We start from the raw sequence: 72089 nt of genomic DNA on the forward strand, positions 1-72089 counted from the left end.
CCAGACCTGTTACCCCTGGTAACCACTAGCTGTATACTGATGTCTTCATACTCCACTGTGCTAGTGACCCAAGCTGTAGACTATATACAAAGTGGTAGAAAGTTTTGAGACTAGCTCTGTTTACAAGAAAGTACTTTATCTACATTTGCACAATATCACCTTCAAAATGGTTCCCTTGCACAGCAATACAGCACTCCCAGCATTCATGGCACTTCTGGAATGTGGCCTGGAAGGTTTCTTTTCAAAGCGTGTCAAGCATCTGCTGCTATTCGCACTGGATCTGCGCAAGGTTGTCAAAACGACAACCTTTCAGCTGGATCTTCATCTTCGGGAAGAGAGCAAAGTCTGCAGGAGCCAAATCTGTCAAGTAGGATGGGTGCAGAAGCGATATCATTGCAGTCTGGGAACAAACTCTGCATCAACACGCTGCATGTTCAAATCACATGTGAGGATTGCCTGGACTGTTCCGTATGACACTCCAACAATGGCAGCATGTTGTGGATTGTTCTTGGAGGATCATCCTGCACAAGAATGGTTTACACATTTCAACATTATCGTGGGTCGAGCTTGTTGAAGGTCTTCCCGATCTCTTGTCTTCTAGTGATGTTCTTCTGCTCTTGAAGCGCAAGTGTCATAAACTTGCCGAATCGATCTCTGTGGCAGATTTGTCCCTGCAGAATTTCATGCCTGCTATTTTTGCTTCAACTTGCTGTCAACGATGAAATGGTAGATGTGGTAATGAACGTGATCAGAATAGCACCAGTTGCACAGCTCCCGATATACACAGGAATATGTCTTTTGGCACACTGACTTATGAAGGTCAGTGCTCCCTGTGACTGTGCGTGCAGCCTTGTACTGCCATCTGTTAGTGTGTTACAAAACTAGTCTCAAAACAATTTGATACCACCTTTTATCCCAGTTGCTTGCATTACACCAGTTTTTAGTATCTTTAGACCAGGCAAAGTTTCAAAGCTTGACTTGACTAATGGTACAGTTCTTAGAGGCCCCAGCTAGGAATGATGCTCTGCTGGACCTGGTAATCTCAAACCATGCAGAGCTGATTACGAATGTCCATATAAAAGAACATCTGGGTAGCAGTGACCATAACATGATTTCATTTATTGTTAGCTGTAAACAGCGAGCACATACGGGAAAAATAAAAATGCTCAACTTTAAGAGCGCTAATTTTCCAAGGCTGAGAGCTGCTCTCCAAGACTTAAGGTGGGAATACATGATTAGAAAATTGACCGATCAGTCATCCGATGAACGAGAGGCATTCATTCGTTGGTCGAAATCATGGCCCACATTATCCAATCAAAAAAATTGTTCAGCGGGCAATACGTAGTGTTGACGTCTTCCGTACAAGTGGAAGTGATGCGGTGTGCGTGTGACCTTGTAGCCACGCCCTTCCAGCCAGAACGAGCGATATACACAACAATTACCAGCAATGAGTATAATATCGTTTATTACATAAATAGTGATACATAAAATATAATCTGCAGAATTCTGGTTTCATTATCTCATTGGGCCAATCTACTTTTAACATATGGATTGTTCGTTCGTGTTTACGAAGATTCCTTGGACATAAACATCCGGGTCATCTTCTGCTTTGGCTCATGTGCGATAGCGCTTGATAGATTTTTTTTGTACGACCGTCATACCACCGCATAGAAAATCAGTTGTTCATATGCGAAACGACAAACTTTTTCACTGTTGTTCAACCGGATTTTTTTTCGTTCACAATACTGTTATCGGTTAAAACATCCTGCTCATCAACGAAGAGAAAATCGTTCGATCAGTGGTTCCGCTAAATTTTCCGGACGATTTTCTTTGCATGTGTACGGGGCATTAGACTGGGAGGGAATATTGGCATCAATGAAAACAACACATAAATGGGAGTTCTTCAAAGACTGTATGTGACCACACTGCAAAATACATTCCCATGGGCAACAAGTTTAAAAGGCTAAAAATCAAACCTATGTGACTTACGGACAAAATTCAAAAAGCTATAAATAATGAGAAAAGAGCTTTTATCAGATATAAAAACGAAGGAACGCTATTATCGCTTAAACATTACAAAGAAAATTAGCAGGACCAACCCCCAAAAATTCTTCCAATATATTAATAGTAAAAAGGTTCGGTCCGAGCATGTAGGCCCTTTACAGAATCATCTAGAGTGGGTGACTGGGGACAAAGAGAAGACAAATTTATTAACCACTTAATGTCCGGACACTTTCACCCCCTTCCAGTCCAGGCCAATTTTCAGCTGTCAGTGCTATCACACTTTGAATGACAATTGTGCGGTCATGCAACACTGTACCCATATGAATTTTTTTTAATCAGATACATCTTTATTTTGGTGGTATTTATTCACCACTGGGATGTTTATTTTTTTGATATATAAATGAAAGTCCAAAAATTTTGAACAAAAGTGTCACTGTACTACTTGTGGGGGGTGATGAAGATTTTTTTTTTTTTTTTTTACACTGATTGCTTTTACACCCATAAAGTCTGTAAAAGCAATCATTTCTCCTTCTCCCTGGCTGCATTCCTGCAGCCATTGAGAAATGCTGTGTGAGCTGTGATTGGTCACAGCTTGTCACATGGTACAAGGTTGTTTGTAAATAGCCCTGTACCATGTGACCTCTGTGATCATTCACAGATTTCACACGTAGTAAGCAATGATGTCAGAAGTGAGGTCCCGACACAGAGGTCCCGTACAGCGATCGGTGTTCCGCTGTGTCCAGAGTACTTGCACTTGCCGGGTATCGTACTTGCGCTTGCTGGGTATTGGTATCATACTTGCACTTCCCGGGTATCGGTATCATACTTGCCCTTGCCGGGTATCGTACTTGCCAGGTATTGACATCGTACTGTGTTTTTATTTTTAACAAATCCCCTATTATTGGCCCTTCTAAACCAGCTGCAGGGGCGTCCCTAGGGTTGGTGTCACCCAGTGCGATAACACTTGGTGACACCCCCTCTGACGAACCCTGCAGAATGGATCGGATCTGCGGATGGAGCATAATGGATTCCGATCCATTATGCTCCCCAATCCACAGATCTGATCCATCCTGCGGGGATCGTCAGCATGCAACGTATACGGGTGACACCGGGCCCACTCCACAAAAAGGTAAGTTGTAAAGAAAGCCGACGATCCCCGCAGGATGGATTGGATCCATTCTGTGGGGATCGTCGGCTTGCTTAACTATTTATCTTTCCGTGGAGCGGGTCCGGTGTCACCCTGTGCGGTAGGTGTCACCCGGTGTGGGCCGCACCCCCTGCAGCTGCCTCGGAACGCCACTGACTAGCTGACCTTGGATCAAAAGTCCTTGCAGCATATTAAGATTAAAGAATTTTGGCCGGTGAATTCCCGCATTCATTTGCTGGGACCCCAAACCTCAAAATACACAGAAATCCCCTTGAACCCAAACCCCAACTTCATTCCTACTTGAGATCTGGAAGTTGTTGTTGGACAGGTTGATAAGGTAATGTTACACAAGACAAGATCATATCCAGTGACTGCGCACTCCTTGTTTACAGGTACTGATGGCTTACTCATTAACAGGATCGATGGGGAGGATTTGTAACAAGAATGAACTTTACAGAGGTCAGTCAGGACTGTTAACACCAAAACACCAGTAAAGATACAAGGAAAGCACTGATTAGTGGTCCCACCTCTACTAAAGAGCAGGTAATGATAATGGGGTTCTTTATGGGGGGCTATCATTCTGTACCTACTATTCCACCTTTTATAGAAGTGTACATTGAATTCTTTGATAAGTGTGTCCATTTATGATGTATACCTCCAATCATGTGTGTTTCCCATAGGATCTCTTGAAGGGGAATTGTAGTCTTTGTAATGCTTCTTTCTTTTTATTTATATACTGTATGAAAGAGATCAGCTGTACATAACCTTTTTATTATAAAAAGTGACTTTGTGGTCCAAATGTGATCAGTGCCCCCCAACAGATAATGTGGACCCCTTGCTGTGAGTCAAAACGCTCTCCTTCTGGTGAGGATTATTTTTCTGATTTACTTGCTGTTGTTCTCCGATCTCCTCCAAGCACTCAGTAGTACAGAGTATAGTAATGTTGGTGCTTCAAACAAAAAATAGGGGAAGGGGGAACAGTCATAGTGTAGTAATAACTATTATTATAGAAATACATTTATATTTTCATAAACATTCCGCTTTAAGTGTGTAAACCTGATGGGCAGCTGGATTGCATTCTGGAAACACCGCTGTTCCACATGCATTACACATGGTATGTGACATCACTGGACAGCAGAAACTCCCTCCAATGCATTTTGTCCCTCCGATTGGGCATCTTCAGAGGTCTTAGAATGGAGAACAGCAAGTGGAATAGAGATCTTCCTCACCGGAAGGACCGCTTTTTTTTTTTTTTTGCTCACAGCAAGGGGTCCACCTTCTCTGGTCAGTGTGGTCACAAGAGGGGCACTGATCAATGATCACAGTTTGAATACAAAGTCACTTTTTATGGTTTGCAGAGCACTTTATTGGAAAGGATACAATAGTGAATTGGAAGCACTTAACCACAAAAGTGGATGTTTTATGGACACTTTTTTCAAATTTGATAATAAGGTTCAGTTATACTGTTGAACGCTGTGTGTATACTTTTTCTTTTCATGTATTAGTGGGTTACACTTGAGCAGCAGCACCGGTATTGATATTGTTCATCTTTTGTTTATTATTTTCACCTATAGCACAAGTAGTTTTTATTGTATGAAAATGTCCTAACACCCTTTTATTTGTGTAGATTGTATTATACATGTACATAGAAGGCAGACCTGTTTACTTAGACCAGCCCTGCTTGCTGCTCAGTGATTCTGTCTGACTGCTCCTTATATCTCATTGTGGGTCAAGGGAGAACTGGGCTGGGGGCAGAAGAGTATTTGTTCCCCTCCAGCCAATACAAATTTTGATATGTTGTGCTGGTAGCCCTCAGTGGAGATACTCTTCTATTCTCTTCCATTATCCAATTCTCTCTACTTCCCTGTGTTATCCAACCCCACTGTCTTCTTTGCTCCCTTTCATTAGCCAGTGTCACTGCCTTCTGTCTACTATCTTCCATTATCCGGCCCCACTCCCTTCTGTCCACAACCTCACTCCCTTTCATTATAAAAACCCCACTGCCATCACTTCACTCCCTTTCCATTATGTGGCTTTACTGTCTCCCACTAATCCTTTCCATTATCCAGCCCAAATGTCTTCTCTCTAATCCCTTTCTTCCATTATCCAGCCTCAATTATTTCTCTACTTTCCATTATCCAATCACACTGGTTTCTCTCTACTCTCTTCCATTACCCAGTGTCACTTCCATCATCCAATCCCATTGCCTTCCCTCTACTCTCTTCCATTACCCAGTGTCACTTCCATCATCTAATCCCATTGCCTTCACTCTACTCCCTTCTATTATCCAGAAGTCTGACATTCCTTCTAAGTCAAACCAAATACTCCCTTTTAATCATAGAGCTCTGACTAAGCAGGGGTTATTTCAAACCTCTGAAAAGAGAGCAATGATCCTTCACTGCAGCATGCTGGCAGTGGACAGGTGTTTCTACTCGAGTTGTGGCTGATTTTTAAATGAAAACAAACTGTAGGTCTTTGCACACCCGAATGCCCTCTAGGTTCTTTTGGTATATAGGGAAGTTATTGTTTCCACAATCAAACCTCGCTCATAGACTCTGAAAAACAGGAACTGTAAAGCAGAGTTTCTAACCAGCAGAGGAGGGTTTGGAATATTTGACCTGGGGGCAAACACAACCGACTAGTCCTTTCATGGTGGGGATGGATTTCTGAAGGCTAATTAAAGTCTACAGCACAAAGTGTACTATGGTGCCACAATGATTGGTGAGAAAGGTGGGTGTTCCTAAAGGATGTGGTTTATTGTGCCTCAATATTTTATATCTTCCAGAATTGGCTTCTTTTGCAGCTCTCAGCATTCAGTCACATGACATGAGGTCAATGTTAGGAGACTTTCCTCTGCCAGACACAAGACCTAGTGGAGTGCAGATAGCTATATAATGCCCACCATGTGCCAATAACTACAGATCTCTATAATTCCATTTATAAAATAGAACCAAAGGAAGGAGAAAGCACATGGACAGGATGTATTGAACTATCAGAACCTCCAGTTTTCGGAGAGCATATGGAAAGGACAACATTGTGAGGTCATTTTAAAGTAAATCTAAAACTAAAAATCTAAAAGGAAAAGTTTTGGCTATACATACACGAATGTATCTTTTCCAGTCTTAGTTCCTGGAGCTCTCACAGATGAAATCTAATCTTTGGCACAGTGAGCGCCCAGCCCAGAGAAGCGATAAGATAAGAGCAATGCAGGCGGCTTCTAGTCTGATGGACTAACATGATAAAAGAGTAGTGGATATATATATATATATATATATATATATTTGTGTTTGTTTTTTATTTGTTTTTTTGTGTGTTGTTGTTGTTTTTGCTTTTTGATGCTATTTTGAGAAAATTGAGTCATCAACTTCAGGTGGCAAACCCCCCCCCCCCCCCCACCAGTAAGATACTAATATTAGCCAGGAAGTCTTAAAAATGCTAAAAATAATACAATAATAAACAGTAATATATAATGCTATACATTTTAATATTACTACTAAAAATAATGTTCTCCCAAATTACCTTAAACCCATACGGAAATGTATGCTTGCAATAATCTGAGTCAGAACCATGGCAATAGCTATAGCAGCCCAGTTGGCTGCTATGGAGCTGAGGGTGAAAATGAGCTCCTTTGGAGGGGTTGTTGAGGCAATTTGAACATAGAATTTCAAATAAAAAAATGTCATCAAATGTACAGGAGAATTCAGAATTATTGCTGCCAGTAATAGATTTCCTTTGTTGGCTTGCAGTACAGAGAATTTGTTTGGTTGTCTAACAGTGTAGACTTATTATTACTACAGCTTCTGGTCATCCCAGCAAGCACTGATATTTAATTCTGTATACCTCTCATTGATATAGAAATACTCTTATGTTAAGCTCTATGATAGTAGGGAGGTTGCTGGGGAGCCCCATCAAAATTTTGTTGTGAAGCCCCACAGTCTGTAGTTATGCCCCTATTTAAATTGCTACATCTAAAGCCTAACTTCACACCATTGCTTTTGCTGTCCTGAATAGAGTTTAAATTTGTCACATTTCTATTTCTTACAGTAACCTCCTAGTGGAGGTTTTCCCTCAATTCCTGTGTCTTTTTCACAAGAACAGGAAATGGGGGAGGGTGTTTTTACTGGGAAAGAAGAGCGGAGACAACAAGGAATATGCCATCAGATGTTCTAACACCTTCCTTATTCTACTGTAACACCCCCTGACCCCCAAAGACATGTGGGACCCCATAGGGGCAAGTTCAGCCAACCTCAAGCTATAGACTTCATACTTCTGGGAAAGAGGGTTAAGGCACACAATACTCCTGGATTAGGCAGACTCCAAATAAGGGAACAAAAATGATATTTAGAGCTGCCAGAGAAAGAGAACCTTGAAGCTACTCCTACACTCTGTGAATTCGGCTATTATGTACAACATGGTCTAACACCCTAGGGAGTAGCCACCTTACTCCACTGAGGTACAAGCTTCAATTCAGCTTCTCAATACATTTGGCATTACAGCATGGCACTTTGATCTCCGTGTTACACAAGCTAGGCCTCATGCCCAAGCCCCTATCCAACCACATGGTCACTCTCCTCTGGCAGCAGGTTCTAGGAGGATCTCACAGCCAATAACATCTGTACTCCCAGGTAGGAGGTCCAGAGGAGAATTGCCTTCCACAGGTCACTCCTGAATATTTATACCCTCCCCCATTACCCACCACTGACAAGTCTCCTAGCGAGATACAGAATCACTGGTGACACTTACTGGCAGCAGGCAGAAGAAAACAATAACTAGATCCCAGGAAAGCTGTACTATCCAGCTAAGGCTGACTACAGCGTGGCAAATACTACATCTAAATAGAAACGCCTGTCTTGGGTGGCTACATTAAAAAAAAAAAAATTGTCTATGTTCCTGCTGGACAGATTGTCAAGGAAAAGCAGGGACATCTCTCCCAGGGAGACACAGGAAAAAGGAGTACAGAAAGGAGCTGACTGCGGTTATTTTGCTACTAGAGAAGAGCAAAAAGTATAATGAAATAATTTGAACTGAGTCATAGTCATGTGAAGAGGTGGGCTGTACAGTAGAAGGAATATTGACCTCTCTCATAGCTGGTATCTATGTGTTTCTTCCAGGAAGATGGGATTCTCCACAATCCTCGCTCTGTTGGTCACTGTTCTCATCACCCTCCACTTTATTATATCATGGTGGAGACGGCACATACGGTACAAGTCACTGCCCCCCGGACCCACCCCACTGCCTTTCCTGGGCAACCCAAAGTATATGGATCTGCGAACTGCTGATAAAAATTACACCTTGGTAAGTGACTCCTGGGATCTAACCAGCTTTTGAGAGACTGTTATTTTTACAATCAGGGGTCAGGCTCAAAGACCAGTTGCTATAGCAGTGGAGAGGCTCACCTGAAACCAGCAGAATAGGTACACAGGCAGGTCACTGTGGCAGAGGAGTGGGCTCACCTGAGGTGTGGAGTCTAAGTACTAACCGGTGTTTACCAGAGCTTCTGATGGTAGAGATGGATTTGGCTGCGTGTTGGTACCAGGTCAAGGTCCTCAGGATCACCCCACCAGGAGGTGAGCAAGCAGAGGTCCAGTAGCGTATCAAGCAGGTAAGGATCAATTGGAAACGTGGCCAGTACACAAGCCAAGGTCGGTAATGAGCAGTTGCAGGTTGGGATCAGGCAGAAGCATAGTCGAGAACAAGCCAAGGTCGGTAATGAGCAGTCGCAGGTTGGGATCAGGCCAAAGGGTAGTCGACAACAAGCCAAGGGTCCATAACGAGTGGTAGCAAAATATGGATGACAGCAGAGAAAGCAAGGAGCAAGATACTGGCTGGAGATCACAATAATCTAACAAACAGCAAGTGCAGAGACATGGCTTATATCAGGACGTTCATGGGAGGAGCAAGGGGTTCATGACAAAGTCAAGGTAGGATCATCCAAATAATCGCCAAGGGAGCTGTCCAGCATTCCAGGTGGCTCAGCAAGAAGAAACATTGCCACTCACAGCAGAAGGCCCGGGTTTGGACCCAGGCTCTGACAGTTATAGTGCTGCCTTTGAAGGAACTGCTGGTTAAGATGGGTTCTTAGCCTCCACCTCCAAGAACCTCAACCCTTCTGACACACCAGGATAAGAGAATACAAACCCAATGAAACACAGCAAATAACTCTGGCATTAGGTAACAGGAATTATCTTAAAACCACACCCCAAGCAATGATGGGGGTAAACTCAATGTATTATTCTCTCAGACAGCTGCTAACAGCACAGGTACAAGCAAAATAACATAAAAAGTTACAGTCCAGCACACTAAAGGGCTAAAAAAAAAAAAACTACGTAGAAGAGGCATAGGACAACTTAATCAACAGGAACAGTAGCAGTGCCATCCTAGGATGCAATTACAGGTAGTAGTGAAACAGACTAACAATAACAGGACTATACTGCTAGTATGCACTAATGGTGGCTGTGCTAGGCCTTGACAAGCTGATTAAATGTAGTTAGAATTTAAATGACATAAACAGTGTAACAGTATGAGGGGAACATGTAAAATGGCTTTTGGGGACAGGGGAAGGGGGACACTCTCTAAGGTTGATCTCCTGCCAGCTAACATTGGGCCCCCTTTGAGGAGCATTGGTGCACTTATGATAGCCCTTAAACCTGCATGCAGTTAAGAGGCGAGGGTGCAATGTAGACTGTGGTACAAGGAACAAACTGGACCAGAGGTGGTGATGATGCACTACAGCTGCCATTCATGAATGACAATGTGGCAGAGATATTGAAGGCTATAGTAATAAAAAATGGAGGGGTGTGGAAAGAGTACTACTTTCAGTAACTTGAATACTGCTGACAGTACAAAGTGGGTCAGAGTCCCTCTCAATGACTCCCAAAGGTGGTGATAGATTTTTAAGCGGTGGAAAGGTCCCCTTCAGTCTGGTTCCAGTGTGGCTGCAATTTATTCAAGAGGAAGGAGGATGGTGAACTCTCCAGTCTCTCCTCAGCAAGCTCTTATGGTCAGAGAGGCTGTTGGATATGACTATCTCCTTAGCTATGTCACCCATGGGTTCTCTGGCTCGATTTCCTGATCCCACCAACAGGTTTGAATCTGTGAACTTCTGGAATGTCAAGAGGGCGGGCTTTCCCAGGGAAAAAGAATATGAAGGCTTCTAGGCTCCTCCTGCGTCCCACAGCCTGTTGGGATCCTTAGTTTAGAAAGTCAGTTTGCATCATTCCATGGCTGCCACCTCCCATGATTCCAGATGTCTTGCATAAGTCTATGAGAAATGAAAACCGAGCCATGTATGTGTTTCAATATGTAGTAGCCCAGTGCCTGGCTGCACTGTACTCAGTGGTTGTGCAAAATTAGTTTCCTACACTTGAGGACAGATAAATCACCATCTATAGCAGCAGACAAGTAAAACTCCTCAGTAGGCGCCCAGTGGGGTTCCAGTGTGTAGTACAGGTATTTAAAGGTTGGCAACTTTTTTAGGTAGCAAAAAACAGCAGAACAGTATAATATAGCACTGATGTCATCATAACAACACAAGTAAGCTTGGCCCCCATAACCCCCCACGCCCCACTAGTGGACCTTTTTTACAGTAGTATTAAAACCAAAAACATAAAAAAATATTGCCATGTATTAAATGTGTTGGCTGCATTGATTTTATTTTTTTAGGATTTTTTCCCTCTTTCACCTGGTAATTCAGCCAGCAACACTTCCTACCTTAAGATGGATAAGCAATGGAACCACCCATGGGCAGCAGCATTCTCAATCTGGGGGGAGGGTAGTGTTAGATGGACTTGACTGAAAGATTAATGCAGGGCTCCAGCTAACAGTGGTAGTTGTAGGCAGTTAAGGTTTTTTTTTTTTCTTTTTGAGATAAAGGTATTACATAAATGAATAAAAGCTGATCTTTGTAAGAACCCGTCAGTGTTAAATGGTTTGTTCCAACCATCAAATTGCCGCTTTTGCTATAAAAGACCTGCTGGCAGTATCACCAGGTGAAAATGAAGGAAAAAAGTAAACAAATGCAGTCACAGCATCTAAAAAGTGGTGTTTGTAGGTTTAATACAACTTTAACATGATTCAGAATGTGTAGGGAAACTGAAGTGTTACATCAGTAGTTGTGGAGTCTGTAATAGAAATCCAAAGTACCAACCCAACTCCTTTTGGGGATAATACATTATCCCCCTTTCATCATGGCTGAAAGAATCTTATTATACATGTAACAATAGAGACATTTTTATTATTTACATACACATTATCTATGTTTTTTTTGGCCCTGATGAACGGGGGTACTTTATAACCCCATGAAAAGTATTGGCTAGTTATCGTTGATGAAATTTATATTCCAAAACTATTTGCAGTGCCCTCCTAGTGTAGACTAGGCCACTAGGTAAATTTAGTTTGCCTTGTCTGTAATCAGAGGAGTAGAGGTTGATTACTTAGGTCTGCTTAGTGTTTCACAGGGTGCTGCTCTGCTACTTTCTCCTTTCGTCTAGAGGATTCTAGAATAGGAGTGGGAGGAAGGACAGAGCATGCGGCCTGAATATTTATGGGACTGTATCTAATCCCTGTGGAGGTGTGCCCAGTAGGTGGTGAGAGAGCCCATAAATAGTTTGGGCTTCAGGGTGCATTGTTCTTGGGTCCAGTCCTGCAGGAGGAGACCCCTGTGCAAGGGCTCTACCCTTGGTGCACAATGAAGAGGAAGTCTTCAAGAAGACCCTGAGGTCCCAGCTAGGCTTAGCCAGGGGGTCTATTTGCAAATATACTTCTGGGGATCAAGTCTGTTCTGGAGAAGCTCACTGGAGAAAGCCATGAGTAAGGTGGTGGGAAAGAGTCCTATCATGGTGTGAGTCTGCATCTCCCTCACTAGGATGAACCTGGTGCATATCAACAGAATGCAACTGATGATCCTGTGGCTATGTAAGTAGATGACCCCAGTGCTGCAGAATGGTGACCGCATGTAGCTTTTAACTCTGGAAGGAGTACAAGTCACCATCAGCATAACAATCCTGTGGGACATTAATTTTTGGGCATCGCAGCCAGAATTTGAGAAATCCTCAAGTTGTTCAGTTTTACAGTTTATCGGGGTAAACCATGCTCTCTATCACTATCGAAGTTCATCGTACCCAAAAAAGAAATCCCTAGACTGTTCTTTGGAGCCAGTGGAAAAGTGCAGAAAATGTGGTGTGCCTGGCAGTGTGTGCTCTAAGGGGGAAATGGGACCAAATTCACCTTACAGGATGCACTACATATTGGTGGGAGTTCCTGTTTAGCTTCTGGATTTTATCTACGATAAATATTGCACTTACAAGGTACAATAAAAAAATACAGCACTGTACAAACAAACTCCTGATCTGCTCCCATGTCAAAGATGGCTGTGAATGTGCTTTCATGCCTGGTGATGTACGCCCGTGCTTCACCCTATGAGTTTCGTCAGATGTGACGTCATCAGGGGTCCTTCAATTTTCATTATACTTTTAGTATCATTTTACACAATGGAAAGCCTTTTTGCTTTACACATGTTGCCTCTGGATGCCTGACATATCACGAGTTATTGGTCACCATGAAGCAGGCGGATGATAACTGTGTCACATCTGACGGTGTGGAGGAGGCTGAAGTTGACAATATCTAATATGATTGAGCTGTTTCTGACCACTTAGTAAAATGGGGGTCAAACACATCTGGTAAGCTTCTCTTGAGCACAGTGTGGGGTGACACATTTGCATGTGTTGACAACACATTTTTGCCATCTGAGGAATATTCCGTTACACAGTTCAAGACCTTCACAAGGAGATGGGACTTTTCTATATGGATTTTTCCTTTGATACATTAATTTATTTGATTTATGTGCATGAAATACCCACTTTGCTGATTGTCATTGAGATTATTTATATTCTTTTGGGCACAGTTACTCCATGGATGTATTTACTTTCGCACGGTAGTAGCTGGGTTTTCACATATTATTTATTTATTTTTTTTAGTGCTACACTTTTTTATAATTATGTTTGATCAATACCGGTATTAGGATTTTGTGTTGGCTACTTTGTCACATTACATTTTTGGAGCTAGCGTGGATTTTTTTAAATATATTTATATATTATATATATATATATATATATATATATATATATATGTATATACAGTTGCAAGAAAAAGTATGTGAACCCCTTGGGATTACGTGGAGTTTTGCATGAATTGGGCATAAAATGTGCTCTGAACGTCATCTAAGTCACAACAATAGAAAAACACAGTCTGCTGAACATAATACTACACAAACATTAGATGTTGCCATGGTTTAATTGCACATAACATGTAAACATTCACAGTGCAGGGAGGAAAAAGTATGTGAGGCCCTAGCTTAATGACTTCTCCCAGAGTTAATTGGAGCCAGGAGTGAGCCAACCTTGACTCCAATCAGTGTGATGATATTGGATGTGTTGCTGACAGCTGTCCTGCCCTTAAAAAACACACACCTGTTTTGGGTTTACTGGTTTCAAGAAGTACTGTCTGATGTGAACCATGCCTCGCAGAAAAGAGCTCTCAGAAGACCTACGATCAAGAATTGTTGACTTGCATGAAGCTGGAAAGGGTTACAAAAGTATCTCCAACAGCCTTGACGTTCATGTGTCCACGGTAAGACAGACTGTCTACAAATGGAGAAAGTTTAGCACTGTTGCTACTCTCCCTAGGCGCGGTCGTCCTGTAAAAATGACTGCAAGAGCACAACGCAGAATGCTGCATGAGGTAAAGAAGAATCCCAGAGTGTCAGCTAAAGACCTACAGAAATCTCTGGCACATGCTAACATTTTTGTTGACACATCTACAATCAGGAAAACATTAAACAAGAATGGAGTACATGGGAGGACACCACGGAGGAAGCCATTGCTGTCCAAAAAGAATATTGCAGCATGTTTGAAGTTTGCAAAAGAGCACCTGGATGTTCCACAGCACTACTGGCAAAATATACTGTGGACAGATGAAACCAAGATTGAGTTGTTTGGGAAGAACACACAACACGATGTGTGGAGAAAAAAAGGCACAGCACACCAACATCAAAACCTCATCCCCACTGTGAAACATGGCGGAGGGAGCATCATGGTTTGGGGCTGCTTTGCTGCCTCAGGGCCTGGACGGATTGTTGTCATTGATGGGAAAATGAATTCCAGAGTTTATCAAGACATTTTGCAGGAAAACGTACGACCATCTGTCTGCCAACTGAAGCTCCGCAGAGGATGGGTGATGCAACAGGACAATGACCCAAAGCATACAAGTAATTCAACAAAACAATGGCTGCAACAGCACAGAATACGCCTTCTGGAGTGGCCCAGTCAGAGTCCTGACCTCAACCCGATTGAAATGCTGTGGCATGACCATAAGAGAGCGATTCACACCAGACATCCCAAGAATATTGCTACACTGAAACAGTTTTGTGAAGAGGAGTGGTCCAAAATGACTCCAGATCGTTGTGCAGGTCTGATCTGCAACTACACGAAACGTTTGGTTGAGGTTATTGCTGCCAAAGGAGGGTCAACCAGTTATTAAGTCCAAAGGTTCACATACTTTTTCCTCTCTGCATTGTGAATGTTTACATGTTATGTGCAATTAAACCATGGCAACATCTCATGTTTGTGTAGTATTATGTTCAGCAGACTGTGTTCTTCTATTGTTGTAACTTAGATGACGTTCAGAGCACATTTTATGCCCAATTCATGCAAAACTCCACGTAATCCCAAGGGGTTCACATACTTTTTCTTGCAACTGTATATATTACAAAAACCTGGCTGCAGCTGTGATCTTGTGTGTTTTTTTTTCATCCAGCAATCAACTACTTTGTAAAATTGATTTGAGCAGCTTTACAGGCGCCTGATCACTTTTACAGTGCTGTTACCAGCTGCCCCCCTTCCTGCCAACAGCCATGTTTACCGGACTCTCCTGTTCCTCTGGGGAGCCTGGGACTGCTTCCCACAGAGGAGATGGAGGAACGTTTTTTTTTTTTATTCCCCCATCTTCTTTGTGACAAAGGGACCTGGAAGTGTGAAGGATTTTGTCACTTCTGGTTTAATAGCTGCCATTCCCTGGCTGTTGCTTTCGGACGGTAGGGGAGACATCAAGGGGTTTATTTACTAAAGCTGGAGAGTCCAAAATCAGACTCCCTTCTGCATAGAAACCAATCAGCTTCTAACCTCAGCTTGTTCAATGAAGCTTTGGCAATGAAACCTGGAAGCTGATTGGTTTCTATGCAGAAGGGAGTCTGATTTTGGACTCTCCAGCTTTAGTAAATAAACCCCCAAGAGTCCAACAGACCCCTGATGAGTTCTTAAAGAGAACCTGTCACCTGCCCAAAGCTTTAACTTGATAGCCCCCGTTGTGATGGCAATAAAGTTAAATGAAAAAAATGTGTAATAAAATAAATGAAAATTAGAAAAGAAAATTAAAAGCACCTCTGTCCACCTGTGCATGCACACAATTATATATACGGCATTGGTTTAACACACATCCAAAAAACTGCACCACAAATATGAGGTATTGAAGTGAACGTTGGAGTAGGAGCAATATTTCTAGTGCCAAAGCTCACTTTTACATCTAAAATAATAAAGGCTTTTAAAGTATCACCTACGGGCAGTTTTAGGTTCTGTCGTTTGTTATAATTTCAATGGCCGTGCACAGTTTTCAATCTTGACATGTTTGGTATGTGAGGGTGTCCAGAAAGTAATGAGAATGAAGTTCCTACGCTGGAGAAGGGCTCTGCGAAGGGAGAAGCTGGCCAAGGCCACTTGAGGTGGGTTTCCAAGTATACATTAGAACACTGGTTAATTGCATTCCAGCTCTGCCAGAGTCGAGACATTCCTTTTTTTTGTGACACCCTGCTCAAGTGCCTCGTAATAAGATAAATGCAAGCAAGTTTGAAACAGCGATACATGGTACAATTTTGTGTGAAATTTGGGTAAAGGTGCATCAGAAACGTTTTGAAATCATGAGGAAAACTTCTGGAGAAGCTGCACTTTCATCTACTCAGGTGTACTGATGGTACAAGGCCTTCAAGGAAGGACAAAAAGGTTTTGAAGGCTAACAATGATCAGGACGCACTTCTTTGTATAAAATCAGAACAGAATGTGAATGCAGTGAGGTCTGTTCTGAGCCGTGACTGATGGCTCACTATCAAAAGATGAAGAAGGGTTTGAAAGAACACCATTTTGGCAGTGTGGCTATCATCCAAAGAACACCATTTTGGCAGTGTGGCTATCATCCAAAGAACACCATTTGGCAGTGTGGCTAACATCCAAAGAACACCATTTTGGCAGTGTGGCTATCATCCAAAGAACACCATTTTGGCAGTGTGGCTATCATCCAAAGAACACCATTTTGGCAGTGTGGCTATCATCCAAAGAACACCATTTTGGCAGTGTGGCTAACATTCAAAGAGCCACTACACAGGCTCAGGATGCCATCCCACTTGAAGACTTCCAGGGATGCTATGAAGAATGGAAAAATCGCTGGGAGCATTGTGTACACATGGAAGGTCCATTCTTTGAAGGCGGCAATGTTCAACTTTTCAATAAAAGATATTTTAAAATCTCATTCTCGTTACCTTCTGGACACACCTCGTATTTAAAACTAAATGTTCATCTAAGATTACCCTGTCCATAGGGCAACAACACCACATTGATATCACTGCAGAACGAACTATGTAGTCAATGTGACACCCATTCCCCACCCCCCATGAGGAAGTTGAAAGGGAAACATTGCGGGACGTGGCTATGTAGTGACCGGATGTGACATCAGGACAGGAATCAGAAGTAGCACAGTAACACAATCTGAGAAGTCCGGCAGTGGTGACAGACTTTACCACATTATCACATTACCACACCTAACCACTATCCATTTAAGATTTAGATTATCGTTTTAACCCCTCGCCCTCCAGAGGATTTGCCCCCCCCCCCTTCCTGCCCAGAACAAGCTGCACCCAAATGAAATTTGTCTTCTTTTTTTTCTTCCCACAAATGGAGCTTTCTTTCAGTGGTAATTGATCGTCTGTGTTTTTTCTTTTGCACTATAAAAAAAAAAAATTTTAATTTTGAGAAAAAAATGTTTTACTTTTTGCTATAAAAAATATATATATATATCCAATTTAAAAAAATCTAATTTCTGCATACATTTAGGCCAAAATGTATTCTGCGACATGTCTTTGCTAAAAAAAAAAAAAATCCCAATATACAGTCAGGTCCATAAATATTGGGACATGGACACAATTCTAACATGTTTGGCTCTATGCACCACCACAATGGATTTGAAAAGAAAATAGCACGCTTGAAATGAACTCTAGACCTTTTATCTGCTCATTGTAATTGGGATAATGAGGGAATAACACAAACCTGGCCATGGAACAGCTGAGAAGCCAATTGTCCCATTACTTTTGGTCCCTTAACAAGTGGGAGGCACATATGCAAACTGTTGTAATTCCTACACCGTTCACCTGATTTGGATGTAAATACCCTCAAATTAAAGCTGACAGTCTGCAGTTAAAGCACATCTTGTTCGTTTCATTTCAAATCCATTGTGGTGGTGTATAGAGCCAGAAATGTTAGAATTGTGTCCATGTCCCAATATTTATGGACCTGACTGTATGTAAAGTAATTGGTTTGCATGAAAGTTATAGTGGTGTGTGTGTGTATATATATATATGTATATATTTTAGGATTTTTTTTTTAATACTAGTAATGTCGGCCATCAGCGACTTATAGCGGGACTGCGGCAGTCATTCTGACACTGGGAGGGGGGACTGACTAACTGCCACTGACATCCCCATTGACACCAATACAGTGATCAGTGCTAATACAAAGCACTGACACTGTACTAACAACACTGGGCAGAAAGGGGTTAACATATGCGGAGAGATCAAAGGGTTAACTGTGTGCTATTTGAGTTTTTACTAGGGAGACATGCTGTGCAGAGATACAAAGCAGCATGTCCATGCTGAAGAGAGAGAGATCTGTGTTTACACACAGTCCTCTCCCCTCTCAGCCCTGCCAAAGATCACCAAGTCCCGGCCGGGAATCGGTCAGTGTATTGGTTTTTCTTTTCCTCCTCTCAGTAAAGTGATAAGACCGACACCAACATCTCAAATTTTGTAAACATTTCCACAGTGCAATTTCTGCTGAGACCAAAGCTGCAATGTGCAAATATTGTGAAAGGAAATATTCTTTTCCAAATGCTACAAGGAGGATGAAACACATCCCGGCATGGCAGAGGTGTCCTAAAGACATTAAAAACTTTATGGAATGAAATGAGGAGGACCAGGATGAAAGTGCAAGCAGCTTTTCACTGCAGAGTTCTCATTCCGGAAACACTTTCTGCTGTTGGATCGTCACAAATTTTAAAAAGCAAGTTTAATTTATTTACTGAATAAGCTGTACTTTTTTTCCAAGCATAATCCTTTTATATACACTGATTTTTACCTTCCTAGTTTAACACAATGACTTTAAATTGGTAAAACTACTCCAAGCTGAATTTTTTTTTCCCAATTTTTGCAAATAATTTAAATATTTTTTTCTTCCAGTGGTTTCAAAATTTCCAGAAGTTTTACATCTCTATCTGGCATGGAATACAAAGGCATTTTGAGGGATACAGGGTTGAACTGTCCACCAGCTCTTGTTCCACTTTACACTCTTCAGACCAAAGGCACAGAGGGAAGCCCTATATACTTTGCGAGGCCTCACACAGTATGGTTCCTTCCAGGCCAGGTCCCTGAGATGGTTCTGTTCCACAGTGGGCCCTAAAATAGAGACCCACATGCTCTGAAGGGTAAACAATACAGCTACCAGTCCACCCCTCATACGGGACCTCTGTCTCCCATACACCATCGCCTCCACTCAAGAGCTTGCTGCTCTTCCTTCTCTTACTTCTCACTCTTCACCATCCAGAGGGTGAACTTGAAGATTTACACTTTGTTCCCCAAGGTCATATGGACAATAGGAGCACAAACTCTCTCTTCTCCTAGAACAGGGTTTCTCAACCATGGTTCCTCCAGCGGTTGCTAGGGGTTCCTTGAGCAATATCCGCCTCTCAGGTTCCTGCTGACACCATTGAAATTTTTAGCTATCTTTAAGCAGGGTAAATTCTTCTCAATGACCACAAGTGTAAGGAGCATTCTTCTCAGTGACCACAAGTGTAAGGAGCCTTCTTCTCAATGGCCACAAGTGTAAGGAGCCTTCTTCTCAATGGCCACAAGTGTAAGGAGCCTTCTTCTCAATGGCCACAAGTGTAAGGAGCCTTCTTCTCAATGGCCACAAGTGTAAGGAGCCTTCTTCTCAATGGCCACAAGTGTAAGGAGCCTTCTTCTCAATGGCCACAAGTGTAAGGAGCCTTCTTCTCAATGGCCACAAGTGTAAGGAGCCTTCTTCTCAATGGCCACAAGTGTAAGGAGCCTTCTTCTCAATGTTCACAAGTGTAAGGAACATTCTTCTCAATGGCCACAAGTGTAAGGAACGTTCTTCTCAATGACCACAAGTGTAAAGAGCGTTCTTCTCAATGGCCACAAGTGTAAGGAGCGTTCTTCTCAATGACCACAAGTGTAAGGAGCATTCTTCTCACTGACCACAAGTGTAAGGAACATTCTTCTCAATGACCACAAGTGTAAGGAGCATTCTTCTCAATGACCACAAGTGTAAGGAGCATTCTTCTCAATGACCACACGTGTAAGGAACATTCTTCTCAATGACCACAAGTGTAAGGAGCATTCTTCTCAATGACCACAAGTGTAAGGAGCATTCTTCTCAATGACCACAAGTGTAAGGAGCATTCTTCTCAATGACCACAAGTGTAAGGAGCATTCTTCTCACTGACCACAAGTGTAAGGAACATTCTTCTCAATGACCACAAGTGTAAGGAGCATTCTTCTCAATGACCACAAGTGTAAGGAGCATTCTTCTCAATGACCACAAGTGTAAGGAGCATTCTTCTCAATGACCACAAGTGTAAGGAGCATTCTTCTCAATGACCACAAGTGTAAGGAGCATTCTTCTCAATGACCACAAGTGTAAGGAGCATTCTTCTCAATGACCACAAGTGTAAGGAACATTCTTCTCAATGGCTACAAGTGTAAGGAGCCTTCTTCTCAATGGCCATCACACTAATGTATCATGAGTTGTAGATTCAGTAATGTTTAGCAAAGGTTCCCCGAGACCAAAAATCATTTCAAGGGTTCCTTTCTGTTGAAAAGGTTGAGAAAGGCGGTCCTAGAAAATCAGACCAGTCATTGTTACTTAAATAAAACTTCTTTTACAGAAGCAAATCATTTGTACATACGGCTCTTCAGATTTTAACTGCATACGGTGCAACATTACAGAGAAACATGGCATGGACCTTCTATTAACCTCTTCACGCCGGCCGCACACAAATGTGCGGCCTGCCGCCCTGTGCGCTCCCAGCACACATGTGTGGTACTCACAGAAAGGTCCCGGTCCGCTCTTTCGATCGGGACCTTTCATGTGTCACATGATTCCTAAACCACGCCCCACCCGCCCCGCCTCCCAGCATCTGAAACTCTTAAAGGGCCGGGAGGCGCCGGCGGGAAGGAGTTAAAGTGCGCTTTTTATTGTTCGTTCCCAATGAATGGATGGTACAGATCCTGGTATCAGGGTCACTCCACACCTCACCTGTATGGTCTCCTTCCAACTCCCTAGACAGTCCCAGGGTCCAAACTCCTCGTACATACATTGCCTCTCAACAGGAAATGACATATGCAGGAGGAAGGCACACCACAGCACATGATTAACCCCTGTGTTACCCAACATTAACCCATCTGTGTTGACTATTATTATTAGTACAGGAACTTAAATAGCGCCGTGAATTTACTCAGCGCTATACATATATATTGTACATTCACATCAGTCCCTAACCCTCACAAGGTGTACAATCTAAGGTCCCTAATGCACATTCATACATACACATACTATGGACAATTTAGACAGGAGCCAATTAACCTCCCAGCATGTTTTTGGAGTGTTGGAGGAAACCGGAATACCCGGAGGAAACCCACGCAGGCACAGGGAGAACATGCAAACTCCAGGCAGGTGGTGCCGTGGTTGGGATTCAAACCAACAACTTGCTGCCAGGTGGAAGTGCTAACCATTTAGTCACTCTCCTGCCTGAATACTACAGCATTCTCGCACCTGCCTACATATTGACTGAAATGTTATCTTTAGACGTGTGCAGAATTAAAACATTTGTTTTGTTTCAATCCATTATTTAAATCATAGTTTTGTTAAATTAATTTACTTTGTTTCCAAAATTAATTTTGTTTCATTTGTTTCATTTGAATTTCCCATATTTGGTTCAAACTGAATTCAATTTGACCAAATTAGGAAAATTCTGATCGGCATTCGAATGCAAGCTTATTCCATTTAAAATTTGAATTTTGGAAGATAGTTGTATTCTTTCTATTTTATTTGATTCTATTGTTTTCTATTCTTTTATTTTTTATTCTATTCTATTTGAATTCAGATTTATTCGAATTTCAGAAGATAGTTATTTTTCTTGCCAATTTATTCTATTGTTTTTCTTTTATTTTCTATTCTTTTGAGATGGTTATGTTCATTCTATTCTATTTTTTTTCTATTCTATTTCCTGTTCTATTCTTTTATATTGTATTCTATTTCAATTTCAGAAGACTGTTCTATTTCTATTTTATTCTATTTTCTTTTCTATTCTTTTCAATTTCATTCTATTTTATTTTCTATTCTAATATTTTCTATTTGAATTCAAATTTATTCTATTCAAATTTCGGAAGACTGTTATATTCTATTTTATTCTATTCTATTTTTTTCTATTCTTTTCAATTACATTCTATTCTTTTCTATTCTAATCTATTCAAATTATTATCTGAATTAAAATTTATTCTATTCAAATTTTGGAAGAGCGTTTATATTCTATTTTATTCTTTTGTTGTATTTTTTTTCTATTGTATTCAAATTTATTCTGTATAAATCTGAATTAGAATTTATTTTATTCTAGATTTAAAATTTTGGAAGATGCTATATTCTTTTTGTTCTGTACTATTGTTTTTTCTATTCTTTTCAATTCTGTTCTATTTCCTACTAAATTCTTTTCTATTCTCTTTTTTTCATTGTATTCCCATCTATTCGAAGACTGTTATATTCTCTCTTTTTTATTCTATTATATTTTTCTGTTCTATTCATTTATATTCTTATTTGAATTTATTCTATTTGAAATTCAAATTTCAAAAGATGACTATATTCTTTCTTTTCTATTTTATTGTATTTGCATTAAGTTATTCTATTTGAATTAATTCTATTCAAAATTTAAATTTCGAAAGATAGTTATGTTCTTTCTATTTTATTCTATTCTGTTCTATTTTTTCCATTCTTTTCTATTTAATTCATTTATATTAGAATTCTGTTTGAATTTCAGAAGACGTTATTTTCTATCCTATTCTGTTCCTTATTTTCTATTTTCTTTTATTTTTTCTTCTATGCTGCTTCACTTTATTTAGTCCAGTCTGATTCTTTTATTTTCTGTTCTGTTCTATTTTATTCTATTGTTTTCCAATTTGATTCGAATTCATTGTAGAATTTAATTTGAATGTGTTTCGAATTCGATTGTGTTTCAAATTTGAATTTCATTTCAATATTTCTGATTCATTTAAATTTGTTACTAATGTACTATTGTAGAAGACAGTGAATAAATTGCATGCAAAATCAGGCGGGTTGGTTGTACCCAAGTTGCTCAATCAACATTCGAGCCCACCCATACGTGGGTCAAATCTCAGCCGGTTCCTGCTGAACCAGCTGTGATTTGAACCATCTTTGGCTGGCCTTATTCCCAGCTGACATTAGGCAGCTCCCCCCTCCTTGCATGTCCTGAAGCAAGAGACAGGCAGGGAACAGGGAGGTACATCTACATTAAATATTGGGTTTAGCTGCTACATATTATTTGGCAACAAGGCGTGAGCTGGGGGTGCTCTGCAAGTCTCTGATCCCGCAGATGGAGAATTCCTGACGCTACTGACCTCTGACTCTCTCTTGTCATTTTATTTTGTCTATGACAGCTCAGCCAAAAGTACGGCTCGGTGTTCACCATCTGGAAACTGACGGAGCCGGTGGTGGTCCTCTGTGGTTATGAGACGGTGAAGGACGCACTGCTGACCCACGCCGAGGAGTTCAGTGCCCGCCCATTTATTCCCACAATACACATCCCCACCAAAGGATACGGTAAGAATTCAAGGACACTTAGAACTCATCCCTCTATATTGTACATTACGGCTGAGCTGAACACACCTTGGTTCAGGTCATGGGAGGTTTGCCAAATGAGCCAAAGTACCAGGGTTATTCTGAACCCCATTTTCTCCCCACAAATAGAGCTTTTTTTTTGGTGGGATTTGATTGCCTCTGAGGGTTTTTTGTGTTTTTTTTTTTTTTTGCGCTATAAACAAAAAAAACTGACAATTTTGAAAAAAAAAAAACCTCCAACAAAGCCAGTAAAAAAATTTTAAAAATTTAATTTCTTCATAAATTTAGGCCAAAATGTATTCTGCTATGTGTCTTTGGTAAAAAAAAAAAATCCCAATAAGGGTACAGTACATTTACCACTCGCCCTCCAGAGGATTTCCCCCCCTTCCTGACCAAGCTATTTTTTGCGATATGGCACTGCGTTACTTTAACTGACAATTGCGCAGTCATGCAACGCTGCACCCAAATTAAATTTATGTCCTTTTTCCCCCACAAATAGAGCTTTCTTTTGGTGGTATTTGATCAGCTCTGCTTTCTTTTTTTTTCATGCTATAAAAAGAAAGACCGGGTAGGGGGTGCGAGCAAGCAAGCTCTACCCGCACCTCCATTGGCTGTCAATCACCAGGTCCCGGCCAGTGGTTACCCACTGGCGCCCGGTGATTGCCAAGTATCTCTGATGGGGAGGAGGACTAGTTTGTTTACTAACAATCCTCCTCCCTGTCGGCTCGGGTACACCGCTCTGCATGGCTGTGCACAGTGTGTTTACAGTGAAACACCAACACACCGCCCCCCTTGTAAAACACTCCCTGTACACATTTAACCCTTTGATCACTCCTCATTGTTAACCCCTTCCTGCCCAGTGCCATTAGTACAGTGTCTGTGCTTTTTTTTTAGCACTGATCACTGTATTGGTGTCACAGGGGATGTCAGTGACACCAAGTCAGTTCCCCCCCAGAATGTCAGAATGTCTGCCGCAGTCCTGCTATAAGTTGCTGATCACCACCATTACTAGTAAAAAAAAAAATCCTAGTATATATGCCGCTATTTGTAAACGCTATAACTTTCATGTAAACCAATTAATTTACACGTATTGGGATTTTGTTTTTTAGCAAAGACATGGAGCAGAATACATTTTGGCCTAAACTCATGATGAAATTAGAGTTTTTTTTCTGTTACTGGACATGTTTAATAGCAAAGTCCAAAATATTGTTTTGTTTTTCTCAAATTGTCTTTTTTTTTCTTTATAGCGAAAAAAATTTGAAAAAAATGCACAGGTGATCAAATACCACTGAAAGAGAGCTCAATTAGTGGGAAAAAAGGTTGTCAATTTTTATTTGGGTGCAGCGTTGCACGACCGCACAATTGTCAGTTAAAGTAACGCAGCGCTGCAACACAAAAATTGGCCTGGTCAGGAAGGAGGGGAAGGGGGGAGGGAATCCTCAGGACGGCAAGGGGTTAAAGAATAAAATTTCCCACAGTGTAAATTGTCAGTCAAGTTATTCAGTGATGTAGATCCATCATCAATCGAGAAAAATAACACCTTCCAACCAGAGAAAACAGAAAAGCTAACCTATCAATCAGGGGCGGACTGACAACTCATGGGACCCCCGGGCAATAGGGGATCATGGGGCCCCTGTGTCCTTGCCCAAGCTCAAAAAAGCCTATGAAAAAGGTACCAAGGGCATCTCAAGGGGCGCCCCACTGACCCCTAGCCCTCGGGCAGAACCGAGTTTCCATATGGTCAGTCCGCCCCTGCTATCAATGTGATCCACAGATCAGAGGCAGCTTGACTGTAAAAAGGGGCAGGGATGCTGGGTAATGTCTATTGAATGAGTCTGGCCATGGCTAGATTTGGTCAATGGTGTCAGCCAGCAACCAACCCTTTGTTTTACATTCAGCTGTTGGCCAGTAATCTCCTGGCTGGCAGATAATTGGGACAGGGAATATGTCCTTGGTTGCTAGGGTGCTGGTGGCTGCTGGATTCCTAGCAACAAGGAGCCCTGAGAGGGAAGCTGTCTTATTTAGCAGCAGTAGTAGAAGTCTTTCTGCAGCTGGAGATTGGGATGGGTGAACACCCCATTTAGTTCGCCTAACGCTGGGCATTCAGAGTTGGGACCCAGTTTTACATCAGTCTGGACTTCATCCTCTCCCTACTGTACATTATAGAAACTGCCAAAAATGTGACCATTCCAGAACAAGTGAGGTTGGGGACATCACAAACCATTTTCTATATATAAAATAAGAAATAACATGTACAGTTTTATTTAGTGAAGGATGAAATGATAAACCCATAAACCCTAACTGAACGACATTTGGTTTGTTAGAATACTGTGCACAAAACACAACGGCCATTTGTATACAGTTGTGCTCAAAAGTTTGCACACCCTGGCAGAAATCGTGACATTTTGGCATTGATATTGAAAATATGACTGATCACGCCAAAAAATGCTCTTGGACATCTTTTTATGCCCTTTTCCATCTTTAGAAAGTTCCATTACCTTGTTATGCAGGACTTTTGACAGTTCTTTTCTGATCCCCATGGCTCAGTATCTAGCCTAGTCAGTGCTTCCATGTAAGAGCTACAAACTCATTGACTATTTATACACTGACACTAATTGCAATTTAAAAAGCCACAGATGTGGGACATTAACCTCTAATTGGCATTGTAACCCGTGTGTGTCACCTTGTGTGTCTGTACCAAGGCCAAACATTCCAGGGGGCGGAGACTTCTGATCCGGGCCATTTGGGGGATTTCTGTTATGATTAGGATTTAAAAAGGAGCCAAACAACTATTTGATAATAATCCTTCAATAAAAGAGCATTTTTTGGCATGATCAGTCATATTTTCAATATCAGTGCCAAAATGTCACAATTTCTGCCAGGGTATGCAAACTTTTGAGCACAACTGTACATAAAATAAGCACCCCAGTCCCTACTATCAATAATCTGGGACTTCTGGCTTGAGAGACTGAAGAAGGATTCATGGCCACGCCCCCTACAGGACTTTGCTTCTCATACAGAAAGTTTGATGTGAAAAAAACATTTGTTTCAGGAAGTACACTCCCAGTAGCCAATGACTGCACTGTATTAAAAAGAAGCCAATGTAACCAATTGTAACGCCTCTACTGGTGTACGCCATGCACCCGGCTCCTCCCACTTCCTCCTATGCAGATCTCTGGCAGCAAATTGGTCTTGGTACTAATATGGTTCTGTATCTCGCTTTGTAGCTGTTCCCATGTAAATTGGCACTCGAGTCATAGTTTCAATAAATATTACAATGTAGCAAAATTAGTGTTACATTGTAATTACTCTGCTTCATTCAAAGCCGATCAAGGATTCACTTTTGACCTGCATATGATAGGGGTTAGTTAACCCCTTGACCTGCGCTAATTTTACTTGAAATTGAAACTTGAAAGTTTTTAATATATAAACAAGACAGACTGTTATAAAACCTATCCAACAAACAAAAATTAAAAATTAAATTTATATATATAAATGTTTGCCAAAATCTACTTAGCTGCATGTCTTTGGTAAAGAAAAAAAAAAAAATCCCAGTAAGTACGTAGTAATTGGTTTGTGTGAAAGTTATAGCGTCTACAAACTATGTTGTGGATATACAGGTGAAACTCGAAAAATTAGAATATGGTGCAAAAGTTCATTTATTTCAGTAATGTGACTTAAAAGGTGAAACTAATATATGAGACTCATTACATGCAAAGCAAGATAGTTCAAGCCGTGATTTGTCATCATTGTGATGATTATGGCTTACAGCTCATGAAAACCCCAAATCCACAATCTCAGAAAATGAGAATATTCCATGCAATCAATAAAACAAGGATTGTACATAGAACAATATTGGACCTCTGAAAAGTAGAAGCATGCATATGTACTCAGTATTTGGTTTGGGCCCCTTTTGCAGCAATTACTGCCTCAGTGCGGCGTGGCATGGAAGCTATCAGCCTGTGGCACTGCTGAGGTGTTATGGAAGACCAGGATGCTTCAATAGCGGCCTTCAGCTCTTCTGCATTGTTCGGTCTCATGTCTCTCATCTTTCTCTTGGCAATTCCCCATAGATTCTCTATGGGGTTCAGCTCAGGCGAGTTTGCTGGCCAATCAAGCACAGTAATCCCACGGTCATTGAACCAGGTTTTGGTGCTTTTGGCAGTGTGGGCGGTGCCAAGTCCTGCTGAAAAATGAAGTCAGCATCCCCATAAAGCTCGTCTGTGGAAGGAAGCATGAAGTGCTCCAAAATCTCCTGATAGACGGTTGCGTTGACCCTGGACTTAATGAAGACAGGGGACCAACACCAGCAGATGACATGGCTCCCCAAATCAACACAGACTGTGGAAACTTCACACTGGTCTTCAAGCATCTTGCAGTGTGTGCCTCTCCATTCTTCCTCCATACTCGGGGTCCTTGTGCCTCTCCATTCTTCCTCCGTACTCGGGGTCCTTGGGCCTCTCCATTCTTCCTCCATACTCAGGGTCCTTGGGCCTCTCCATTCTTCCTCCATACTCGGGGTCCTTGTGCGTCTCCATTCTTCCTCCATACTCGGGGTCCTTGGTTTCCAAATGAGATGCAAAAGTTGCTCTCATCAGAAAAGAGGACTTTGGACCACTGAGCAACAGACCAGGTCTGTTTTTCTTTAGCCCAGGTAAGACGCTTCTGACGTTTGTGGTTCAGGAGCGGCTTGACAAGAGGAATACGACATTTGAAGCCCATGTCCAGGATCCGTCTGTGTGTGGTGTCTCTTGATGCACTGACTCCAGCCTCAGTCCACTCCTTGTGAAAGTCCCCAACACTTTTGAATGGCCTTTTCCTGACAATCCTCTCCAGGCTGCGGTCATGCCTGCTGCTTGTGCACCTTTTTCTTGCACACTTTTCCCTTCCACATAACTTTCTATTAATGTGCATTGATACAGCACTTTGGGAACATCCAACTTCTTTTGCAGTCACCTTTTGAGGCTTTCCCTCCTTCAGGAGGGTGTCAATGATGGTTTTCTGCACAACTGTCAGGTCAGCAGTCTTTCCCATGATTGTGATTCCTACTGAACCAGACTGAGAGACCATTTAAAGGCTCAGGAACCCTTTGCAGGTGTTATGGCTTAAATATATGATTAGAGTGGGACACTTTGAGCCGAGAATATTGCACCTTTTCACAATATTCTCATTTTCTGAGATTGTGGATTTGGGGTTTTCATGAGCTGTAAGCCATAATCATCACAATGATGACAAATCACGGCTTGAACTATCTTGCTTTGCATGTAATGAGTCTATCTCATATATTAGTTTTACCTTTTAAGTTGCATTACTGAAATAAATGAACTTTTGCACAATATTCTAATTTTTCGAGTTTCACCTGTATGTGTGTATATGTGTATGTATATATATATATTGGAATTTATGCAGTAATAGATGCTATAATGTAATGGTAGTGATCAGTGACTTATAGTGAGACTGTGATAGAGTGGCGGGCAATCTGGCGCTAAGAGACACTGGCTGGGAGGGTCACTCACTGACATCAATAGACACTAATACAGTAATCGGTGATAATGATGTACACTGACACTGTACTAATGACACTGGCTGGGAAAGGATTAACATCTAGGGGCAATCAAGGGGTTACCTGTGTGTCTAACAAGTCTAACATATCACATGTGTGTGATATGTGCTGCTTTTATTTACTAACCTTGCTGTGTTTTTTTTTTTGTTTTGTTTTGTTTTTTTCCTCCCTGATCCTATATACACAGAGTTCTCTGTGTATGATTGGACACAGCTGATCAGCAGGTTTCCTGTTCCTGCCGCCCGCTCATAGTATATTTACTGTTTGGTGGTTTTTAAAGCAACCTTGCAAATAGCAAAAATGAAAAGTAAATAAATATAAACCGTGTTCATAATTAACTCTTAGTGTACCCCTTATACACTACAATGAACCCCTTCTTTCCCCTCCTCTCCTGTTTTTGTTGATTTTTTTTTTTGTGCCATGTTTAAATGTTTTTAATATTCATTTTTTTTCTTAATTTTTTCATGCTAACATTAGAAAAAATTTGCACAATTAATAAAAAAAAACACCTTCATTTAATTTAAAATCAAGTTTGCCATGCTTTTTTAATAGAAATGTAATTTTTTTAGAGCCTTTATAAATGCTCCCCTGTAGAATGTGGCTTGGTTTGCCTTTTTATTGTTGGTCGTGTGGTTTGTAACTTATTGCTGATGATGATTTTCTTCTTCAGGTATTAGTGGCCCCCGATGGCGTCCTCTGCGCCGCTTCACCATCTCCTCTCTGAGGAACTTTGGGATGGGAAAGAAGAATATGGAATCCCGTGTGCAGGAGGAGACGACTCATCTAGCACAGGCAGCGGCCGAGACGGAAGGTGGGAAAAATGTATTTTTATTGAAAAATTGGCTGAGTGAAAACTTAGAAGCTTGCATGTATCATCTGGCAGCTGTGGATCAGCAGCATTCATGATAGACTGAAGGGGGCATAGTCTGTGTAAAGCTGGTGTAGCACCATCCTAGGTAGCTAGGGGGAGTTAGATTCTAATTTGTAGATAGGGGCTGAGTGGCAGCCCAGGTGTAATATTCAGGGGGGCAGATTTCAGTCAGGGGCTGAGAGGCTCTGCAGACCAGCTCTCTGGGACTTTTCCCTGCTTTAAGATTTTGGAGAAAAATATAGAAGCAGTGGGAGGGAGTGAGGAGTGGCTTTCTGTAATCTCAAGGAATCCTGACCAATCCTCAAAAGGAGGCTTGGCATGGAGCCAGGACAGCCCTTGAGAGTGTTTGAGCCTGCTCAGCAATGGGGGAGTTTGGGTGGAAATGGAGACGTGAGGCTGGAGAGGAGGAGCCTGGGAAGGGGCCCAGATGGGAAGGGACTCATCTACAGGTAGGGAAGCTTGGAAGGAGGAAAGCTTGGGACTTCACTGGCCCTCAGAGAGAGGACCACCTATGCAGCAGGGAAGGAGTGGCCCAGCAGAAGGCCTGAGAGCAGCCACCAACCCAACAGCAGCATAGGAGAAGGACTGAGTGAGTAGACCTGCACCTCCTGGGCCAGTAAGGGGAAGGAGCACTCTGGTGGGAAACTGGATTAGCTACTATCGGGGACTGTCTTCTCTTAAATTGACAGGCACTGGATCCCCTGCCCAGGGATTCACCCAGAACAGCTGTATAAGGGGTATCTAGGGTCTGGGGAGGTATTACAGGAGATGCTGGCTAGCTCTCCAAGAAGTATTTGTTCTTTTGCTGCTAAGAGACATGTATATAGTTTAGGAAGATTGTCCTGTTGCCATTACCCATACACACCTTACCCCATCCACATTTATATTCCCCTAATGAAATCCAAAAAACAAGCTCAAGGACTGGTTACTATCTCATGGATGCAAGTCTGAATGGGAAAATGTGAGCAGGACTATGGAGGGAACCAAAACTCAGCAACTCCTAAGAGGGTAGTGCTACAGTAGGCCAGTAAGGAGAGAGTTGCAGTAATCAAGGTGGGATATATCCAGGGAGTGAATAGGTTGTTTTGTGGTGTCATTAGTTAAAGTGGTTGTAAAAGTAAAGTTTTTTTACACGTATGCCTTCTGTGCACTGAGGTAAAAAAACATCTTAATAGTATCTCCTCTGCACCCCTTCAAATACTTACCTGAGCCCAGTCTCGGTCCAGTGCTGTGAGATGTGTAAACTCTCCAGCGCCTCGAGGGAGCCAATGTCAGGGGAAGGCCAGGAGATCAGATGTATAAATGGCCTATGGATAACGTTCTGGAGATGCAGCCCTCCTCAGATGGGGAGATCAACAAACTGGAAGAAAGCATGCAGGTGGTGCAAACATCTAGTGCATTATCCAAGGTTTAATAAAAGTATAAAAGGACAAAAAATATACTCGTTTTATATAGCTCTGAGGAAAGGTATTTGTCCCTGAAATGCATCAGTGGGCCGACCACACCATCAGTTGGATACTCTGCCATCCTTGTGGCCATCTCCGTGGCCTTATAGGCTTTACACACATGCTATGTTTGTGAGTATATTTTTTGTCCTTTTTATACTTTTAATAAACCTTGGATAATGCACTAGGTGTTTGCGCCACCTGTATGCTTTCTTCCAGTCCAGCGCTGTGCACGTCTAAACAAATAATCCAAAAAGTGCACGGAAATCCCCTGAGTTCATTTAACAAATGTAAATGTCAAATAAGCGCAATCAATTTCTGAGTCAAACCCAAATTGTATGGAAATATGAAAGGTTAATATATTAAAAAACACATTGAATTAAAATATCGTACAATAATTAGTAGCAGCAACCAACTACATGTGTCCTACCAAAAAATTCTGGCTTGCATTTAAGGTCTATGAGAAAAGTAGTCAGTGATATTGAAGAGCAAAAAGATAATATGAGCACATTATTGTGTATGCTTACACAGACCCGAGTTCCATGATGTATGGTAGCAGCAGTGGATGTTGCATGTTGTACCAGGCTTAGATATATGCCATGGGCAAACTGGTTCATAGCCGCCATTACTACGACTGGGCTGCGGACAGTGCCCCCGCTGTGCACATCTGCAGCAGCCCTTTTCCACTCTCCCAGGCTTGGCTGAGAACAGAGGGACTCATTGGCTCATGCTGCTGTTAGTCAAAACTTTAGGAAGGGGCAAATTCTGGAAATATTGGCAATTGTTTTCCGGAAGAACTATCGGGCTTCATCCTAATGGGGAGATCAATTGGAGGTAGAATAAGACTGGATTCACATATTTGTACATTAACATGCATTGTGCTAAGGCAGCCCATCCAGACCATGTTAAGGGGGTTGCCAACGCAGCCAGGCCTGAACTGGGACAAAAAATAGGCCAGGGCTTTTTAGACTGAGCAGCCAATTTCCGAGGGGGGAGGGGTGGCGGTGTGCAAGGGCATTTGCAGGGGGAATATTCACGGAGTTGGTCCTCCGCACTGTGATATAAAGGGGACTGCACTGTAAAGGGGCACTGTATTGATTACAGTGCCCCTTTACAGTGCAGTCCCTTTAAATCACAGTACCCCTTTACATTTCAGTGCCCCTAGAGATCTAATCACAGTGTCCCCTGTATATTCAAAGAGATGGCCCAATCCAGCAAAGAGACATCCCTGTCCAGCAAAGTGACAAACACCGGGAACCTAAGAAAACGGTAACCAAGATTTAGCATTGTTCTGCTGTGTTGGTGGGACACATGCCATTTGCTGCTGAAAAAGGAAGAGTATAGGTTTCCCTATGCTTGGTTTACACTGACTTCATGTGGTTAGCCAGACATGTTACCTTCTCTCTAGAAGATGCAGACACATTCAAGGATATTCTCAAATGGCATATACTGTAGATTTAGATATTGAAAAGATCTACTTTACCACAGGTGGATCTTTCCATCCAGTGGCTGCCTTTACATCGGTGGCCAAAGGTGGTTTGGACCAATCATGTTGAGGCGGCAAAATTTGGCTGCTTCTCCTAAAGAAGAGATATAGTAGCTGCCCTGCAAAACATCAGACTTCTGTTGTTTTTTGTTTTGTTGAAGAACCAACTATCAACATTGTATATTTGTGTGCCAGAATTGCTCTGGTCCATGACAGCCAAAAGTGTGCTCCTTAGAGGCATTCATAGAAATTCTTTAGAATGAAACATGAAAAATCCACCATTACCTGGATGGTCTGTAACATCTGGCTCATTCCAGAAGAAATCTAATCACATCCGGAGAAGTAACTGTTTGGACCCTGACCAACTTTGGCTTGATAGTCCACTTTAGGCCATCCTCAAGATCTGGCCTACCTTAGAGCTAGCTTAAAACAGGGTCCACCCAAAATGGCGAACTTACTGCTAGGTTCAGTCTCTGACTGAGGTCTTCCATACCACAAAAAATAAGACCCCAGTTAGTGACTGAACCTAGTAGTTAGCTCGCCATTTTTGGTGGACCCTGTTTTCAGCAAACATTTTGAGCTAAGTTTCTACGACAGAGTTAACGAAATTGTAAAAGAAAAATTTGAACTGTAAAAGTTACTTATTATTTTTTCCCTATTTCAGGAAAACCATTCAATCCGCTACTGATCATGGCCAGCGCTGTTGGGAATATTATCAGTTCAGTGCTTTTTGGAGAACATTTTGACTACAAAGACACAAAGTTACATGATCTGATGTCTTACACCTCCCGACACATTAAGAATGTTACAACCCCATTGCACATGGTAGGTTACAATCATTGGTGGATTTGTCTTCCACTAGCACCTCTAATTACATAGTCACTGGAGGAAACCAGTAGAGCATATTACTAGGTTTTCTTGAATGACTTATACTGGGCTTAAAATTTCAGTGCTGTTTTTTGGCAAACCTTTCTTCCTGTATTGTATTTTATCAAAATTGTTAGCATATCATTTCATATCTTTAGAAATTTCGGGTGTACATTTAAAGTATTTTAGATTTTATGGTTAGGTTTAGCGTTTAAAGTATATGTAAACTCAAAATCTATTAAAAAAACATGGAAAATGTGCATTATTGCAGAGATGTACATATGTGCATTTTTATTTTGCACCAACATGCATTGTAATTCTTCATTTGTTTACTCCTTGTGTTTCTTATGGTCAGCTCTGCAACGTCTTCCCATTCCTGCTCAAGCTGCCATTATTACAAAAAATTGCCTTTAAGGAAAACTCCTACCTGCAGAACTTTGTGCTAGATTACATCGAGGAACACAAACGCAACCTGAAGCTGGAGGCCCCCCGAGATTTGATTGATTATTTCCTGCTGAAGATGAAAGAGGTACATACACTGAACCTTATCTTTTTGAAGAGTCTTTGATTAGCTTTGACCGTATCGTCATAAACCAGCCAATCCGAATTGAACTGGAGAATGGTGGTGTGCAGGGCTGGTGCTACTACTAGGCGAACTAGGCAGCCACCTAGGAACACTGATGCCTATGCTGCAGCCACAGCTGCTGGTTTCCTTACTCTCCACCATGGCTGGATCTAGGGGGTCGCTGGGGTGAGCTACACTATCCCCAAGATTGTGGTTGTACTACCCCAGAACGGTCTTTCCATAGACACTGAACCTGGGAGATTTGGATAAGGTTGGACGATTTTATGCTGGGAAGGGTAATTTGGAGATGTGTTAGCTAGAGAAGGGATTTGGGGCAATTTTTCATAGGTGGGGGGGACTGAAGGAAGAGGATTGGTGGTGGGAGGGGAGATTTGTGCTCTGAGGGAGGGGGGGGGGGGCTTGGGGAGGAATTTGTGTTAGGAGAGGGGACGGGGGGGATTTGTGTTAGGAGTGGGGATGGGGGGGTTGTGTTAGATGAGATTGGGGGGATTTGTGATAGGAGGGGGGGATTTGTGTTAGGAGTGGGGATGGGGGGGGGGTTGTGTTAGGAGATGAGATTGGGGGGGGATTTGTGATAGGAGAGGGGATGGAGGGGATTTGTGATAGGAGAGGGGCTGGGGGGGATTTGGGATAGGAGAGGGGATGGGGGGATTTGTGATAGGAGAGGGGCTGGGGGGGATTTGGGATAGGAGAAGGGATTGGGAGATATTTGTGATAGGAGAGGGGATGGGAAGAGATTTGTGATAGGAGAAGAGATGGGGGGATTTGTGATAGGAGAGGGGATGGGGGGGGGGGGGATTTGTGATAGGAGAGGGGGTGGGGAATTTGTGATAGGAGAGGGGATTGGGGAGGTGGGAATTTGTGCTAGGAGGGGGGATTGCACTAGGAGGAGGGATTAGCGGGGATTTTTGCTAGGAGAGGGGATTGGGGGGGATTTGTGAAAGGAGAGGGGATTTGGGGAAAATTTGTACTAGGAGGGGGGATTTGAGGGAGAGTATTTGTGCCAGCGTGAAAAATTTGAGGGAAAAGAGGATGTGTGCTAGGAAGGGTGAAGTAAAGCTACAGTTAAAGTTTAATTTTTTTTATTTTTTATTTTTTTTTGTGGGGTTGGGTTTGTGACGGTGCAAGTCGCTGGTTTTACCTAAGGCACACAATAGTCTGGCACCAGCCCTGGTGGTGTGAATTTAATAGGTTCTAGTGGAGAGGATGAAATCTTGGGGATTGCTTTGAATGGTCCTTTATGGTGTTATATACTCACCACCCTACCAGATATGCCAATGTTATATAAACTGAGGTTATTTGTTAGGGTACCATGGAAGCTTCCCACTCAGATCCAAAGCCAACGCCTGAGGGATTTGACACCAGCCTTTGTTTCCAGATGTTGAAAGGGTTTGCCCTGTGTCATTATGGGAGCCAGTGACAGGAGTAGGGACAGTGGCAGGGATTTTGACAAGAAAGTGACTGCTGGGTGTAGGATCTCCTAAGCTTGCACATCATGAAGGGGGGAGCAGAGTCACAGTTTGGCATCTTTTGCCCTGGATGCTAGATGACTTTGTCCCAGTATTCATGTTTCCTTGTGTATCCTGATGTTCACTGACCTATGTGAACATCATATTATAAGTATCGGGACGTACTGCATTTAACAGAGGGGACTGTAGACAGATGCAAACTGTTTTTATTTGTAATATGAGTTATGGAATTATGAACCAGAATTGTTGGCGTTAACTGTGACCGCTGGTGCGTTGGCCTTGGGATTATGTCATTTCCTGTCAGAGGGTAAATAGATGGAAGGAATTGGTTCCTTTTGGACTTTTGGTTTTATGGAAAACATGTGACAGCCCATACCATAGAGATGTAGTCACTCCTCAGCACGGTGGAGTAACCCTTGGTGGGACCCAAACATGAGACTGGAGGAAGAAGCTGAATCGTTACTAGTGGGAGGTGTCATAATTCAGTGGTACACCACTGCCACAGGCAAAGCCATAGCTTATGTTCCCAGTAGAATACTGAATGTTAAGTGTTTGTTAATAAAGAAACCTTCTAAATAACCATCAATATGTAAAAAACTTCTCTGTTGCTGGACTGTATTGATACCACTACATAAAATGTAAAGATGCCTTTTTCAGTAAAGCAAGTTTTTTGTTTTTTTTCAACAATGTCTGGTCTGATCACTTGATAAGAAGAGAATGAGTGTGCACTCCTGCAGTGAATGCTAATAGGGAATGAACATCTATGCAAGGAAGGAGGAGCAGCCAGTTCAGGAGATGGAGAGGTGGTGGCCAGTGATGGAAGTCTGTCACAGGGGTAGATTGATGCCTGTTTAATCTGCCCTTCTCAGGAACCCTATCTTAGGGCCTGCTGTGGAGCTTCCCAGGGACTGTTCATGGACTGTGAATGTGCGACGTCTCAAATTATACAGTGACTTCTCTTTATGCCTTCGGGCTGAAGCAAGTGAAGTGTAATGCATGTAAGGACTAAGAATCTGAGAATCATCTGTGTATTATCACCTGTATATTCAGCTCCATTGTCTGTGCACAATACATTCTGCAATTTGCCAGATTTCTTGCTTACGTCATCCAAATGTCATTCAAGTTTCTCTGGCACTTTCTTACATTTTTCTTTTTATACAGCTGGTGCATTTCATTGTTTGATCACATGGACTAATTTTTATTCCACTTCCATTCTCAGTTAATTTCTTTATTATGTCAGGAGTTTTGTGCCCAGTTTCTCTGTGCCATGTGTGAATGCAGTTTGAATGTTTATCCTCCTTGGTAGTATTAACAACATCATTGCATTTCAGCTGATATAGTTCATCTGTAAATTTAGCCTTTGTAAGTAAGATATCCCCCTTTTTGTGATGGCACAACTGTCATCTTGGAAGGTCACAACATTGCTTTGGTTTTGTGAGCTTCTTCACTGATAAAAGATTAGTTTCTAGAGCAGGGACACTCTGGGAAATAGAAGGAATAGGAGATGGTTTTACTGTCCCGATTCCATTATTTGCCCATTAGCTATGGTGATTTTTTTCTGTTTTTACTCTGGTCAAGGTGAGTAAACACACCATGCCTGTGTAGCACCACCCCTTAGGAGTTGCAAGATATTTAGGTCCCTCTATAGCCCTGCACAGCCAGGCAACACACCTTTCCTTCACTCAGACTTGCAGTAGGCAACAGTAACCAGTCCTTGAGCTTTGTTTTGAAGTTTTTCTTATTGAAGGGTTTAGAACTTGGATGGCGTAAAGGGGTGTATGGGATGCCCAAGGAATGGCAACTGAGGACAAACGCCTTAGCAACTATGTACAAGTCTTTACAGCAAAGTTTCTCTTCTGGAGAGCTAGCCAGCATCTCCTGTAGTACCACCCCAGATGACTTCTCTCCTCATCCAGCTGTACTGGATGAATCCCTGGGCAGGAGATCCACTGCCTGCCACTGCAGTATGAAACAGTCCCGGGTAATATATCAAATCCATTTCCCCATTAGAGTACTCATTTCCCCTTACTGGCTCAGGCGGTTCAGATTTACTCACTTGGTCCCTCTTCGGTGTTGCCGGAGGGTCGATGGCTGTTACCAGGTCTTCTGCTGGACCACTCCTTTCCTGCCACACAGGTGGTCCTCTTTCAGGGGGCAGGTGAATTCCAATGTTTTCCACCTTCCAAGGTCCTCTGTCTGCAGGTGAGCCCTTTTCCACCTGGGCCTCTTCAGTTTCCTGCCCCCCAGCCTCAAATCCTTCTCTCTCTCTTCCACCTGAACTCTCCTGCTGCTGATCAGGCTCAGTCACATTAAAGGGCTGCCCTGGCCCCTTGCCAAGCCTCCTGTTGGGGATTAGCCAGGATCACCTAAGAGTACAAACCAGCCACTTTTCAGATCCATCTCCAAAGATCTAGAGCGGGGGAAATCCAGAAGGCTGGTCAGCAGAGCCTCATCTCTTGACCCAAATTTGACCTTCTGACTATCAATCAAGTGTTTCTTGTTGCATGTTACTGTTTTTTTATTTCAATTTTTCATCTTTAAAGCAGACTTTGCCACAGAAGCACCGTTACTATTAATGCTGTTTTGCACTTATATTCATCCACCAGCTTGCCCTTACACTTTCCATTGTCTGTCCATTATTTGGATATGCATAAAGTGCTGTGACAAGTGTTTCATAACTTTTCTGGTAAACCTCTAAAAGTGATAGTGCTGCAACATGAAAATCTTTATTTCTTCTCCAATACCTCACAGGCGTTAAACCATTTCCAAGGTGTTCCTTATGTAATCCTGCATGTCCTGACTTTTCATCATCTTGGTTTGGTATGATCGAAAGCAATTTATTGCTGAGATTAGCTCTTTCATGCAGCTTTTGTAATCCTTCCCACATTTCTTTAGCAGTTTCATACTTGGCGTAGAAGATGATCAAATCATACATATATTTAAGAGACATTGTACTCTGAGCTTTCTGATCTGTCTCTATCCACTCCTCCTGAAGGGTGTTATGGCCTGACTTAATTGTATACTTTTCCACATACAGTCATGGCCAAAAATATTGTCCCCTCCTGCATTTGTCAGATAATGCACCACTTCACACAGAAAAGTGTTGCAATTACAAATGTTTCGGCGTTCTCATGTTTCTTTTGTTTGTATTTGGTATGATACAAAAAAGTGGAGAAACAAAAAGCCAAATCTGACACATTCCACGCAAAACTCCAAAAATGGACTGGACAACATTTTTGGCACTCTCAATTTAATATTTGGTAGCACATCCCTTGGGAAAAAAAATAACTGAAATTAATGGCTTCCTGTAACCATCAATGAGTTTCTTCCACCTCTCTACTGGAATTTTGGAGCGCTCTTCTTTCACCAACTGCTCCAGGTCTCTCAGATTGGAAGAGTTCCTTTTCCCAACTGCTGTTCTGCGATCTCTCCACAGGATCTCTATGGGATTGAGATCTGAACTCATTGCTGGCCAGTTTAGTCCTCTCCAGCAATTTGTCTGAAACCTTTTCTGTGCTTTATGACGTGTGCTTTGGGTCATTGTCCTGCTGGAAGACCCATGACCTCTGACGGAGACCCAACTTTCTGACACCGGGCCATACATTGTACCCTAGAATTCTTTGGTAGTCTTCAGATTTCAAAATACCATGCACGTGGTCAAGACATCTAGTGCCTAAAGCAGCAAAGCAACCCCAAAGCATCAATGACCCCCCACCATGTGTGACTGGAGGGACTGCATTCCTTTCTTTAAAGGTCTCATTGTTTTTTCTGAAAACAGTAGAATGATGGGCTTTACCAAAAAGCTGGAATTTTCTTTGTCCACAGCACATTCTACTAAAAGGATTTTGGCTTCCAATCTGGATTTTATATGTTTGTGTCCACAGTGAGGTCCTCCTGGGTCTCCTACCATAGTTTTCCTTTTCATTCAGATAGCAATGTATAGTGAGAGCTGTAACAGTTGTACCCTGGAAGTTGATCAAGGTTCTTTATCCACCAGTCAAACAATTCTTTGTTGCAATCCTTGATCAATTTTTCTCTTCTGTCCATGTCCAGGGAGATTAGATACAGTGCCATGGGCTGTAAACTTGACAATGGATACAGGAACATTAAGATCTCTGGAGATGGACTTGTAACCTTGAGATTGTCCATGCTTTTCCACAATTCTTGTTCTCAAATTCTCTGCTCTGTCCCTTCTTCATGCTCCATTTGGCACAGAGACACACAACAGAAAGGTGGAGGCCATTTTTCACCATTTTAACTGGTTGCAAATGTGATTTCTATATTGTCAGCGTCTGGTCATTGATACAGATGAGTTTAACTACAAACTACAGGAGCATCAGAAACTTGGGATGCAATTATTTCTTAGTTTTAAGAATGTGCCAATATTTTTGTCCAGTCCATTTTTGGAGTTTTGTGTGGAATGTTGTAGACTTGGCTTTTTGTTTCTCTATTTCTTTACTTGTATTGGTATGACACAAAAAAGTGAACATGAGAATGCCGAAACATTTATGATTGCAACACATTTCTGGACGAAGTGGTGCATTATCTGACAGAAATGGGGGGGTGCCAATATTTTTGGCAAAGACTGTACCATCTCTTATTAGCAGCATTTTCATATTGAATTTCCAAGATTGGTAGTTCTGGTTTGTCAGATTTGCAAATGAAAACTTTGTTACAGCTGTGTGACTGGTCATTTTCTTTTATTCTGTTGCGCAAAACATACCATGGATGCAGCTACAAACTTTTATAAACACTGCCATCTGCTGGTTGAAGAATATATCTCTAGTGAGTACTGGTGTAGTTGTTGCACAAAATACAGGAACACTGTATTCCAACACTTACCTCTCCTCTTCTTTCCCCTCCTCTCCTTTTCCTCCTCTCCTATCTCCCCTACTCTCCTCTTATTTCTTTTCTTCTCATCATCCTATTTCTTTATCCCCCCCTTCCTCTAATTATCTTCCCTTCTAATTCTCCCCCTCTATTCCCTTCTGGGTTTTATGTTTCCTTGTCCCTCACTGAAGGAACATCGGCACGCCATAAAGACCCAGGCCCATGAGCTATAGCAGGGCACAGTTTCTCAACATAACGAAATCCGAACAGGTAAGTATTTAAAAAATAATAATAATAATAATTAAAAAAAAATATATATATATATATCTTTTTTTAAATACTTACCTGTTCAGATTTATATGTGAAATATTATCTTTGCAGGGTGCGTAAAACAATTATATAGTGTGTGTATATGTTATACTGTCATGCCATGGCAACCTGCTGTAGTATGTGACTCATTTGTGTTGCTTATGCCTCCTGATGTTATTCCCCCTTCTGTCTTCTCAGGTGGAGAATGAAAAGGACCCAGATTTTTGTGATGACAGCCTGATGGCCATGGCGGTGGGTCTGTTAGCAGCAGGTTCTGACACCACCGCTACCACCCTGACATTCTGCCTGATCTTCTTGGCTCACTATCCTGATGTCCAGGGTAAGATCAATAATACCCTCGCAGAATTCAATATGATCTCCTATGTTTGTCTGTCAGATATTCCAACCCTTACACACTTCATCCAACACTTCACCACAAAGAAAAAAATAGCTGCAGTTCAACTTTTGAGTTGAAAATGTTAACCCAGGCAGTGCTCCGAAAAGACACAGAAACATAGAAAAGCAGAAAAAAAAAAAGAACAAGTGGTCCATCAAGTCAGCCCCATTTTGTTTAAATTTATACATGTTTTGGATTTTTTTTGTTTTATATAATTTTTTCATCTGAGAATAGATCTATGACTGTACCAAGCATGTTTGAATGGACTTGTGGTTGTCTAACTTCCTACCTTTGCTGGAAGTCTATTCCAAGTGTCAACTACTCTTTTGGTAAAAAGATTCTTTCTAAGGTTAGTTTTGAATGTTCCCACATCTAGTTTGAGGTTGTGTCCCCGTGTTCTTTATATTTAAAATACTGCCCTCCTGAACCTTATTCAACCCCTTGCTGTATTTAAAGGATTCAGACTATACATATGAAGTTCCTCTCCTGATATGATTTATCCCTCAGACCTTTCACCATATTGGTTCCCCGTCTCTGGATCTCTTATCAATATCTTTTTGTAAGTGAGGTCTCCAGAATTGGATACAGTACTCTATATGAGGTCTAACTAAAGGTCTATATAGGGGATCAGGACCTCCTTCCTCCTGCTGGTGATCCCTCTAGTGATATAAAGATCTATATAGAGGAATCAGGACCTCCTTCCTCCTGCTGGTGACCCCTCTAGTGATATAAAGATCTATATAGAGGAATCAGGACCTCCTTCCTCCTGCCTGTGACCCCTCTAGTGATATAAAGATCTATATAGAGGAATCAGGACCTCCTTCCTCCTGCTGGTGATCCCTCTAGTGATATAAAGATCTATATAGAGGAATCAGGACCTCCTTCCTCCTGCTGGTGACCCCTCTAGTGATATAAAGATCTATATAGAGTAATCAGGACCTCCTTCCTCCTGCTGGTGACCCCTCTAGTGATATAAAGATCTATATAGAGGAATCAGGACCTCCTTCCTCCTGCCTGTGACCCCTCTAGTGATATAAAGATCTATATAGAGGAATCGGGACCTCCTTCCTCCTGCCTGTGACCCCTCTAGTGATATAAAGATCTATATAGAGGAATCGGGACCTCCTTCCTCCTGCTGGTGACCCCCCTAGTGATATAAAGATCTATATAGAGGAATTGGGATCTCCTTCCTCCTGCTGGTGACCCCTCTAGTGATATAAAGATCTATATAGAGGAATCAGGACCTCCTTCCTCCTGCTGGTGACCCCTCTAGTGATATAAAGATCTATATAGAGGAATCAGGACCTCCTTCCTCCTGCCTGTGACCCCTCTAGTGATATAAAGATCTATATAGAGGAATCAGGACCTCCTTCCTCCTGCTGGTGATCCATCTAGTGATATAAAGATCTATATAGAGGAATCAGGACCTCCTTCCTCCTGCTGGTGACCCCTCTAGTGATATAAAGATCTATATAGAGTAATCAGGACCTCCTTCCTCCTGCTGGTGACCCCTCTAGTGATATAAAGATCTATATAGAGTAATCAGGACCTCCTTCCTCCTGCTGGTGACCCCTCTAGTGATATAAAGATCTATATAGAGTAATCAGGACCTCCTTCCTCCTGCTGGTGACCCCTCTAGTGATATAAAGATCTATATAGAGGAATCAGGACCTCCTTCCTCCTGCCTGTGACCCCTCTAGTGATATAAAGATCTATATAGAGGAATCAGGACCTCCTTCCTCCTGCCTGTGACCCCTCTAGTGATATAAAGATCTATATAGAGGAATCGGGACCTCCTTCCTCCTGCTGGTGACCCCCCTAGTGATATAAAGATCTATATAGAGGAATTGGGATCTCCTTCCTCCTGCTGGTGACCCCTCTAGTGATATAAAGATCTATATAGAGGAATCATGACCTCCTTCCTCCTGCTGGTGATCCCTCTAGTGATATAAAGATCTATATAGAGGAATCAGGACCTCCTTCCTCCTGCCGGTGACCCCTCTTGTGATATAAAGATCTATACAGAGGAATTGGGACCTTCAGGGATATCATCAGCAAACAGATACAGCTGACCCACCAATCCTCTAGTTATATTACCTATATACTGTATAGATTAAATAGAACAGCACCTAGTACAGAGCCTTGTTCTACACCAGTAGTGAGTGGTCTCTGTTCTGAATGAACCCTCTTTACAACCACACTCTGGTATCTATCCTTTAGCCAGTTGTGTGTAGCACTACAGTGCATCCAGAAAGTATTCCCAGCGCTTAACTTTTGCCACATTTTGTTCTGTTACAGCCTTATTCCAAAATGGATTAAATTCATTTTTTTCCTCCAACATTCTACAAACAATACCCCATAATGACAACATGAAAGAAGTTTTTAAATCTTTACAATTTATTAAAAGTAAAAAACTAAAAAAAAACCATGTACATAAGTATTTGGAGAGTTCTCCAGCCTCTCTGGTATACCACCGTAGATAAATCATTCTCTTATCTGGCTGCCTGAAGGAATCCCTGGGCAAGGGGGTCCAGTGCCTACCACAGTAAGTTGAACAGTCCCGGCAATGAGCTAATGAGGTTTCCCACCAGAGTGCTGTCTTCCCCTTGAGGTGTAGGATTACTCACTCAGTCACTCTCCTGTGAGCTGGTGTAGGTAGTTGGCTGCCTTTAGGTCTTCTGCTGGCCAACTCCTTTCCTGGCTCTACAGGTGGTGCTTGCTTTGGGGGCCAGTGAGGATGAGAGATCCTCCTTTCCATCTTCCTGCCTGTAGGTAGGCCCCTTCAATGTGGGCTTCCTCACATCTTCCACCCGAACTCTGCTGCTGCTGAGTAGGCTCAGTCACACTTAATGGCTGGACCCATGCCAAGCCTCCTGCTTGGGGACTGTCCAGAGTTCCTTGAGTAGGCAGACCAGCCCCTCCTCATTCCCGCTCACTGCTTCTAGAATCTTCTCCAAAATTCTAGAGCAGGGGGAGGCATCAAGGAAGTGATCTGCAGAGCCTCTCAGCCCTGACCTACATTTGACCCAGCTGACTATCACCCAGGCTGCTGCTCAGCTTTTCTAACTAAAAAACCTAACTAGCTCCCCCTAGCTAACTAGGAGGGTACTACATGTGTATTCACTGAACCACCCAAGGGATAAGCACAACTTTTGTATTAGATCATTATGCAGAACTGTATCAAATGCTTAGCTAGGGTAGGCTGTGTCCACAGCATATTGGTAATATAGTAAAAAAAAAATTAGTTAGATTAGTCTGATATGATCTGCCACCAGTAAAGCCATGCTGCTTTCGGTCCAGCAAGTTGTGTGTTTTTAAGTGATCACTGATCCTTCTTTTCAGGAGTGATTCCATTAACTTGACTAGTACCAATGTTAAACTCACTGGCCTGTAATTGCCACCTTGTACCTAGCTGGCCTTCTTGTGGATAGGTACAATATTAACTGTCTGCCAGTCTTGGGGAACTTTTCCTGTTAGAAGAGATTGATTAAAAAGATCCATTAATGGTTCAGCAACTAGACCTCAAAGTTCTCTCAGAACTCTGGGATGATCCATCACGGCCCATTGCTTTATTAAGCTCTAACCGAGTCAGTTCCTCTGCTACCTCTGTCTCTGAAAATCCGAAAAATGAACCATCATTATTAGGCTCCATGCACACTGGGCAGTTTAACCACATGCCGCCCAGCCACTGTAGAAATACGGCGGCAGGGCGGCACGGCTGGGCAAAACCATGTTTTAAAACGTGTGTTTTTAAAACAGGTAGGGGGCGCGCCGCCGCCCTACCTGTCCTGACGATCACAGCCGCAGATGTCAGTCGCCGGGTCACAGCTGGTCGTTACCGGCTATGTCCCGGCGATCAGTGACAGAGAGCACAGCTGCAGTAACTGTGCTTTCTGTCAGTTCCCTGACAGCTCTGGATACGCTGATCGGGACAGAAGAGTTTCTCTCTCCCGATCAGCTGTGTTCCCTGCAGTACACCCCCCCGCCCCACCCCCCTAGTAAAACACTCCCCTCACCCAGTTAACCCTTTCCCTGAATAATAAACTTAACCCCTTCCTCCCCAGTGCCATTAGTACAGTCAGTGGGTTTTTTTTTTTTTGCACTGATTACTGTATTGGTGTCACTGGGGATGTCAGTGACCCCAAGTCAGTACCCCCCAATGTCAGAATGTCCGCCGCAGTCCCGCCATAAGTCGCTGACCGCCGCCATAAGTCACTGATCACCGTCACTATTAGTATAAAAAAAAACTAAAAATCCCAGTATCTTTCCCGCCATTTGTAAACGCTATAACTTTCACGTAAACCAATTAATTTACACGTATTGGGTTTTTTTTTTTTTAGCAAAGACATGTCGCAGAATGCATTTTGGCCGAAATTTATGACTAAATTTGATTTTTACATTTTTTTTACTGGACATGTTTTATAGCAAAAAGTCCAAAATATTGTTTTTTTCCTCAAAATTGTCAGCCTTTTTTTTTATAGCGCAAAATATAAAAACCACACAGGCGATCAAATACCACCGAAAGAAAGCTCAATTTGTGGGAAAAAAAAGAATGTAAATTTAATTTATGTACCGTATTGCATGACCGCGCAATTGTCCGTTAAACTAGCGCAGTGCTGTATAGCAAAAAAATGGTGTAAATTGCAGTATCTATACCATAGTTTGTAGACGCTATAACTTCCACACAAAGCAATCAATATACACTTATTGGGATTTTTTTTACCAAATACATTTTGGCCTGAATTTTATATCTAACTTTGAGTTTACTATATATTTTTTATAGCTGAAAGTAAAAAATATAGTTTTTCTTCAAAATTTTTGGCCTTTTTTTGTTTATAGCGTGAAAAATAAAAAGCGGACAGGTGATCAAATACCACCGAAAGAAAGCTCTATTTGTGTGAAGAAAAGGACGTAAATTTCGTTATGGTACAGCATTGCATGACCGCGCAATTATCAGTTGAATTAGTGCAGCGCAGGGTAGCAAAAAGAGGCGTGGTCATTAAGGGGGGTAAATCCTCAGGAGGGCAAGTGGTTAATAACTCTGGCAGCGTTCGTTGTGTAAAATTGTTTTTCAATGGTTTTTGTTAGTGTTTTTGCATTAGCGTTTAGCTGCATTTTTCCACGTTTAGCAATTTTTACGATTTTTTTTACACAGAAAAAAATATTTTTTGCTAAAAAAAAAAAGGTCCAAATACGCAGTTTTGCCATGTTAGAGTGTTTTTACAGCTAAATAAAATCTTCTAGAAACCCACTAATTCTGAGGGGGGTTTCAGCCAAAAAATGCTGATTAAAACCTATGTGTGCACAGATACCTAGGATAACATGCTGGGGAGTTCACCGGATGTAGATAAAAAACTCCAAAAGCCACAAACAGCCGCTGTAAAAACGTCCCGTGTTCATGAGGACTAAGAACTAATATGATTTCTGACTGGGAAGACTGAACAGAAGTAATTGTTTAAATGGTTTGCTACATCCAGGCCTCCCTCAACAAAAGTGTTGTGCCCAGTTCTCATTTTAGTGATCCCATTGTCAATTTTTCCTTCCATCACTGAAGTACCTAAAAAAGGTTTTATCTCCAACTTAATAGGTTTGGCCAATTCCTCCTCTTTCTGTACCTTGGCAGCTCTGATAATGTGTTTGGCTTTCTTTTGGCTATTTTTATACACTTCTCTATCAGCTACATCTCCTGTTTCTCCTATAGGCTGATTTTTTTTCTCTTTCTATCCTACCTACCTCTTTAGTGAACCATTTAAGACGTTTAAGTGAAGATTAAGAACCTAAAAAAATGTTCCTTATACCTACATGTCTCATGGAACCCACTGGTCACATTCTTCATTGACCACTACGTGGCCAACAAGTGCACAGCGCTGCAAGAGAAGACTAGTTATTTGATGGCTGCATGGAGACATCTGATAGATCGAAGTGTTGCCATGCACATGAATAAAGCATGGAGTTTGTTGTCCAATGCTTGCCAGTACTAGCTGAAGCCTTGAGAAAGACGGGGAGCACACTATTGCAATGTTGGGTGATTACGGATGAGTACCACTTTTCCTATACAGTTGCCCAATACTTTGCAACACTCAACTCCATCAGTTGTCTCCATGAAGCTATCAAACAACCAGCCATCTCCTGCAGCTCTGTGCAGTTTTTTTTTTTTTTTTCGAAATGTCTACCAATTCCCTAGATGTTTTTAAGAACTCACAGCCACCTCCTTTTTATATTTCAGCAAAGGTTCAACAGGAAATTGATGAGGTGACACAGTCATTGCGTCTACCTGGAATTGAAGACAGACCTCAACTGCCGTACACCAATGCCGTCATCCATGAAATACAGAGAGTTCTAGATTTGGCACCAACTGCTCTCTTCCATGCCGTGACCAATGATATCAAGTTCCGTGGATACACCATCCCGAAGGTATACGACTGTGATATACGTCCGCCCGTGTTTATGCAAGAGAGTGCAGATAATAAGGAAAATAGTGATGTGACACAGCTAAAAATAGAAAAAGGCAACTAAAATCAATAAAATCTGTATGGAGGAGGAAGGTTGTAGGGTATGGGAGTAGGCATATAGGAGTAGGCAAATGATGTATTTCTGCCTGCCAGAAAAATGACCACTTACTTGTACTGCACTTGGCCAATTATTATTATCTCATGCAGCCGGTTCATTCTGAGTTTTTCTATTAATATTTTATGTTAGCAGAATGTATTCTACTGTTGTGTAGAAAAGCTTATGAAAAACAATCCTCTTCCTGTTCGGGCACCTAATACTCCTCGTTACTATACTCTTCCTCATTATTCCAACATTTACTGCTAGATAAATAAGTTACATTTTCACCCAGACATTCACATGATTTAATTGGCATTGAGCTTGTGCAATGTATAATGTGATTATAAACCATATAAATGCTGCGCTACATTCAAATTAAAGTGAATGTGGAATCCAATGACACAAATCCAATATAGTGACAATAATAAAGAAATAAATATATAAGTGCTTGATGATAACAAAAATAATCAAATCAAACACCCAAAAGATGAAAAAACAAAAACTTAAATCTATACGCATGTGCATAAATTACACATACATATAGTTACATCACACGTGCAAATGTGAAGTGAAATAATATTTACTTATTAAGCGCAAAAAAAGTCCAATATATAAATGTTAAAAGTGAAAAAATGTAAACGGTGTTTCCAATAATACTATAAAGTGACCACAGGTGAAACAAAACGTGCAGGTATCTGAGTGTAGATAGAACTTGTGAATCCAACCACCTTCTGGATTAGCCTCTCACCTCATCACTTCGACCCTTGCGGATCAAAGAGCAATAATGGATCCCTCTCACAGATCCTCCAGGCACCACAGCACTCCAGAAACGCTTTTCAGAATTCAATATTCCCACTCAAACTCTTCTCCAGGTATAGATGAAATATCAATCTCTCAGAACAAAAAGAGGAATCCTCCCATAGTGTAGCATATTTATTATACCAAGGAACATAGGAACATAAAACTTGTTGGTAAAAAATTCCACTTACATAGCAGCCAGTCCACATGAGACCCTCATGCTCTCAGATGAGGATATATCTGTGTTTGTTGGGTGTACAGCTGAATAACAGGTGTACCAAGATGGCCGCCACGCCGGAAATACGTCACCGCGCTTACGCCGACGCGTTACGTCACAATATCACGTGACTTCATCAGGGCTGTCAATCACAGTGACGATAGCTCTTTATATACCCGGCCAGGATAGAAGGAACCACCCACATCAATATTCCATTCAGCCTAATCGTAACGATACTTCCTGCAGCCATTAAACTGAAGACCACTGGGGACTATTATGCAAGGATGCCAGACTTACATCTACAATGGGCACATTTACACAGAAAAACGAAGAGTGTATAATGATGCACCAAAGAAACCTAGCAAAAATACATATATACCGATTCTGCAGTAGGCACATTTACACAGGGAAAAATATAATAATGTACCAAACTGCAATGTTAGTTATATTAAACAAAAACAACCTAATACCCATTCCCTTTTAAAATATTTTAATTTGTTATTTAAAAAATATAAAAATATATAAAGAAAGGACCATATCTCACTTAATTATAGACCAAACTATAATGATCTCTAACTATGTATGCCTATAAGCAGCCCGTACCTATTATTATATAAATATAATTGACACTAACCGGAAATATACATATACTTCTGCATATAAGGACGCATACGTATATATATAATCCTACAAATTGAATAATCATAAAATATATTAAAATTAAATAAAAGAATATTTGAATATTTCATTAATGAGAATATTTTAATTATTTTTTAAAATATTTTTATATAGAACAGAGAATATTGCTTTTAATTGGTAGCTACATCCTTCACCAGCGCATAAAGGACAACTCCGAATAAACTCACACACATATGTACTATCTGAAAGCATGAGTTTACATAATCAAACATAAAAAATCTATACCCATAGCACCATCTCAAAATACCTCAGAAATCAGAAATAAAACAATTTACATCAAACTCGATATTCAAACCATTAGGGAAATAAGTATGCATACTATAAATCCACTTGGATTCTAATTGGCTCAAAGTACGCACCTTATGACTGCCTCGCCAATGTCTCTTGTATTTTGTAATACCCCAAAATTTTAATTCACTAGGGTCTTTGTTGTGACACTTGGCAAAATGCTTAGAGACGCTATGCTTCGGGAACCCCTTCTTTATATTTTGTACGTGTTCCCGGAGCCTGACCCAAAGTGGTCGTTTAGTTCTCCCTATATATTGCATTCCGCAACTACATTGCAGCGCGTACACAACTCCCTCTGTCCTACAAGTAATACATTCTTCAATTTTAAATTCTTTCTTGCTCACAGATGAAGAAAAAGTCATCAATTTCTTATTCTTGCCTTTTGTAGCTTTGCACGCATAACAAGTTCTACATGGAAAAAACCCATTTATATCCAGAAAGGTGACATTCTTTTTATTGGGTGGATCAAGAACATTTTTAACGATTTTGTCTCTTAATGATGGGGCTTTTCTATATCTGAAACTGGGGAAATCTGATATTATCTCTTTCAGGGCCGGATCAGCTTTCAATAATGACCAATTTTTTCTAAAGATAGTTTCCACTTTCTTATAATGGACATTAAAGTCTAAACATATTACAAGCTGATCTTTCTGTTCCTCATTTTTCTCTCGATCTACCAACAACACGTCTCTATTTGTGTTCCCAACTTCTTGGATCGTGTTACTAATAGAATCTTGCTGGTAACCTTTGGCTTTAAACCTCTGGCCTAAATTTATAATGTGATTGTTCTCATGTATAATAGTGAGTCTCTCCTTTACCAGGGTGCCATCATCATCCCATTCCTGACATCGGTGCTTAATGACCCCTCTCAATGGGAAACACCAGAAAGGTTCAATCCTGGACACTTCCTGGATGAGGAGGGACAGTTCCGCAATCGGGTGGCCTTCATGCCATTCTCAGCCGGTAAGAAATCCAAAACATTATTCTGTCAGTGCCAGGCTGGGGTAAAGTAAACAATTTCTTCACTGAAATACATAGAAATATATCACACAAGTGTCTGAAGATCTGACTTCTTGTCAGGGGCGGACTGACTATTTGGAAACTCGGGCACTGCCCGAGGGCCCCCTATCGCCCGGGGGCCCCATGAGTTGTCAGTCCGCCCCTGCTTCTTGTAGAGTTTTTAAAGCAGAGCTCAACAAATCCCAGGCGCCAGTTCACCATGGCTACTAGAAATTGCCTCCTGGCACCTGGCTTCACATACTGCCTCCCATAGACTTCAAAGGGGAAGTCGCGCCCCATAGACTTCAGTGGGAAGTCGCGCCCCATAGGCTTTCATGGAAAGTCGCGCCCCATAGGCTTTCATGGAAAGTCGCGCCCCATAGGCTTCTGTGGAAAGTCACGCCTCATAGGCTTCTGTGGAAAGTCACGCCCCATAGGCTTCTGTGGAAAGTCACGCCCCATAGGCTTCTGTGGATAGTCAAGCCCCATAGGCTTCTGTGGAAAGTCACGCCCCATAGGCTTCTGTGGAAAGTCATGCCCCATAGGCTTCTGTGGAAAGTCACGCCCCATAGGCTTCTGTGGAAAGTCACGCCCCATAGGCTTCTGTAGAAAGTCACGCCCCATAGGCTTCTGTGGAAAGTCACGCCCCATAGGCTTCTGTGGAAAGTCACGCCCCATAGGCTTCTGTGGAAAGTCACGCCCCATAGGCTTCTGTGGAAAGTCGTGGCCCATAGGCTTCAGCTGGAAGTCGTGGCCCATAGGCTTCAGCTGGAAGTCACTTCCCATAGGCTTCAGCTGGAAGTCACTCCCCATAGGCTTCAGCTGGAAGTCACTCCCCATAGGCTTCAACTGGAAGTCACTCCCCATAGGCTTCAGCGCAAAAACTCCTGTCAATAGCATTCCTATGTGAACACTTATCTCCGCATGCCACTGTACTCTATCACTTGCGAGTCTGGACTGCACCACTAAAAACTGGCACAGTTAATGATGGCACTCAAAATACAATGCGTGTGGATCATATATTTGTGAACTACCTCAATAGGAACACAACAATCTAGCCTGACATGCGAACCTGTGAGTTTCAGAACCGGTCCAGAATCGCGTACAATATGTGTGAACTAGGGAGGCTCTATTCACACCTGGGAGTTTTAGGATTGCAGCAAAATTGTTGTGATCGCAAAATGCAGGTTCAAGTGCCATTATTTTCAATAGGGCCTACAACGTGGTGCAGTTTTGCTGTGATTGTCACCAGGCAAATTGCATTGTGTGAAGTCGCGGGCGCTGACAACCCATGTTACGCTAAAAAAACCTGACTCCTAACTTTTTTAGCTAGCTTCTAGATTCTAAGCAAATGTTGTCAAGCCTTGTTTTTAAAGAGACCTTGTTGCCTTGCCCACTTAGGGAAAAGAGACACCCTCAACCACCTAATACTTCCCCCTTACCACCTTCACAGTGCTCCATTGCCAGTCCTTCCACTGTCATTCATCCTGCAGAATATCCATTGTTGGCGCTTACATGGGATGCTGATGTCATCCCTCAACCATGTGACAGTGTTCGGGCCTAGTTATTAGTCACTAGTCCCACACACAGTTCTGTGGCCCTCAGTAACATTTCTGTGTCTGTGCGAGTAACAATTCTGTGGCCCTAAGTAACAGTTCTGTGGCCCTCAGTAACAATTCTGTGTCCCTGATTAACGTTTCTGTGGCCCCAAGTAACAGTTCTGTGGCCCTCAGTAACAATTCTGTGTCTGTGCGAGTAACAATTCTGTGTCTGTGCGAGTAACAATTCTGTGGCCCTAACTAACAGTTCTGTGGCCCATAAGTAACAGTTCTGTGTCCCTGAGTAACAATTCTGTGTCTGTGCGAGTAAGAATTCTGTGTCTGTGCGAGCAACAATTCTGTGGCCCTAAGTAACAGTTCTGTGGCCCTCAGTAACAGTTCTGTGTCCCTGAGTAACAATTCTGTGTCTGTGCGAGTAACAATTCTGTGTCTGTGTGAGTAACAATTCTGTGTCTGTGCGAGTAACAATTCTGTGGCCCTAAGTAACGGTTCTGTGGCCCTCAGTAACAGTTCTGTGTCCCTGTGTTACAATTCTGTGTCTGTGCGAGTAACAATTCTGTGGCCCTAAGTAACAGTTCTGTGGCCCTCAGTAACAGTTCTGTGTCCCTGAGTAAAAATTCTGTGTCTGTGTGAGTAACAATTCTGTGGCCCTAAGTAACGGTTCTGTGGCCCTCAGTAACAGTTCTGTGTCCCTGTGTAACAATTCTGTGTCTGTGCGAGTAACAATTCTGTGGCCCTAAGTAACAGTTCTGTGGCCCTCAGTAACAATTCTGTGTCTGTGCGAGTAACAATTCTGTGTCTGTGCGAGTAACAATTCTGTGGCCCTAAGTAACAGTTCTGTGGCCCTCAGTAACAATTCTGCGTCCCTGATTAACGTTTCTGTGGCCCCAAGTAACAGTTCTGTGGCCCTCAGTAACAATTCTGTGTCTGTGCGAGTAACAATTCTGTGTCTGTGCGAGTAACAATTCTGTGGCCCTAACAGTTCTGTGGCCCTCAGTAACAATTCTGTGTCCCTGATTAACGTTTCTGTGGCCCCAAGTAACAGTTCTGTGGCCCTCAGTAACAATTCTGTGTCTGTGCGAGTAACAATTCTGTGGCCCTAACTAACAATTCTGTGGCCCTAACTAACAGTTCTGTGTCCCTGAGTAACAATTCTGTGTCTGTGCGAGTAAGAATTCTGTGTCTGTGCGAGCAACAATTCTGTGGCCCTAAGTAACAGTTCTGTGGCCCTCAGTAACAGTTCTGTGTCCCTGAGTAACAATTCTGTGTCTGTGCGAGTAACAATTCTGTGTCTGTGCGAGTAACAATTCTGTGGCCCTAAGTAACGGTTCTGTGGCCCTCAGTAACAGTTCTGTGTCCCTGTGTAACAATTCTGTGTCTGTGCGAGTAACAATTCTGTGGCCCTAAGTAACAGTTCTGTGGCCCTCAGTAACAATTCTGTGTCTGTGCGAGTAACAATTTTGTGTCTGTGCGAGTAACAATTCTGTGGCCCTAACTAACAGTTCTGTGGCCCATAAGTAACAGTTCTGTGTCCCTGAGTAACAATTCTGTGTCTGTGCGAGTAAGAATTCTGTGTCTGTGCGAGCAACAATTCTGTGGCCCTAAGTAACAGTTCTGTGGCCCTCAGTAACAGTTCTGTGTCCCTGAGTAACAATTCTGTGTCTGTGCGAGTAACAATTCTGTGTCTGTGCGAGTAACAATTCTGTGGCCCTAAGTAACGGTTCTGTGGCCCTCAGTAACAGTTCTGTGTCCCTGTGTAACAATTCTGTGTCTGTGCGAGTAACAATTCTGTGGCCCTAAGTAACAGTTCTGTGGCCCTCAGTAACAGTTCTGTGTCCCTGAGTAACAATTCTGTGTCTGTGCGAGTAACAATTCTGTGTCTGTGCGAGTAACATTTCTGTGTCTGTGCGAGTAACAATTCTGTGTCTGTGCGAGTAACAATTCTGTGGCCCTAAGTAACGGTTCTGTGGCCCTCAGTAACAGTTCTGTGTCCCTGTGTAACAATTCTGTGTCTGTGCGAGTAACAATTCTGTGGCCCTAAGTAACAGTTCTGTGGCCCTCAGTAACAATTCTGTGTCTGTGCGAGTAACAATTCTGTGTCTGTGCGAGTAACAATTCTGTGGCCCTAAGTAACAGTTCTGTGGCCCTCAGTAACAATTCTGTGTCCCTGATTAACGTTTCTGTGGCCCCAAGTAACAGTTCTGTGGCCCTCAGTAACAATTCTGTGTCTGTGCGAGTAACAATTCTGTGTCTGTGCGAGTAACAATTCTGTGGCCCTAACAGTTCTGTGGCCCTCAGTAACAATTCTGTGTCCCTGATTAACGTTTCTGTGGCCCCAAGTAACAGTTCTGTGGCCCTCAGTAACAATTCTGTGTCTGTGCGAGTAACAATTCTGTGTCTGTGCGAGTAACAATTCTGTGGCCCTAACTAACAGTTCTGTGGCCCTAAGTAACAGTTCTGTGTCCCTGAGTAACAATTCTGTGTCTGTGCGAGTAAGAATTCTGTGTCTGTGCGAGCAACAATTCTGTGGCCCTAAGTAACAGTTCTGTGGCCCTCAGTAACAGTTCTGTGTCCCTGAGTAACAATTCTGTGTCTGTGCGAGTAACAATTCTGTGTCTGTGCGAGTAACAATTCTGTGTCTGTGCGAGTAACAATTCTGTGGCCCTAAGTAACGGTTCTGTGGCCCTCAGTAACAGTTCTGTGTCCCTGTGTAACAATTCTGTGTCTGTGCGAGTAACAATTCTGTGGCCCTAAGTAACAGTTCTGTGGCCCTCAGTAACAATTCTGTGTCCCTGATTAACGTTTCTGTGGCCCCAAGTAACAGTTCTGTGGCCCTCAGTAACAATTCTGTGTCTGTGCGAGTAACAATTCTGTGTCTGTGCGAGTAACAATTCTGTGGCCCTAACTAACAGTTCTGTGGCCCTCAGTAACAATTCTGTGTCTGTGCGAGTAACAATTCTGTGTCTGTGCGAGTAACAATTCTGTGGCCCTAAGTAACGGTTCTGTGGCCCTCAGTAACAGTTCTGTGTCCCTGTGTAACAATTCTGTGTCTGTGCGAGTAACAATTCTGTGGCCCTAAGTAACAGTTCTGTGGCCCTCAGTAACAATTCTGTGTCTGTGCGAGTAACAATTCTGTGTCTGTGCGAGTAACAATTCTGTGGCCCTAAGTAACAGTTCTGTGGCCCTCAGTAACAATTCTGTGTCTGTCCCTGAGTAACAATTCTGTGGCCCTAACTAAAGTTTCTGTGGCCCTAAGTAACAATTCTCTGGCACTCAGTAACAATTCTGTCTGTCCCTGAGTAACAATTCTGTGGCCCTAATAACGTTTCTGTGGCCCTAAATAACAATTCTCTGGCACTCAATAACAATTCTGTGTCCCTGAGTAATAGTTCTCTGTCCCTAAGTATCGTTTCTCTGTCCCCAAGTATCGTTTCTGTGGCCCTAACTCTGTCCCTGTCCCTAATACAGAGCGGTCTGCCTCTGTTCAATGACTGCAGGCAAATGAAGAATTCCAAAATGGCCGCTATTTATAGCTCGACCATTACACAGTGCTAGCTGGCTGGCTGCTGATTGGCTGATGCGATCACATGTCGTTGAGGAATGCATTATGGGTCAGCGCGCCTTGTCTGCGCGCCTTCCCAGACATCCCCGCTCCGTCGCCGCACATGTCAGCCGCCATTTTCGGAAAAATTTTGATTCGCGCGTCCGAATTAGGCTATTTTTCGGATTCGGCGCGAATCGAAATTTTTCCGATATTCGACTCGAATTCCACTTCGGCTACTTCGATTCGCTCATCTCTAATGTTCACCAATATCAGAAGTCTGCCAAGTAAAATAGGTGAGTTGGAAGTGTTGGTGCACAAAAAGAACTATGAATGAATTGGTATTGCTGAATCTTGGTTTCATTCTTCACATGACTGGGCCATTAATATTCCTGGCTATGTTCTCTTTCGGAGAGTCAGGGTAAATAGGAAAGGTGGTGGTGTCTGTCTCTATGTGAGAAGTGATCTCAGACTGAGTGTGAAAGAGGACCTAGTTGATGGAAAGTGTGATGAGGCTGAAGCATTATGGGTGGAACTGCACATGGGGGTGCGTACTACAAAGGTAATCAGAGTTTTTTTTATAGGCGGAGACTCAGCTCCTTGCCTAGATAGAAAGGGCTGTGACAGTGATAATAATGGGGGATTTTACCTACACAGAAATGAACTGGAGTAATGGCACTGCAGGAACAGTTAAAGGGCAAAATGTTTTAAACTTATTACAAGACAATTTTATGGTACAATTCATAAAGTCCCCAACTAGGAATGATGCTCTGCTGGACCTGGTAATCTGAAACCATACAGAGCTTATTACTAATGTTCATATAAAAGAAAATCTGGGTAGCAGTGACCATAACATGATTTAATTTAATGTTAGTTGTAAACAACAAGCACATACTGGAAAGATAAAAACACTCAACTTAAGTAGAGCAAATTTTCCAAGGATGAGGCTGTTCTCTAGGACTTAGACTTGGAGGGAATATTGGCATCCATGAGCACAGGACTAAAAATGAGAATTTTTCAAAGACTATATGTGAACACACTGAAAAATACACTATATTGCCAAAAGTATTGGGCCGCCTGCCTTTCCACGCACACAAACTTTAATGTCCCCCCAGTCTTAGTCCGTAGGGTTCATTATTGAGTTGGCCCCGCCCTTTGCAGCTATAACAGCTTCAACTCTTCTGGGAAGGCCGTCCATAAGGTTTAGGAGGGTGTCTATGGAAAGGTTGGACCATTCTTCCAGAAGCACATTTGTCAGGTCAGGCACTGATGTCGGGGGAGGAGGCCTGGCTTGCAGTCTCCGCTCTAATTCATCCCAAAGGTGTTCTATGGGGTTGAGGTCAGGACTCGGTGCAGGCCAGTCAAGTTCCTCCACCCCAAACTGGCTCCTCCATGTCTTTATGGACCTTGCTTTGTGTACTGGTGCGCAGTCATGTTGGAACAGGAAGGGGCCATCCCCAAACTCTTCCCACAAAATTGGGAGCATGAAATTATCTAAAATGTCTTGGTATGCTGACGCCTTAAGAGTTCCCTTCACTGGAACTAAGAGGCCAACCCTTAAACAGCTCCACACCATAACCTCCACTCCACCAAACTTTACACTTGACACAATGCTGTTAGGCAACTACTGTTCTCTTGTCAACCACAAAACCCAGACATGTCCATCAGATTTCCAGACAGAGAAGCATGATTGGTCACTGCAGAGAACATGTCTCCACTGCTCTAGAGTGCAGTGGCGGTGTGCTTTACACCACTGCATCTGACGCTTTGCATTGCACTTAGATGCAGCTGCTTGGCCATGGAAACCCATTCCATGAAGCTCTCTATGCACTGTTGTGCTAATCTGAAAGGCCACACGAAGTTTGGAGGTCTTTAGCTATTGACTCTGCAGATAGTTGGTGACTTCTGCGCACTGTGCGCTTTAGCATGTGCTGACCCGCTCTGTCATTTTACATGACCTAAAACTTGGTGGCTGAGTTGCTGTTGTTCCCAGTTACTTCGTTATAATCCCACTAACAGTTGAGCGTGGAATATTTAGTAGCCAGGAAATGTCATGGATGGACTTATTGCCCAGGTGGCCACCTATCACAGGACCACTCTTGGAGTCACTGAGCTCCTGAGAGCGACCCATTCTTTCACAAATATTTGTATAAGCCGTCTGCATGCCTAGGGGCTTCATTTTGTACACCTGTGGCCACGGAGGTGATTGGAACACTTGAATCCAATGATTTGGAAAGTTGTCAATTCTTTTGGTAATATAGTGTATATATACTAATCTCTATGTCATTTATAAACCAGTTAAACAGAATTGGTCCCAGGACAGAGCCCTGGGGCACCCCACTCACAACTCCTGACTATTCAGAAGTTACGCTGTTTATCACCACCCTTTGCATTGCCCCTGCAACCAACTTTCTCTCCAGGTATATACACTATTGTTGATGCCGGCAGACCTCAATTTGCACATTAAGCGTTTATAGGGTATCGTGTCAAACGCTTTGGTGAAATCTAGATACACTACATCCACCGGCTTTCCTCTATCCAGATTACAGCTCACTTCCTCATAGAATGTTAACAGGTTGGTCTGGCAAGAATAATCTTTCATAAAGCCATGCTGGTTCCCGCTAATGATACTTTTTTTTTCATCAGCAAATTCTTGAATATGGTCCCTTATCATCCCCTCCAACAGTTTACAAACTATTGGATTGGTGAATCCCTACATTAATCTGGGGATTCCCTCCTCAGTTCTTGTTCTGCATTGATCTATAACCTTGTGCACATTATTTCTAACAAATATTGTATTTACAATTAGTGTCATTATAATCTGTGTTACTAATCTGGGCTGAGCAAAACTTTGATGCATTTGATAAAATATTAAACAGAGTAAAACAGCCATGTTGCTTGTGTGGATTCATAACGCTGCCTCATTTTCCTCAACTCTTCTACAGGAAAGCGTGTTTGTCCCGGAGAGGGTTTGGCCCGAATGGAGCTCTTCCTTCTCCTCTCTGCTCTGCTCCAGAAATTCACCTTCAAGCTGCCCCCAGGAGATGATTGTCGGGACTCCAAATGGCTGCATGCTAATAAACGTGACGTTGTGTCTAATGCTAAGCTATGTGCCGTGCCCCGAGCATTACCCACCAAGTAACTTGTTATGAAAAAAGCATCTTAGGGGTTTGTGATGGACCTCATCTTAGGGGTTTGTGATGGACCTCATCTTAGGAGTTTGTGATGGACCTCATCTTAGGGGTTTGTGATGGACCTCATCTTAGGGGTTTGTGATGGACCTCATCTTAGGGGTTTGTGATGGACCTCATCTTAGGGGTTTGTGATGGACCTCATCATAGGGGTTTGTGATGGACCTCATCTTAGGGGTTTGTGATGGACCTCATCATAGGGGTTTGTGATGGACCTCATCTTAGGGGTTTGTGATGGACCTCATCTTAGGGGTTTGTGATGGACCTCATCATAGGGGTTTGTGATGGACCTCATCATAGGGGTTTGTGATGGACCTCAATATACAAGTATCATAATAATAATACAACACAATTAACACTTTTGCATGTTTTTTTTTCATCTGTCCAAACTGTTTAAAAACAATATTATAAAAATCAGTTGGGCTCCGCTCATGTATAAATAGTTACATACAAAATACATAGGATTGCAAGAGAGACAAACTGTGGACATGTCTTCGAATCTTCCCATAGACCAGACAAAAATGTTATAAATGAAATTTTCAATCCAGGTTATGTTCAATCCAACTTATGTGTAGAAAACCGCAAATAAACACCATCCAAGCACCTGTATCAGTGTATTTCTCCATTGAACTCTACAAGGATAATTATTATTATTATTATACAGTATTTATAAAGCGCCAATAGTTAGCTCAGCGCTGTACATTACAGAGGGGGACAGAACATGTGACAGAACAATACCAATACAATGCAAAACATGAGGGGATTGAGGGCCCTGCTCTTTCAAGCTTACAATCTAATTCAACCAGGTTAGAAATATGGTGCATACATATTTTCCACACGCAGGGGCGGACTGACCATTTGGAAACTCGGGCACTGCCCGAGGGCCCGGGGTCAGTAGGGGGCCCCATGAGATGCCCCTGGTACCTTTTTCATAGGCTGTTTTGAGTTTGGGCAAGGACACAGGGGCCTCATGATCCCCTATTGCCCGGGGGCCCCATGAGTTGTCAGTCCGCCCCTGTCCACATGTGTAATATTGTAATGTCACTGAATAGTTTCTCCTGTTGGATCAATGTAATGTTGCTTCTTAGGCCACTGTAAATATAGACCACCAGAGTTGAAAATCTAATATAAATGCTCATGTGGTGGTACTGGGTTCCTGCTTGGACAGTCCATGCAAACTCCAGATGTAGAGATAAATGCTTCATGAATTGTGGCCAGCAAGGGGATGTCTTACATATTTGGTCGGCGTGTCTGCAGTTGACTGGTTTTTGGTCCAGAGTCTTAGGTCTCTTACATACTGTTTTACCTGACGATTGTTAAGGATGCCATGTTAGCTCCACTACATTGCCTCATTCAGAAATTTGCTTCCAATTTATTTTTTGTCTGCTAAGCGGACCATTCCACAGGCCTGGAAGAAACCATCTGTCTTCTTTAAAAGAGCAAAAGACCATATGACCACTTTAATGATCAATGAACAGAAGTCCAGCATTTTAAAGGACTCTCTCACTAAGTTTCTCAAAAATGTGGAATCTTGGATCGATTATTCTTTCCCTTCTTTGCACCTGGCCAGTTTTGGCCGTTTATAGTTGATGCCTGAGATGGTCCTGAGTCTATGGTACCTCTTTGCCCTCTCTTTCCCCCTCCCTTCATTCTATTACTCATATTTTCTTAGGTTCTTTCATAGTTTCTGGTTGCATCCATTGACAGGAAACCTGCTTTTATGGAACTTGCCGAATTATGCATTTTTTTTTTAGTATTTGAATCAGACTCCCCATACAGTCGACTTTTAACCTTTAGTGTTTGATTCATTTGGATACAATGTATATTTGCTATTCTGTGTCATTTCTTAGCCCCCTTGTTGTGGGTGCACTTGGAGCATGTTATGTTTTTGGAAAATGAAAATAAAAATTATTGAAATGAAAATGTAATATAAAGACAATACTCTGAATATTTGTATATTGTTGTCATGATGCTATTCAACAACTTCCAACTATTCTGGACAAACAGGAGATTGAATGTTTAGATGAATCCAAAAAATGTATTTGTTAGGTGAGTAGTAATTAGAGCCCCAGAGTCATGACAGTGGCAGGTGTAAGGGCTCATGATTCTTATTTTACCAGTAACAGCTCTTTTTCAGTATCATACACAGATGAACACAGGATTACCTTCAGCAATTCCACTGGAAATCTCTTGAGGATTTTAGTACAAAACGAAAGAGTTCACACTACCCTTGGGCAAATGACTGCATGCTAATACAATGCTGAGCTATGTGCTGTGCCCCCAGCCGTATCCACCAAGTAACCTGTAACATCCTCAGATATGAAGGGGAACTCCTTTTACACTTCAATACCGGGCACTTTTATCCCCTTCCTGCCCAGGCCAATTTTCAGCTTTCAGCACTGTTGCACTTTGAATGACAATTGCGCGGTCATGCAACACTGTACCCATATGACATTTTTATAATTTTTTTCACGTAAATAGAGCTTTCTTTTGGTGGTATTTAAACACCACTGAGTTTTTTTTTGATAAATAAAACAAAAAACACCTGAAACTTTTGGAAAAAAACCCACACTTTTCTTTGTTGCCATTATAAAATTTTGCAAATAACAATTCTGCATAAATTTAGGTCAAAATGTATTCTGCTACATTTCTTTGGTGAAAATAATAATAATTGAATTTGTATTTTCTTTGTTATGTTTCTATTTTTTTTATTACATTTTCTTTTTTTTATACTATTATTTTTCAGCACACTGTGACCAAAGCGATACAATGTTACCATAGTAACATTGAACTACTCTGGGCAAGTGATCAGGATTTTTTTTTTTAAGAAACTTTATTGGGTTTTCAATTATACATAACCTCAGCCGGTGAAATCCTTCAAGGGTGTATCATGGCAACATAGCATCATTAGTAATAGAACTGACAGATTAACCAAGACAGGCAATAATAAAAATTTTGCATTGAAAATCTGAGCATAGAAATTCACATAATACTTAATACCTCTGAAGAGTTTTCAGAAAATAATGATGAATCAACTAGATAGCACAAATTCTTGTGCGTTGGAGTAAATAAGACCTACTCCAAGGTACTCTGGAGATGGGAACTCTGCATACAGGTGAAGTCATCAGGTGGGGTTGAGTCACCAGATATCATCAAACCATGGCAGATTTCCTCATTCCAGTAATGTGCAAAACCATCAGATTAAATGCATCTTGTAGTATGGATTTCAGCCATCGGGGGATCATACACTTAAGTGTGAATCGCCTATTAAAACGCACCTTGAAGGGGGGGCTCAAGATATCAAAAAAATGAGCCGACCAGCCTGCAAAACAACCGAATTAGCCCTGTCTAACAGTTTGCGCTAAAAACAGAGGGTTTTGTTTGCACACATTTTGCAAATATATGCGGAATCCACAGTGCCCACACCAAGGGAACTCTGTATATACTCTGCTCCTAATTTAGCATTAGAAGTAATGAACTTTGGGGTCCAAAAATATGAAAGCAAGTTACTCACTGGGAGGAGAACCATTGGGGGAATCCGGGATGGAAAAGGATCTGGGGGTCTTAGTAGATCACAGGCTCAGCAATGACATGCAATGCCAAGCTGCAGCAAGCAAAGCCAGCAGAATATTAGTGTGCATTAAACATGGAATCTCCTCCAGAGATAGGACTATAATTCTACCACTTTATAAAACTCTGGTTTGGCCACATCTGGAGTGTGCCGTCCAGTTCTGGTCACCAGTCCTCAGGAAGGATGTGCTGGAACTGGAGAGAGTCCAGAGAAGGGAAGCAAAGCTAATAAGGGGACTGGAGGACCTCAATTATGAGGAACGACTATAAACACTAAATGTATTCTCCCTGGAGAAGAGACACTTGAGAGGAGATATGAGAGTGATATACAAATACCTCCATGGTGATGTAATGTACCTGATGGAGGAGCCTGGAGTGCGGGGGAAGGCCTCTCTTATAGCCCCGGTTCAGGAGCCCCTGGTAAGGTGACAGGGAACCCCAGAGCATGGGGTGGAAGGAGTGCCTGAAAGTCTCTCCCTGGTTGATGCTGATGTGTCATCAGGAGAGCAGGACCCCAGGACCGGATAGGCTGCAGATGACCTGGAACTGATGCTAACACAGGATGGCAGAGGCAGCTGAAGGACAGGCACAAGGCAGGGTCAGATGGTCCGGGTCGGCAACTTGCAAGCAGATGAAGCGGCAGGCAGGAGCGTAGTCAGAAGTCAAGCCAGAGTCGGTAACAGCAGACGGTATATGACAGGAGGAGCAGGCAGAGACGTATTCCAGGCCAAGGGTCGGTACAGGCAGCAATCAGAGCAGAATCAGGGGCAGACCGGGTCAGTAACAGAAGATCAGGCAGTAACTGGTATCAGGAACACAGGAATGCAATAGTCCAAATGGCACTGACAGGCTGCAATAGTGCAATCCTTGTGGCACCAAAGTGAATTTGTGTTCGCATATGCGCATGTGTGATCCGCTCATGCACTGGTTTGTGTACATGTCTGCGCATTTACAGAGTTCCTTAAATTCATGTGCCTGCACACATGGGGATTCCTTTCCTGACAGGAGATTCCAGGGTCATGGATAAGGGGGTACCACCAGTCCTCCTGTATGGGGCCCAGGGCAGACAGCTGGGTGAATCTAATGTGGGCAGGGAGAGCCTTCTGCACAACGGGGGGGGGGCAATTCCTGGAATTGATCCCCTGCATGACTCTCTCTGCAGCAGCTGAAAGCTGGCTTCCTCTCCTCTCCCTCCTGCCATTTTTCAGCCATAGCAGAGAGAGCCATACAGGGGATTGGTTTCAGTAAATAACCCCCCCCGCTGCACCCATCACCCTCACTGTGCACCACACATTTCCCCCTGTTTCCCAGGCCCCCTTGTGTGCCCCCACCCCTGCAGTGCTTCCTTCCTCTCCTTCCCACCAGCAGCTGCAAGCATACAATAGGATCTTCAAGGATGCAGAGTGGGGGAAGGGTAAATATGTCACATTTACCAGCCCCTTCCTTTCCTTAATGAACCTAATGAAGCAATCGCACCAATCACTCACTGTGTTTATTCATTACTGAAACATAGAAAACTGTGGGGGGGGGTTTTTGGAGGGGGTGCTGTCGGGCTGGCTGTATGGTGTTTCTAGCAGCAGCCCTGAGTGATTCCAGCATACAGAGAAAACAATTCAGCTTCCGGGGGGCTTAAGAAGACACATGGCCCCTCCATGAAACTGGAGAAGTGGTTAAACCTTAAACTGCAATGGGGGTTCTTTACTGGTAAAGCGGTAAGGATGTAGAACTCCCTTCCACAATCGGTGGTGTCAGTGGGAAGTATAGATAGTTTAAAAAACCTATTAGATGGGTGAATGTAGTATACAGGGATATGGGATATGATATGGACATACACACACACATACACACCCACACAGGTTCAACTGGATGGACTGGAGTCTTTATTCAACCTTACCATCTATGTAACTATGTAAACAAACTGCATTTTTTCTTATTGAGCAATGTTAGTTTAAAAATAAATCATGTTCCTGCACATGAAATGTGCGCCTTTTATGCTTCAATTTGTCCTGTTTAAAATAACACCAAAATTATGATTCTGGTACAAAGCATTGCAAAGTTATTAACAAGTGAAATAAAGTTGTTTTTTTTTAATTGTGTGCTATTTTTAAATGGGAATATGTAAATATATGTTAAATGAGTAAAAAAAAAATTAACAAACAAAAGTTACCATATTAACAGTTAATGAACCAGTTAATGACCGCGCTCTAGCAGATATACTGATACAGGGCTGCACCTGTGCACAGGATCACGTACAGTATATATACATGATTTTGCATTTCCAGGTAGGGGGCACAAGCAACCTGTGTATTCGCACCGTACCTGTGTTGCCGATCGTGGCCACGGCCGGTGATTACCGGCAATCACAGACAGGGAGGAGAGCTGCATTGTTTACCAACAGCCCTCCTCCCTGTCAGTTTGGGCACACTGCTCTTTATGGATGAGCTCAGCCTTCCGGATCAGTGTGCTTACAGTGAAGCACACACCCCCTTCCCCCTAGTAAAACAATCTCATTAAAGGCATCCCTAGGGTTGGTGTCACCCAGTGCGGTAACACTCGGTGACACCCCCTCCGACGATCCCTGCAGAATGGATCAGATCTGCGGATTGAGCATAACGGATCGGACTCTGATCCATTATGCTCAATCCGCAGATCCGATCCATCCTGCGGGGATCGTCGGCTTTCTTAACAACTTACCTTTTTGTGGAGCTGGTCCGGCATCACCCCGTATACGTTGCATGCCATTTTATTCACTAGGGTGTTTGCTTTAAAAAATATATAATGTTTGGGGGTTTAAATTAATTTCCTAGCCAAAAATACTGATTTTTTTCATGTGAACAAAAAGTGTCAGAAAAGGCTTGGTCTGAAGGTGGTTTGAAGAGTGAGTGATGTATGGCATAAAGTTCTAATGCTGGGCATAAAATGCCCCACCCCCCAAAACGACCCCTTTTTGGAAAGTAGACACCCCAAGCTAAGTTTTTGGAAAATTAATAAAAAAAATTTTTACACAAAATTGTCACTTAAATGATTTATTGCTCACACATGCCATGGGTATATGTGGAATTACTCCCCAAAATACATTCTACTACTTCTCCCGAGTATGGGGGTACCACATATGAGAGACGTTTTGGCAGTCTAGCCAAGTACAGGACCCCAAAATACAATAAGCACCTTCAGGTTTTTAAAGGGCTTTATTTCCTCATTACACTTCCTGACTACCTATCACAGTTTTGGAGGCCCTGAAATGCCAGGATAGCACCTAACCCCCCCCCCCCAAATGACCCTTTTTTGGAAAGTAGACACCCCAAGGAATTTGATAAGAAGCATGGTGAGTATTTTGCAGATCTCCTTTGTTGCCACAAGTTTTTGGAAAATGAAGAAAAAAAACAAGCATTTTTTCTTTTTTTTATATATTTCAAAACCTTGTGGGAAAAAATGAGATCTGCAAAATACTCACCATGCCTCTTTTTAAATTCCTTGGGGTGTCTACTTTCCAAAAAGGGGTTTGATGCTATCCTGGCATGTCAAGGCCTTCAAAACTGTGATAGGTAGTGAGGAAGTGAAATGAGGAAGTTACGCACCTTCAGGCTTTCAAAGTGGTCATTGGATTTCAGGCTCCTGTATGTGGCTAGTCTCCCAAAAAGTCTCACACATGTGGTATCCCCATACTCGGTAGAAGTAGCAGAATGTATTTTGGTGAGTAATTCCACATATACCCATGGCTTGTGTGAGAAATATATCATTTAAATGACAACCTTGTGTAAAAAAAAAAAGGTTTTTGTCATTTTCCAGAAACTTGTGGAAAAAAAAAAAAAATCTTCCATGGACTCAATATTCCTCTCAGCAGATAGCTTAGGGTGTCTACTTTCCGAAAAGGGGTCATTTGGGGGTGTTTGTACTGTTCTGGTAATTTAGCACCTCAAGAAATGTGATGGGCAGTCAGAGAGTAAAAGCTGTGTAAATTCCATTATCTATACCAGCAATGGCCAAACTACGGCCCGGCGGACCTTTTAATCCGGCCCGCGGAGCTCCTCTCACAGTCCGCCCTGAAGACCGGTGTAGCATGAAAATCTGTCTCCTATGAGGATCTGTCCCCCTCGACGTATCTGCTCATGTGCCGGAGATCGCCGATCGGCTGCTAATGCCTGAAACTGGCACATGCGCAGATACATCGAGGGGGACAGATCCTCATAGGAGACAGATTTTCATGCTACACCGGAACGGCGCGGGAAGACGGCGAGAGGAACGCGCGGAGCAAAGGTAAGTGAATTGACACAGGGGGGACATGGGGGCTTAATATGGGGGATGAATTACTATATGGGGGATGAATTACTATATGGGGGATGAATTACTATGGGGGATGAATTACTATATGGGGGATGAATTACTATGGGGGATGAATTACTATATGGGGGATGAATTACTATATGGGGGATGAATTACTATGGGGGATGAATTACTAAGGGGGATGAATTACTATGGGGGATGAATTACTATATGTCGGATGAATTACTATATGGGGGATGAATTACTATATGGGGGATGAATTACTATGGGGGATGAATTACTATGGGGGATGAATTACTATATGGGGGATGAATTACTATGGGGGATGAATTACTAAAGGGGATGAATTACTATATGGGGGATGAATTACTATGGGGGATGAATTACTATGGGAGATGAATTACTATATGTCGGATGAATTACTATATGGGGGATTAATTACTATATGGGGGATGAATTACTATATGGGGGATGAATTACTATATGGGGGATGAATTACTATGGGGGATGAATTACTATATGGGGGATGAATTACTATGGGGGATGAATTACTATATGGGGGATGAATTACTATGGGGGATGAATTACTATATGGGGGATTAATTACTATGGGGGATGAATTACTATATGTCGGATGAATTACTATGGGGGATGAATTACTATATGGGGGATTAATTACTATATGGGGGATGAATTACTATATGGGGGATTAATTACTATATGGGGGATGAATTACTATATGGGGGATGAATTACTATGGGAGATGAATTACTATATGGGGGATTAATTACTATGGGGGATGAATTACTATATGGGGGATTAATTACTATGCTTACTATGGGGGAATATTACTATACTTACTATGGATGACACATACACATCATTCATTTACTCTTGGTCCGGCCCCCGGGTCCAATATATGAACCCATTGCGGCCCTCAAGTCAAAAAGTTTTGCCACCCCTGATCTATACCATAGTTTGTAGATGTGTAGCATGAAAATCTGTCTCCTATGAGGATCTGTCCCCCTCGACGTATCTGCTCATGTGCCGGAGATCGCCGATCGGCTGCTAATGCCTGAAACTGGCACATGCGCAGATACATCGAGGGGGACAGATCCTCATAGGAGACAGATTTTCATGCTACACCGGAACGGCGCGGGAAGACGGCGAGAGGAACGCGCGGAGCAAAGGTAAGTGAATTGACACAGGGGGGACATGGGGGCTTAATATGGGGGATGAATTACTATATGGGGGATGAATTACTATATGGGGGATGAATTACTATGGGGGATGAATTACTATATGGGGGATGAATTACTATGGGGGATGAATTACTATATGGGGGATGAATTACTATATGGGGGATGAATTACTATGGGGGATGAATTACTAAGGGGGATGAATTACTATGGGGGATGAATTACTATATGTCGGATGAATTACTATATGGGGGATGAATTACTATATGGGGGATGAATTACTATGGGGGATGAATTACTATGGGGGATGAATTACTATATGGGGGATGAATTACTATGGGGGATGAATTACTAAAGGGGATGAATTACTATATGGGGGATGAATTACTATGGGGGATGAATTACTATGGGAGATGAATTACTATATGTCGGATGAATTACTATATGGGGGATTAATTACTATATGGGGGATGAATTACTATATGGGGGATGAATTACTATATGGGGGATGAATTACTATGGGGGATGAATTACTATATGGGGGATGAATTACTATGGGGGATGAATTACTATATGGGGGATGAATTACTATGGGGGATGAATTACTATATGGGGGATTAATTACTATGGGGGATGAATTACTATATGTCGGATGAATTACTATGGGGGATGAATTACTATATGGGGGATTAATTACTATATGGGGGATGAATTACTATATGGGGGATTAATTACTATATGGGGGATGAATTACTATATGGGGGATGAATTACTATGGGAGATGAATTACTATATGGGGGATTAATTACTATGGGGGATGAATTACTATATGGGGGATTAATTACTATGCTTACTATGGGGGAATATTACTATACTTACTATGGATGACACATACACATCATTCATTTACTCTTGGTCCGGCCCCCGGGTCCAATATATGAACCCATTGCGGCCCTCAAGTCAAAAAGTTTTGCCACCCCTGATCTATACCATAGTTTGTAGATGCTATAATTTTCACACAAAGCAATAAATATACACTTATTGGGATTTTTTAACAAAAAACATGAAGCAGAATACATTTTGGCCTAAATTTATGATGACATTTTTGTTTTTTTGGATATATTTTATGACAGAAATGAGAAAATATTGTTTTTTTTTTTAAATATTTTTTTTCTTCTCAATTTTTTGTTTATAGAGCCAAAAATAAAAAGTGCACAGGTGATTAAATACCACCAAAAGTAAGCTCTATTTGTGTAAAAAAAGGACATAAATTTAATTTATGTACCGTATTGCATGACCGCGCAATTGTCAGTTAAACTAGCGCAGCGCTGTACAGCAAAAAAAATTGCGTAAATTGCAGTATCTATACCATAGTTTGTAGACGCTATAACTGTCACACAAAGCAATCAATAGACACTTATTGGGATTTTTTACCAAAAACATGGAGCAGAATACATTTTGGTATAAATTTATAAATAACTTTGAGTTCACTATATATCTTTTATAGCCGAAAGTAAAAAATATAGTTTTTATTCACAATTTTTGGTCTTTTTTTGTTTATAGGACAAAAAATAAAAAGCGCACAGGTGATGAAATACCACCGAAAGAAATCTCTGTGTGAAAATAAGGAGATGTAAATTTTGTTTGGGTGGAGCATTGCATGACCGCGCAATTACCAGTTGAATTAGTGCAGCGCCGAGTAGCAAAAAGAGGCGTGGTCATTAAGGGGGGTAAATCCTCTAGAGGGCAAGTGGTTAAGCACGCAGAACTTTTTTCTTCATATTGGATTGGGGACTCATATATATATATACATGTGTTTATTTTGCATTGTACTGTATATCATATATTATTTGACGGTATATGTATTGCAGGTTGCACAGTTTTGCATATTATACACATTATTTGATGACACGTGAATTTTTAGTTTGCACATACCGCTTTATTTATTTATCACAGTTTACGTGAACAACACACTTTTTTATGTTAAAATAAACAACCCAAATGTGAAACATAATCCTCCAATATACACCTTGTTGAATCTATGCCACGAAGAATGAAGGCAGTTCTGAGGGAAAAAGGGGGTCCAACCCGATACTAGCAAGGTGGACCTAATAAAGTGCAAATATAATAAAATAAACAACCCAAATGTGAAACATAATCCTCCAATATTTGTGTATAAAATAACATTCATGAATCCATATGTAATGCTCAAAAGTTCCAACCTGTCCAAAGAAATAGAGTGAACCATCAAAAATGTCCAACATCCCAAAACATCACAACTTGAATCTTCCAAGAGTTTGCCTCCAGCAGTGTTCCCTTCACCACCGTTAGGAAATGCTCTTACCCAAAGTGCATGCCAATCCTATTACAGAGGAGGAATACACAGCTTGTACATCTGTGTTGCATGGAGTCACCCAACTTCTGGCCCCTGTGATCAGGTATTCCAGCCCAGGATGATTGGACCACATTCCACAGTTCTTCTCTATTTCTTGGTTTTGCCCCAAAAACTGCATTTTTGATGTCACCCCACAAGTTTTCTATTGGATTAAGATCCGGGGATTGGGCTGGCCACTCCATAACGTCAATCTTGTTGGTCTGGAACCAAGATGTTGCACGTTTACTGGTGTGTTTGGGGTGGTTGTCTTGTTGGAACACCCATTTCAAGGGCATTTCCTCTTCAGCATAAGGCAGCATGACCTCTTCAAGTATTCTGATGTATTCAAACTGATCCATGATCCCTGGTATGCGATAAATGGGCCAACACCATAGTATGAGAAACATCCCCATATCATGATGCTTGCACCACCATGCTTCACTGTCTTCACAGTGTACTGTGGCTTGAATTCAGTGTTTGGGGGTCGTCTGACAAACTGTCTCCGCCCACTAGACCCAAAAAGAGCAATCTTACTTTCATCAGTCCATAAAATGTTGCGCCATTTCTCTTTAGGCCAGTCAATGTGCTCTTTGGCAGATTGTAACCTCTTCAGCACACGTCTTTTTCCCAACAGTGGGACCTTGCGGGGACTTCTTGCAGATAGCTTGGCTTCACATCGGCGTCTTCTAATTGTAACAGTCCTCACAGGGAACGTCACACCTTCTTTCATCTTCCTGGAGCTGATTGTTGGCTGAGTCCGCGCCATTTTGGCTATTCTTCTATCCATTCCAATGGTAGTTTTTTGCTTTCTTCCACGTCTTTCAGGTTTTGGTTGCCATTTTAAAGCATTTGCGATCATTTTAGCTGAGCAGCCGATCATTTTCTGCACTTCTTTATATGTTTTCCCCTCTCCAATCAACTTTTTAATCAAGGTACGCTGTTCTTCTGGAACGACCCATTTTCCTCAGAATTTCAGAGAGAAATGCACTGTAACCAGCATGTACAACATTTGCTGCCTTCCTTCCTTAAATAAGGGCAATAATTGCCACCTGTTTTTCAAAGAATGAATGACCTCACTAATAGAACTCCACATGGCTATTATTTTGAACATGCCCCTTTCAATGAGTGATTCAATGACACAGAATCAGCAGCATGCATGTCATGACTGTTGGGTCTGTTGGATTTCTATTACTCTACTACACCTGCTAGGAAATTATTTGCCATGTAGAAATATCATTTCTACCAAAAACTGTGATTGATCCGGTTAGTGATGTCTGACTGCTATTATTTTGAACACAACTGTATATGCTGTATTATTTCATTGATCACTAGTGCTGTATAAGTTGAGGATTTTGGCTGTCCGTGGTCTTCACATACTGTAGTTGCGCTTATTTAATGTGTTTTTATTATAGCAGTTAAGTGGCAGATACTTTATTCATCTAAATAGACATTTTGGGTGTTGGTTTTGGCCATGGCACAGAAGGGTTTATCTATAGTGTCTTTATTTTACTATTCCCGCTTCTTCTGTGAATTTTTTATTTTGTGCAATGTTGGGGTTTTAAAATTTTATTTCGATCGGAGTTTGTCAGGAGTCAAAACCCTTTGTA

At 42.1% G+C, this 72089-nt stretch overlaps 1 protein-coding gene across 1 annotated transcript; it reads left to right on the forward strand.

Annotated features, from left to right (window-relative positions):
• Positions 1 to 3618: 3618 nt before the first annotated feature.
• On the forward strand, positions 3619 to 59089 carry LOC149450334 (cytochrome P450 2C29-like). Its single transcript, XM_089691977.1, has 10 exons — positions 3619 to 3694; positions 8263 to 8446; positions 23211 to 23373; positions 29625 to 29765; positions 33421 to 33581; positions 33979 to 34152; positions 41016 to 41157; positions 47441 to 47628; positions 50587 to 50728; positions 58810 to 59089. The coding sequence occupies exons 2-10, from the start codon at positions 8267 to 8269 to the stop codon at positions 59004 to 59006; spliced, it is 1488 nt and encodes a 495-aa protein (XP_089548103.1). The 5' UTR covers positions 3619 to 3694; positions 8263 to 8266; the 3' UTR covers positions 59007 to 59089.
• Positions 59090 to 72089: the final 13000 nt, after the last annotated feature.

Source organism: Staurois parvus, unplaced genomic scaffold (genome assembly GCF_062004578.1).
Source record: "Staurois parvus isolate SC_StPar_1 unplaced genomic scaffold, SC_StPar_1.0 ptg000575l, whole genome shotgun sequence".
NCBI lineage: Eukaryota > Metazoa > Chordata > Amphibia > Anura > Ranidae > Staurois > Staurois parvus.

What these genes read in the sequence shown, in the direction of transcription:
- LOC149450334 (XM_089691977.1), top strand. Translation starts at nt 8,267, where the DNA reads ATGGGATTCTCCACAATCCTCGCTCTGTTGGTCACTGTTCTCATCACC. An exon ending in TCCTGCTGAAGATGAAAGAG is followed by an intron (nt 34,153 to 41,015) that starts GTACATACACTG and finishes CTGTCTTCTCAG; the next exon opens with GTGGAGAATGAAAAGGACCC. An exon ending in CTTCATGCCATTCTCAGCCG is followed by an intron (nt 50,729 to 58,809) that starts GTAAGAAATCCA and finishes ACTCTTCTACAG; the next exon opens with GAAAGCGTGTTTGTCCCGGA.